The sequence below is a fragment of the Rhinopithecus roxellana genome, chromosome 3, assembly GCF_007565055.1.
Source record: "Rhinopithecus roxellana isolate Shanxi Qingling chromosome 3, ASM756505v1, whole genome shotgun sequence".
Lineage (NCBI taxonomy): Eukaryota > Metazoa > Chordata > Mammalia > Primates > Cercopithecidae > Rhinopithecus > Rhinopithecus roxellana.
The window spans coordinates 157727218-157784800 of NC_044551.1; the positions used below are offsets into that span (position 1 = coordinate 157727218).

The window sequence follows — 57583 nt, forward strand, 5'->3', positions numbered from 1 at the left end:
GGTTATAATCCAACTCTATCATTTATTTTGTTGTTCAGTAAACCCTTTCATCTGAGATAAAGGAAGATTTTTAAGATCTGCCCAATAACACAGAACAAAAAGATAAAGATTATGAAAGAGTATTTAAAAGATGTTATCTACTGTGATAAACCACACTGAAACTTAAAGGCATAGAACAGACATATTATGCTCATGGACTCCATGGGTCAGGAATTCAGACAAGACCCAATGGGAATGAATTGCCTCTGCTCTATGATGCCTGAGGCCTCAGGTAGAAAAGCTCAAAGGCTGGGAGTGACACAGTGGCAGCGAGCTAGTATTATTTGGAGGTGACCTCTCTTCCATGATTGATGCTGACAGAGAACCATAATAATTGCATATATCCTATGTGGCCTTTAAAACATGGTGGCTGGGTTACAAGAGCAAGTGTCACTTTCCCCATGCTTTCCATTGGTCAAACAGTCACAAAGACCAAATTCAAGATGAGGGGACATACGTCCTACCTCTTGAATAAAGGAGTGGTAAAGAATTTGGAAAAAGGTTTTAAAGCTGCCATAGGAGACATGGAAGATAGATGGAAAAACTGTAATACAGGTCCCAGAGATATTCCAGAAGAAGAATGGAGGAAATGACAGAGAACAGAAATATACTGATTCTGGTTCATGTCAAGATGGCAGATTAGCATGGGTTACAGATACCACAAGAGCAGTCATGGAGGAATCATACATTGAAACATTATAGAACTTAGGTGGTTGGGCACAGTGGCTTATGCCTGTAATTCTAGCACTCTGGGAGGCCAAGGCAGGTGGATCACATGAGGCCAGGAGTTCGAGACCAGCCTGGCCAACACGGCAAAACCTCATCTCTACTAAAAATACAAAAATTAGCCAGGTGTGGTGGTACATACCTGTAATCCCAGCTACTCAGGAGGCTGAGGCATGAGAATCACTTGAACCCAGCAGGTGGAGGTTGCAGTGAGCTGAGCTGAGATCATGCCACTGCATTCCAGCATACATGACAGAGCAAGACTCTTGCTTCAAACAGAGAGAGAGAGAGAGAGAGAGAGAGAGAGAGAGAGAGAGAGAGAGAGAGAGAGAGAGCGAGAGCATTTTATACTGGTGTGTTAAGGCTTAGTGGTGGCTGCAGCCTGGGGAGGAAGGTAAGCCATCATGTTTATGGTAGGATATATTTAAAATAAATCTCCTATTCCCACCTTTGGACAGTGATTTCCTGCTTTCTCACTGGAAGTAAGTGGCAACAGTTCAGATTGCTGGTATAGTTGTCATCAGGGGTAAAAGTCAAGGCAATTAAAAAAATCTGCTTGGGTCAAAATTTGTATTAATCAAGTGTATACTGACTAGCCTTGGACATTCACCCTCCCCTTCCCCTCACCTCAAATCCCATTGTTGGTAGATTATAATTTACAGTAACTCCTTCAGGTAATGCTTTTTCCTGGAAAAAGGTGAATGGAAGGTGAAATCCAAGCCTGAAGAATTGTTTGATTAGGGGGCTATGAGACAGTAGTAATGAACTGGAATTCCCCGGCAATTTCCTAAATGCCGCTCTTCTCTATCTCATCTTGGTTGACAAGGACTAGATCTGGTCCATGTCTCTTCTTCATACACATTATCAGAAAGAATAGCTGATAATATTGGCTCAAAATAAGTAGGTATATTTGAAAGTAAACCTACTTAGGTATAGTAGGTATATTTGAAAACATACGTACTTAAAAAGCAAAATAAACTTATACTGTTAATATCAGAACTGAGATATTATTACTGTAGAACCAAGAATATAAAAGTAAGCATAATAAACTTATGGAAATGAGCTATATAAAACAAGAACTATAGTTTAAAGAATAAGGTGAAAATAGTAAGCATGAAACTATAATTATTGAAGCAAAGTAGATAATAGATGAGATAATTAACAGAAAGGATAAAGCTGAAGAACTACTTAGTGAGTTAGAAGATCACATTGAAAAATTGTCTCAGAAGGAAGTAGGGAAAGAAAAATAATTAGAAAATATATAATTAAAGTTGGCCGGGCGCGGTGGCTCAAGCCTGTAATCCCAGCACTTTGGGAGGCCGAGACGGGCGGATCACGAGGTCAGGAGATCGAGACCATCCTGGCTAATACGGTGAAACCCTGTCTCTACTTAAAAATACAAAAAACTAGCCGGGCGACGAGGCGGGCGCCTGTAGTCCCAGCTACTCAGGAGGCTGAGGCAGGAGAATGGCTTAAACCCGGGAGGCGGAGCTTGCAGTGAGCTGAGATCCGGCCACTGCACTCCAGCCTGGGTGGCAGAGCAAGACTCCGTCTCAAACAAACAAACAAACAAACAAACAACAACAACAACAACAAAAATATATATATATATAATTAAAGTTAAGAGATATAGAGGCTAAAAGAAGTAGCAATGCACAAAAATTGGTGTCCCAGAAGAACAGAAATATAAAAATGGAGAGAATGGTTTTTGAAGAAATTATAGAAAGAAATGTCTAAGAATTAAAGAATAACGAAAGAAGGCCTCTGATTGGAAGGCTTGCAGAGTAGTAAACAAGACAAAGCCATGCCTAGACAAATTGTGATGAAATTTATGAATAATAATGACAAAGAGAAAGAACATATTACACAAAACGAAACAAGATCAAACTTACAACAGACTTCTCATTAGCAAAACTGGATGGAAGCAATACATGGTATTGGTTCTTGGAAAAGACTAACAAAATAGAAAAAAATAGCTGGTGGCTGTGTGCCATTAACATCCAAGAGAACTACAAGGAAATTGCAGGGCTCCTGTGGCAAATAGTCAGCCAATTTATAGTGTGAATATTTTCAGAAATATATTATTTTTCTTTCACTTCTCCACGTGAAGGATGCTGGAGGAAAATTTCCTAGAACTGGTCATGTTGTCACTAGTTGCTTTATGCTGGAGCACTTCCTGAAACACATTTCACCTCTTTAAGGATCATAATCCCAGCATTCTGGGATCAAAGGAAAATGCCTTGCAAATATTACACAAATAAATTTAAGACATAGGTAAGAAAAGAATGTGAGCATGGGTCTTAATAAATTAGAAAAATATAAATAAAATGCACGACTTTCCAGTTAGGAGAATAAAATCTTATCTAGCCAATAGGAGTCAGGAAAGGGGTTAAAAACAGTAAAGAAATATTGAAATGTGACGGCAGAGATATGTGCTAAAATAACAGCAACTAAAATAAACATACGTAAGCTCACCCATCAGGAGTTAGAGAATTTCAGTTTGAATTAAAAATCAAGCCCTAGAAATGTGGAGCCTATAAGAAACAGATTCACGACAGTTGTTATAAGGAAAGGTTAAATGTAAATGGATGAGAAAAGAATTACATCCAAATATTAACTCAATAAAATATAGAATTTTAATAATGTAAAAGACAAGTACAAAAATAAATACAAATCAATAAGATATAATGATCATGAAAATATATATACTGAATAATGTATCCTTAAGATACATTATTCAAGGAACAACCAAAAAATACTGAAAGAAATAGATAATCAGCAACTAAGATGGAGTTTTTAATACACTACGTTGAGAAACATCACTCAAAGATAAGTAAAAATAAAGAATATTTGAAAATCACAATTGATGTGCAGCAATATATTCGGAAATAATTCATCACAAGAACAAAAAATACATTCTTTTTGAACACACAATAGAATGATCTTAAAAAATGGCTGAACACTAGTCTAGAAAGCAAGCGTCATGAAATCTAGGTAAATCAAAGCAGATATATCTATCAAAATGCAATTTTTTTTTTTGAGACGAAGTCTCGCTCTGTCGCCCAGGCTGGAGTGCAGTGGTGCGATCTCGGCTCACTGCAAGCTCCGCCTCCAGGGTTCACGCCATTCTCCTGCCTCAGCCTCCCAAGTAGCTGGGACTATAGGCGCCCGCCGCCACACCCGGCTAATTTTTTGCATTTTTAGTAGAGACGGGGTTTCACCGTGTTAAACAGGATGGTCTCGATCTCCTGACCTCGTGATCCACCTGCCTCGGCCTCCCAAAGTGCTGGGATTACAGGCCTGAGCCACCGCGCCCGACCTAATTTTTTGTATTTTTTAGTAGAGACGGGGTTTCACCATGTTAGCCAGGATGGTCTCGATCTCCTGACTTCGTGATCCCCCCGTCTCGGCCTCCCAAAGTGCCGGAATTACAGGCTTGAGCCACCGCGCCCGGCGCAAAAATATTTTTAAATAATTACCAAAAATTTTCTTTAAACAAATCCTACTTTACTGAAACCTAAATAGCAAACTATTAAGTAATATTTGAGTTAAAGAGGAAATATTAAAGAAAAGTAAAATGTTCTTGGAACTTAACAACAGTGAAAACAAAATGAGCCCACATTTGTGGGGCAGAGAAAAAGTAGAATTTAGATGAAAGTTTTTATTTTAAATGCATATGTCAGAAAAAAAAGAAATATTTAAAGCAAATGAGTTCAAACATTTTAAAAAAGCAATAAGCGAACTCAAAGAGGAAAGAGGATGTAATAAAGATAAGGGCAGAAACCAATTAAAGTATAAATAAAGAAAAGGAATTAGCCAAAGGAAATGAAGTTATTTTGAAATATATATTTCAAATGTAATATTTATTCTATTATATATGTATATATAATAGATTATATGTATATATAATAGATTATATAAGTATATAAAAATATAATTATATATGTATACATAGAACAGAAAAATTAGAGGAAGGTTGTCCAAAAAAGGAAAAAGTACAATAACTTAAAATACAGAATTAAAAAGAAGTAACTATAAAGACTATAGTAAATAAATAAGATGAGTGAAAAACTAAGTGCTTAGATAAATTTATAGGAAAATAGAAATGACAAATTGGTACAAATGTCATAAAATTTTTGAATAGATAATAATTATTAAAATAATCAAAATGGTAATCACAGACCTGACCCCCCCAAAAAAAGAACTAGTCTGGTTTTATAGTTTATCAAACTTCCAATAAACTGTTAATAGTAATAGAAAAAAATAAAGTTGAACACTTACATATAATAGATACATATGGAAACACTTATCTTTAAAAAGACTATATATGAAAAGTCTACTGTAAACATTATACTTAACGAGGAAACCTTAGAAATAGTCTCAATAAGATTAGGATGAAGAAAGGAATACCTACCAGAACCACTACTTCTTAACAGAGTAAACAGATCCTGGCCACTACTACAAAACTTGAAAAAGGCTTAAGCAGTATGAGGTGTGGAAGAGACTAGATAAAAGTATTGGTATTTGCAGATGAAATAATCATCTATGAAGAAAAATACTAGAATGTAGCACTTTTGCTAAAGTCATCTTTCTAAAGACTTTATCAAAGGTCCTAAATACAATATCAACCAAGGGGGGAAAAAAGTGTTCCCTCATATCAGTAATAACCAACTAGAAAATACTGTATAAAGTAAAATATGTACTGCAATAACAACAAAATCTATAAAGAATCAGAATAAATTCAATAAAATATTCACAGGACCATTATGGAGAAAAATTTTAATGCTATTAAAGGATATAAAACTACTCGAGGCTGGGCGTCGTGGCTCATGCCTGTAATCCCAGCACTTTGGGAGACCAAGGCAGGCAGATCACGAGGTCAGGAGATTGAGACCATCCTGGCTAACATGGTGAAACCCTGTCTCTACTAAAAATACGAAAAATTAGCTGGGCGTGGTGGCGGGTGCCTGTAATCCCAGCTACTCAGGAGGCTGAGGCAGGAGAATCGTGTGAACCCAGGAGGCAGAGGTTGCAGTGAGCCAAGATTGTGCCACTGCATTCAAGCCTGGGTGACAAAGCGAGACTTCATCTCAAAAAAAAACTACTCTAAAAATGGAGAAATATAACACATTTATGTATGGAATGACTTAACAGAAGTAGCCTACTCTCTCTATTGAGTTCTACAAATTCATAAAATCTCATTACAATTCCAAGTAGATTTCTGAGGAACTTAACTCATTCTAATATCAGTATAAAACAATATATTTTCACAAATAGCTAATTTATCTTTTACAATAAAAGGCATGAGATGAGCTTGTTCTGCCAAATATAAAGATATGCTACAAAGTTAAAGTAATAAGAAAACTAACACAAGATCACATAAATGAACAAACAGAATAACACAAGGAGCTTAAAAATACATATATTCATATAGGAACTTGAGAAATGATAAAGTTTGCACCAAAACAATAAGTAAAGGACAGACTATTTAGTAGATTATGTTGGGAAAATTTGCCTCATAAATGGACAACAATAACCTGGATACATGCTTACACTATATAAAGTTGGACTTCACATTGATTGAAGATCTAGATATAAATGGTAAACAATAAAACTAATAGAAAAATTGGCCTGGTGCAGAGGCTCATGCCTGTAATCCCAGCACTTGGGAGGCCAAGAAGGGCAGATCACTTGAGGCCAGCAGTTCGAGACCAGCCTGGCCAACATGGTAAAACCCCATCTCTACTAAAAATACAAAACATTAGGTGGGCATGGTAGCAGGCGCCTGTAATCCCAGCTACTTGGGAGGCTGAGGCACAAGAATCACTTGAACCTGGGAGGTGGAGGTTGCAGTGAACCAAGATCGTGCCACTGCACTCCAGCCTGGGCAACAGAGTGAGACTGTCTCAACAAAATAAATAAACAACAAAAAACGGTAACCTCTCGGCCAGGCATGGTGGCTTACACCTGTAATCCCAACACTTTGGGAGGCCAAGGCAGGTGGGTCACTTGAGGTCAGGAGTTCGAGACCAGCTTGGCCAACATAGTCAAACTCCATCTCTACTAAAAATACAAAAATTAGCTGGGTGTGGTGGTGCTCGCCTGTAGTCCCCGTTACTTGGGAGGCTGAGGCAGGAGAATCGCTTGAACCCGGGAGGCGGAGGTTGCAGTGGGCTGAGATCGTGCCACTGCACTCCAGCCTGGATGACAAAGGGAGACTCTATCTCAAAAGAAAAAAAGAAAAAAAATTTAGGGTAATATTTTTGTGCTTTAAGGGTAGAAAATGATTAAACAACAGCCAAAAAGTACATATTATAAAGCAAAAAGATTTATATATTTACTTCAATATTTATGATTTCTGCTCAAAGATGGGCATAATAAAAAAAGTAAGAGGCAGATGGCATAATGCAGAAAATATTTCCAATGTCTAAAACCAACAAAATATTGACATTTAGAACTCACAAAAAACCCATGCAAATAAATATTTAAAAGATAGTCAGGCCGGGCGCGGTGGCTCAAGCCTGTAATCCCAGCACTTTGGGAGGCCGAGACGGGCGGATCACAAGGTCAGGAGATCGAGACCATCCTGGCTAACACGGTGAAACCCCGTCTCTACTAAAAGATACAAAAAACTAGCCGGGCGAGGTGGTGGGCGCCTGTAGTCCTAGCTACTCTGGAGGCTGAGGCAGGAGAATGGCGTAAACCCGGGAGGCGGAACTTGCAGTGAGCTGAGATCCGGCCACTGCACTCCAGCCTGGGCGACAGAGCGAGACTCCGTCTCAAAAAAAAATAAAAATAAAAATAAAAGATAGTCAATGCTATAGAAAATAGAAAAGAGCATAGGAAGAAATGCCCAAACTCATGAGTAATCACATACATACAAATAAAAAATAAAATCACTTTTATATTCAGCAAAATGAAAAAGAGATACAAAGCTAGAAAATGCCAAGTGCTAGCAAGGATGTGAGGTAATGACATCTTACACACATCTGAAGGAAATAGCTACTAGTACAGTAACTTTGGAAAGCATTCTAGAAGTATTTAATGAAAATAAATGTATGTATTTATCCAGATTCTGTATAAATGTATCAAAGAACTTCTTACATTGACTTGTAAGGAAATATATACAATGAGTCCATCATGGCCTTGTTTGTAATAGTTGGGTACTGAGTTAAATGTAGTTGTCCAACAACAGGAAAAAGAAAGAGTAAAATGGTAATGGTAATGTACACTATTGAATGTCACACAGAGGTCATATGCAACAAACTTGATGTTCAAAAACAATGTAACTAGATCTCAAAAACATGATTCGAGTTTTTTAAAAAACTAGAAATGGAATAAGAAACTTAAAATGCCCCCCAGGTATTGAACATATTTTACAGGGACAAAAACAACAAAACAATATTTTGTAAGCATAAACATACATTTAAAGACACATATTAAACATATAGGCTAAGTATGTAAATAGAGAAACAGGAGTGCTGAAAGTTAGGGGAAAATGAAGTATAAAATAAGGGGATTCCTGCACAGACCAAAGTTGATAATGTGCTCTAAACTGAGAAATACAATTAAACATCTGCACCTGGGATTAAAAAGAAAAAGAATGTGTTACTTCCAAACAAGCGGAATAAAAAAGAAAGAAAACTTAATCAGGTAAAAAGCAGGAAAGTAGAGAAAAAGCCCCAGAAGACTGAAAGTACAAAACAATATTAGAAAAATAAATTCAAATTTATCAGTAATCACAGTAAGGACAAACAGTTCATTTTATGTATGTATGTATGCATATATGTACATATAGAGAAATGGTCTTTCTATGTTCCCCAAGCTGGTCTTGAACTCCTGGCCTCAAGCAATACTCAGTCTCCCAAGTTCATTTATGAAAAGACAAAAATATCACACTGAACTAAAAGTAATACAGGCAAATGCTTTTTACAAATTACATAGCTAAAACTTTAAAACACTGTTTATCCATTTTCTGCTTGCTGTTTTAACAAACTACTACAAATGTAGTAGCTTAAAACACCACATATGTATTATCTTACAGTTATGTAGGTCAGAAGTCTGACACAAGTCTCACAGGGCTAAAAACAACATGTCTGCAATAATACATTCCTTTCTGGAGGTTTTATAAGAGTCTCTTTTCTTGACATTTCCAGCCTCTGGAGACCTCCTTCCTTCATCTTCAAAGCCACCAATGTTGCATCTCTCTATACCTTTCTTTCATATTCACATATCCACCTCACTCTGTCACTCTCCTCTCTAGCCTCTCTTCCAATCTTAATGACCCTTGGGATTACACTCCACCTAGCAGGACAATTTAGGAAAATCTCCCTATTTTAAGGTCAGTTGATTAGTAACCTTAATTCCATGTACAACCTTAATTCCCTTTGCCATGTAACGTAACATTCACAAGATCCAAGGATTAGGATGTAGACATCTTTGAGGGCTATTATTCTGCCCATCACCCAGTAAAATGAAAGTAAAGACATGGAAAACATACATATACAATACTAAATATGAATATCAGTTATCAGAATATCAATATCTGAAAACCTGTATGAATATCAGAAAAAAGTCCTAATAGCAAAAAGCATTATAGGACAATTCTGCAACTAAATGTATCTAATATAACCTCAACATTTATAAAGCAAACAGAAGGTTTTTTTTTTTTTTTTTTGAGATGCTGTCTTGCTCTATTGCCCAGGCTAGAGTACAGTGAGGCCATCTTGGCTCACTGCAACCTCCGCCTCCCAGGTTCAAGTGATTCTCCTGCCTCAGCCTCCTGAGTAGCTGGCCACTACGCCTGGCTAATTTTTGTATTTTTAGTAGAGATGGGGTTTTGCCATGTTAGTCAGGCTAGTCTCGAACTCCTGACCGCAGGTGATCCATCCATCTCAGCCTCCCAAAGTGCTGGGATTATAGGTGTGAACCACCGTGCCTGGCAAACAGATTTAAAATAAAAATTGGTGAGTCTGATATACCTAATGTAAATGATGAGTTAATGGGTGCAGCACACCAACATGGCACATGTATATATATGGAACAAACCTGCACATTGTGCACATGTACCCTAGAACTTAGAGTACGATAAAAAAAAATTGGTGAGTCCATAATCATATGTGGGGTTTTAAACATACCTACCTGTTCCTGTATTTGATAGATCAACCAAATAGAAAATAGCTAGGAAATCCAAATTTGGATTTGAATAATTCAAGGAATGGGCTTGGTCTAAAAGATACATATAGGGAGAGAACCCTATGCTCTACAGTTTAAATATCCCCATTATTTTAAAATACACATAAAATTTTTAAATAAGATGACAACATATTAGATAACAAATCTAACAGACACCAATAATTTATAAGGACAATATCCTTTCCCTCCTTCCTTCCTTTCTTCCTTTCTTTCCTTTCTCTCTTTCTTTTCTTTCTCTCATTCTCTCTCTCTCTCTCTTTTTCTTTCTTTCTTTGAGACAGAGTCTCACTCCTTCGCCCAGGCTGGAGTTCAGTGGTGTGATCTTGGCTCACTTGGCTCACTGTAACCTCCACTTCCTCAGTTCAAGCGATTCTCCTGCCTCAGCCTCTCGAGTAGCTGGGATTACAGGCATGCACCAGGACACCCGGTTATTTTTAGTAGAGACGGGGTTTCACCATGTTGGCCAGGCTGGTCTTGAACCCCTGACCTCAAGTGATCCGCCTGCCTCGGCCTCCCAAAGTGTTGGGATTACAGATGTGAGCCACCACACCCGGCCAAGGTATCATCTTTTGACCTCAATTTAATTAAATTAGAAATCAATAATTAAAAATCATAAACCTCCCATGTAAAGTTTTAAAGCTTAAACCTGAAGAAAATAGTTTATAATGAAAATCTGAAAATATCTCCTGAGTGATAATGAAAATGCTACATACCAAAACTTGGAAGATGCAACTAAAGTGCTACTTAGAAATATGTACCGTTAAATGATTCTATTATAAAGGAATCTTTATATATGTAATTATGGCTGAAGCAGGGCTTATGACTGTAATTCTAACACTTTGGGAGGCTGAGGAGGGCAGATGGCTTGAACCCAGGAGTTTGAGACTAGCCTGAACAACATGGCAAAACTCTGGCTCTACAAAAAGTATGAAAATTATCCAGGCATGGTGGTGTGTGTCTACAGTATCAGCTATTCTGGAGGCTACGGTGGGAGGGTGGAGGGAGTCCAGGAAGTTAAGGCTGCAGCAAGCTGTGATCATGCCATTGCACTCCAGACTAGGCGACAGAGGGAGACCCTGTCTCAAAAAAAATAATAATAATAATTATTATTATGTGATTGAGAAAAGAAAAAAAGGCATAAGTAAATAATATTTGGAATAGACAAAACTAAAGATATAGCAGAGATTGGGCCAGGCACGGTGGCTCATGCCTGTAATCCCAGCACTTTGGGAGGCTGAGGTGGGCGGATCATGAGGTCAGGAGTTCAAGAATAGCCTGGCCAACATGGTGAAACCCCATCTCTACTAAAAGTACAAAAATTAGCTGGGCATGGTGGTGCATGCCTGCAATCCCAGCTACTCAGGAGGCTGAGGCAGGAAAATCACTTGAAACCAGAAGGCAGAGGTTGCAGTGAGCTGAGATTGCGCCACTGCACTCCAGCCTGGTCAACAAGAGTGAAACTCTGTCTCTCAAAAAAAAAAAAAAAAAAAAAAAAAAAAAAAAAAAAAAAAGATATAGCAGAGATTAACAATTCAAAAGAAAACCTACGAACAACTCTATGAAAATGAATATCCTGGAAAAACTGGTTGAAGAAAAATAGTAAAATTGTATAGACTTAATCCAATTAAAATAACTGAATCAGTAGTTAAGTATATACCACACACATTTCCAGGGAGGAGAGTGGGCTCAAAAGGTTTCTCTCTCTTTTTTTAATTTTTTTATTTTATTGTTTTTTTTTTTAAGACAGAGTCTCACTCTGTTGTCCAGGCTGGAGGCAGTGGTGCCATCTTGGCTCACTGCAACCTCCGCCTTCCGGGTTCAAACAATTCTCCTGCCTCAGTCTCCCAAGTAGCTGGGATTATAGGCACATGCCACCATGCCTGGCCTTTTTTTTTTTTTTTTTTTTTTTTTTTTTGTATTTTTAGTAGAGACAGGGTTTCGCCATGTTGGCCAGGCTGGTCTTGAACTCAAGTGATCCACCTGCCTCAGCCTCCCAAAGTGCTGGAATTACAGACATGAGCCACCACGCCTGGCCTCAAAAGATTTATCCAGCAAGGTGTGGTAGCTCACCCTGTAATCCTAGCACTTTGGGAGGCCAAGGTGGGAGGACTGCTTGAGGTCAGGAGTTCAAGACTTGCCTGGGCTGCACAGTGAGACTCTCTATCTCTAAAAAAAAAAAAAAATTTTTTTTAATTAGCCAGGTATGGTGGTGCACACCTATAGTCCTAGCTACTTGGGAGGCTGAGGCCAGAGGACTGCTTGAGCCCTAAAGTTTGAAGTTGCAGTGAGCCATGATTATTCCACTGCACTCCAGCCTATGTGATAGAGTGTGACATGTGACCCTGTCTCTCTCTCTCTCTCAAAAAAAGTTTTTATTTATATTAAAGGAACAAATTTTTTTATCTTAGATCATCTGTCCCAGGTACTAGAAAAAGTAACATTCCTGTTATGCAGAAAATGACTAGCATGGGTAGAGCAGTGTCAGAAAAAATCTAGCTAAAGTAGAAGGTTTAAATAAGATCCCGAGTCTCAAAACATAATATGAAAAAGTCCAGATTTCAATTTAAAAAATCACTTGTCATCCCAAGAACTAGGAAGATCTCAAAGTGAATGAAAAAAAGACAATTGAGAGATGCCAACACGAAGGTGCAAGAAATATTAGAATTGTCTGACAAGGATGTTAAAGAGGCCACCATAAAAATGCTTTAGTAAACAATTGCAAACATGTTTGAAACAAATGCAGAACTAGAAAGCCTCAATAAAGAATAGAAAGTCTCTCTTGGTCAGTAATGTCTAGGCAAAAAAAAAAAAAAAAAAATTAAATAAATAAGTCTCAGCAAAGAAATAAAAGAACTGAAATACACTATAATCAAAAACGAAAAGCTTAATAGATATGTTCAACAGTAGAATAAAGGGGACAGAAGAAAGAATTAGTTAATCAGAGATAGAACAAAAGAAATGATTCAATCTGAACAAAAAAATAAGACTGAAAAATAACGAACAGAGCATCAGGGATTTGTAGTAGAATAATTAAAGATCTAATATTTGTGTCACCAGAATTAGAGAAGGAAAGGATAATGAAGATGGGGCTGAAAAGTACTTAAAGAAACAATGAGTGAAAATCCCCCTAACTTTAGCAAAAGACAAACCTGGATGTTCAAGAAGCTGAGCAAATCTCAAATAGGATAACCCTAATAAATCCACACCAAGACACATTGTAGTCAAACTTCTGAAAATTAAGACAAAGCAAACTCTTGAAAGCAGCCACAGAAAAGTAACGTGTTACTTCTAGGGGGAAAACAATTTGAATGGCAGAAGACTTCTCGTCAGACACCATGGAGGCCAAAGGATGTAACTCAATTTTTCAGGGGCTGAAAAAATAGGACTGTCAATGAAGAATCTCATACCCACTGAAAATATTATTCAAGAAAAAATGAAATCAAGACATTATCAGATGAGGGAAAACTAAGAGAATTTGTTATCAGTTGACCTTTTCTGAAAGAATGGCTAAAAAGGAAGTTATCTAAACAGAAAGGATGTCATTTAAAAAGGAATACAGGAACATTATGAAAGAAGAACACAGTAAGCAAAAAAAAATAGGTGAATACAATAGGCTTTATTCTCCTCTTGACTTTTCTAAATTATGCTGAAGCAAAAATTGTAAGACTGCCTAATATGGTTGTAAATGTATGTAGAGGGAATAAGACAACTATACATGGGGAAGTTAAGGGAAAAAAAGAGGGGATATTGCTATACTACACTCAACTGGGTGAAATCATGACATAAACAGAATATGATAAATTATCTGTATATAATGTGATACCTAGAATAGCCACTAAAAAAGCCATATAAGATGATATGCTCAAAAACATTATAGACACATCAAAATCATATCACCTCATAAATCATGTCCTTTGTAGCAACATGGATGCAGCAAGAGGCCATTATCCTAAGGGAACTAACTCAGGAACAGAAGACCAAATACTGCACATTCTCACTTATACTCATTAAACGATGAGTACACATGGGTACAAAGAAGTGAACAATAGATACTAGGGCCTACTTGAGGGTGGAGAGTGTGAGGAGGAGGAGGTAGTCAACTGGACTTTCATTGACCTCTCAACATTGCTAAATTGGGCTTCCATTCACCACCCCCCCCCATTTTTTCCTAGCAAAATTATAAAAAATACCACTATTGTGAATTTCAAGATAGTATTTTTACAAACACAAGAAAGCCTCATAATACTTTAAGGTCAATGGGGTGACTCAGCCTGTAATCCCAGCAGTTTGGGAGGCCTAGGTGAGTGGATCCCTTGAGAGCAGGAGTTGGAGAACAGAGCAAGACCGTGTCTCAAATTAATAAAAAAAAATTTTTTTGGAACAACTAAACGGTAATAGAAAACCCCAGAATACTCAAAAGGCACACAGCCACAAATCTGTTTATTTAGATTATGCTTCATAAGCCCTGCAAAATCTTAAAACCTCTATTTTGCTTCCAAATAAAACTATTCATCTCACATAACAAATGAGAGATGAAGAAAAAAATTCAACTGATCTTCAATTGAATACTTGTCAACCTTAAATTGTGGCTGACAAGGTAGCTTGAATTTTTTCTCTATATATTTGCACACTTGGTATGCGCAGCTTTACACAAGGGAAAACAGCAATAGAATTTGAATAAATAACGGAATAAAGGAACAGAAAAAGAAATGATACTGAATAGAATGTCAACATGCTTAATTAAAAGTGCTGTTTTTGTCCAAATATACCTGGATTCTCTTCCGTGAATTTACATTTAAGTAATCAATACACACCAAGTATTATGCTAGTATCTGGAGAACCTGAAACATATTTTACTTGACCAAATCTGAACCCTGATTATGTTTAATTAGGAGAGAGAAGTGGCACTGTCAGACAATACCTCATGTTAGAAAAAAAAATCAGCTCTAGAAAAAAGATGATTCTGAATTTATTTTAAGTAGGTATTTATTTTTAAATTGCTATTTTATGCGAATCTAGGCTTTTCTTGTTTTGGATGTCTTTTTAATATGGTCCTTAACATAACCTACCTAGTGAATTGCACCTATTCAGAAATATTTAATCTATTTTTATCTTCAGTGTTAAAATAATAATTCTTACTCTACTATTTTGCACTTAGTATTCACTAAATAAACTTGAATTAATTCCCACTTGTGTTGATTTATACAGTTCAATTGTAGCTATTTGTACTTGCTTCTTTATGGAAGACCATCTATATAAACAAATATATACACAAAAATATTTTTGTAAATAAAACCGCCTTACTTCCTAAAACACCTTCTGATCGTGATATTATAGGTGTATAGTTTAGGGGAAAATTATCTTGTTTTCATCTTAATAATCCAGTTTCCCTTTGTACATGGTTACATTCACTGGTGAGTTGCCAACTGAGCACTTTTTCTGTTATCAGTCACCTGACCTTACTCTACGCTGAAAATGGAAAAAGAATCAATGCAAAGTAGAAAACTGGGAGAAGCCGAGAAAATCCAAAACAGAATGAAAAGCTGGAAAGAGTAGTTTGCTCCACCTACGCAAACTACTTTCGACAATTATTATTCAGAAAAATAATTTTCTGTACCAGCAGTTCAGCAAGTACACCTTCTTGAAAGTTTTCTATTAAAAACCTTCAATTAACCTGAACCAGCCTCAGGATAATTCTTCCTAGACGCTCCAGCCTGTCTGTTCAACTTATCCAGATTTACTCTCTTTTTTCTCCAATCTTTGCCTGTGCAGACAAACGCACCAGTTCTCAACATCTAGTTTTTTACCTTGCTGCTCCATATCACACGAAACACTCACACGTAATATTTCCACTTCAGAAGCCAGAATATACTTTCAGATGTAACTAGCACAATCAGCCCACGTATACAGTTACTAACCTACCCTTGCAAAGTAACCTACAGAAATACATTAACTGGGTTGTGTAATTTCCTAACTCGGAGTATTTTAATTCAGAAAACGGCCTCAAATTACACTTTACATACTTCCATATGTAAAGTATGTACTTCCTTCCAGAGGGCTCTTCAAATGTATGCATTTTAAAACGATCTTGATGCTACTTGTAGTTTTACCCCTATTCATGCCCCGCCCCCCCTTTTTTTGTCTTAACATGATCAAAACGCTGTGATCCCAGCAAACGAAAGGGCATTCAGATCAGCTGATGAGAGCACTGCAGAACAGTAGCAGCTATCCCATCCCCGGAATGTGCCAGAAATAGCAAAGAAATATTCCAGCCGGGCGCGGTGCTCACGCCTGTAATCTCAGGCCAAGGCGGGCGGATCACAAGGTCAAGAGATCGAGATCATCCTGGCCAACATGGTGAAACCCTGTCTCTACTAAAAATACAAAAATTAGCTGGGCGTGGTGGCGCCCGCTTGTAGGTAGTCCCAGCTACTCGGGAGGCTGAGACAGGAGAATCACTTGAACCCAGGAGGTGGGGGATGCAGTGAGCCGAGATCGTGCCACTGCACTCCAGCCTGGCGACAGAGCGAGACTGCATCTCAAAAAAAAAAAAAAAAAAAAAAAAAAAAAAAAAAAAATAATAATAATAATAATAATAATAATAATTAGAAGAACTGTTCCAGCCTAAAGAGGGAAAAAATCCAAATAAAATCTTCACAAATCCCTTTCCTTCCTTTTCCTCCTCTTTCAGTTCCGCTTCGCTTACACAAGAAACAGCTGCCTCCCCTTGCGGAAGTCGGAAGCCAAGCGCATTTCAAAACAGCTTCTGTAGCCGCAATTTTTCTCAGGCTCTTACAGAACAGATTTCAAAACATCGGCTAAACTTAGGTATCAATTGGTCGCTCAGTTAGTGCAGTAGGCAGGAACTATAAAGTTCGTTGACTCCGCTAAGACCGAGACGACCGGAAGTCGCTGTGACCAGCACTTCCGGTACCGGCCCTAAAAGCGGTCCTACCAGAAGGAAGAGGAAGTGAGGCCAGTAGACTGCTCAGGATTCCTGGAGTCACTCCTTATAGAACCGGCTTTCTCTCCTGGATGTATAATTTAGGAGATGGGAATTTTTTTTTTTTTTTTTTTTTTTTTTTTTGAGACGTAGTCTCGCTCTGTCGCCCAGGCAGGGGTGCAGTGGCCCGATCTCAGCTCACTGCAAGCTCCGCCTCCCGAGTTTACGCCATTCTCCTGCCTCAGCCTCCGGAGTAGCTGGGACTACAGGCGCCCGCCACCTCTCCCGGCTAGTTTTTTGTCTTTTTTAGTAGAGACGGGGTTTCACCGTGTTAGCCAGGATGGTCTCGATCTCCTGACCTCGTGATCCGCCCGTCTCGGCCTCCCAAAGTGCTGGGATTACAGGCTTGAGCCACCGCGCCCGGCCGAGATGGGAATTTTTACAGCCTCCGAAATTACGCGTCGGCTCCAACAGATGTCTAACTGTGCGGACGAGGGTGACAGCCAGTGATTTTTTGTTTGTTTGGGACAGGATCTCGCTCTGTCGCCCAGGCTGGAGTGCAGTGGCGTGATCTGGGCTCCCTGCAGCCTCCACCTCCTGGGTTCAAGCGATTCTCCTGCCTAAGCCTCCCGAATAGCTGGGATTAAAGGCGCCCGCCACCACAGCCCGGCTAATTTTTGTATTTTTAGTAGAGACGGGGTTTCATCATGTTGGTCAGGCTGGTCTTGAACTCCCGACCGCAGGTGATCCACCCGCCTCAGCCTCCCAAAGTGCTGGGATTACAGGTGTGAGCCACCGCGCCCGACCTCCAGGCTTCTTGGTTGCCATTAGTTGCAGCAACTCTGAAATGAGAATAAAAACTTTTATGAACAAATTTGGTCCTCACTGAAAATCTGGATGGGGGGAATGTATATATTAAGACTTCAGTGTCGGCCGGGCGCAGTGGCTCACGCCTATAATCCCAGCACTTTGGGAGGCGGAGGCGGGTGGATCACGACGTCAGGAGTTCAAGACGAGCCTGGCCAAGATGGTGAAACCCTGTCTCTACTAAAAATACAAAAATTAGATTGGCGTGATGGCAGGCGCCTGCAATCCCAACTACTTGGGAAACTAAGGCAGGAGAATCGCTTGAATTCGGGGGGCGGAGGTTGCAGTGAGGCGAGATCAGGCCACTGCACTCCAGCTTGGGTGGCAAAGTGAGACTCTGTCTCAAAAAAAAAAAAAAAAAAAAACTTCAGTGTTCAGAGAAATCCACTATATTGTGCATGCTGTTCTCTCTGCATGAATTGCTGTTTCACTCCTTCTTTGCCTATCTATCCTTGCCATATTCAGGGAAGTCTTTTTTGACTGCTCTGACTGGATAAAAATCTATTATTATAGGCTTTTATAGGCTCCCATAGAGCCACCAGATCACTTATTTGTAGTATGTAGCCAAATTTCAGTCTTTCATCCATTTGTGGGATTATTTGATTAAAGTATTTCTTCCCCATCAGATCATGCTCCCTGAGGGTAGGGATAGTGTTTGGTTTTACTTACAGTTTGTATTCCTCAGAGATGATCTCCGTTTCTTGGAGTAGACCCTCAATACAATTTTGTTAAGTAAATGGATGTTAGTAAATACTGAAATTTCTGCAGGGAGACCACAGACTATGAGTATAGATTACTGCAACACCTAAATAGGGTTGAAAATGAGTTTGTAAATAAAAATTCAGAAGTAGGAAAATGATACTCTTTATCAGATGTCTGTGGACCATATTTCTATAAATAAAATATAGTGTTTTATCAGTTAATATCTAAGTCTGAGACTAAACTATGGTGATATTTAAATGAAAGAGAAGATAAAAATAAATAAGAGTCCCTGTCATCCAATTACTAAAAGTCTGGTGGGAGGATATTAGTCGGCTTCGTTCAACACAATCTGCCTTTCATTCCAAAATTCATATTCCTTTGGAAAAAAGCAGAGTATTGTTCAGAACATGCTTGTCACATTATACTCCAGTAATCTTTATTATTTTGGGAAGGAAATAAATATGAATGTCACATCAGATTTAGTCAATTAACAAATAAAGGAACCATTATGTTCCATGGAATACCATGCTGTCATGGCACTTATAGTATCCTGGGAAAGACTATGTATCTAACGTATATACATATGTGTGTAGAGATATATACCCTACTACTGGAGTCAGAGAAGGCCTCATTGAGAGAGTTGACACTTAAACTAGAATGCAAAGGAAAGCAAGGGCTAAGCAACATGGGGATACAGAGAGAACATCACATGAAAAAAAAAAAAAAAAGGAAGACTAGAAGGAATTTGGAAATCCTGGAGAATAGAGAGGTTAGTGAGGCTGGAAGTCACTTATTAAGGAGAGGAGTGACTTTTAAAAATGAAGCCAGAAAAGTAGGCAGGGGCTGGGTCATTGCCAGATCTTTTAGTCTATACTGAGGATTTTAAACTTTATTATTAAAGCAATGAAAACTCACTGCAGATATTTCAGCCTTAGAGTGACCGAATTTTACTTTGATTTTTTTTTTTTTTTTTTTTTTTTTTTTTTTTTGAGACGGAGTCCCGCTCTGTCGCCCAGGCTGGAGTGCAGTGGCCGGATCTCAGCTCACTGCAAGCTCCGCCTCCCGGGTTTACGCCATTCTCCTGCCTCAGCCTCCCGAGTAGCTGGGACTACAGGTGCCCGCCACCCTCGCCCGGCTATACTTTGATTTTTACAAGGTCATTCTGACTGGTCTGTGGAGAACTGGCTGAGTGGGTTTGAAAAAGACAAGAGACATATTTATAAGAGTCCAGTGAGCAAATGAAGATATTCTGGGTGAGGGTGTTGTAAGTGGATGCAAATAGAAATGGAATAATTTGTCATAATAATTTGAAGAGAAAATACACCAAACTTGATGGGTTAGACAGGGTGGTGAGAGAGATGGAGATGTTAAAGATACTTCTGATTACCATCTTCAGAAGCCTAAACATCTTCCTTTTTAGGCTTTAGAAATTAAATCCTTCTTTCTCCTCTCAAAAGTGGCAAAACATATGACATTCATTATGGTAGTACAGTATGGAAGATGCATCCTGAATCTTGAAAGAATCTACTATATATGGGCTCCTTAAGAAACTTAGGTCATAGCAGTTCTTTGAGAAACGTTCCACTGTCAACAGTGGAAAAGTGAAAAAGTTTTGAGACTCGCTAGCGTGCCTACAACATGAATATGACATTCAAGATAGACTTCTTAGTTTAAAAGAATTAGATAGATTCATGGCAGGGCTACCAAACCATGTAGACTGGAGACCAGTATGAAAAAAATATATATTTTAGGCCATGCACAGTTGCTTACGCCATAATCCCAGCACTGTGGGAGGCTGAGGCAGGAGGATCACTTGAGGTCAGGAGTTTGAGACCAGCCTGGCCAACATGGCGAAATGCTGTCTCTACTAAAAATACAAAAATTATCATGGTGTGATGGCACACACCTGTAATCCAAGCTAGTTGGGAGGCTGAGACATGAGAATCCCTTGAACCCAGGAGATGGAGGTTGCAGTGAGCTGAGATTGTGCCACTGTACTTGAGCCTGGGTGATAGAGTGAGACCCAAAAAAGAAAAATATATATTTTAATATGTATCTCTACATCTTTGATCTCATTGTCTCTTAAGAATTTATTGCCCATTTCACAGATGAAGAAATTGAGTCTTGTAGAAATTAGGTATTGTATAAGTATAAAGAACACATACATTTTATAAATGAAGAATCTTAGTAAGGTCAGGGAGGTTAAAGGGTCTTCCCACTATGGCACACTTAGTATGTAGAAATTGCTATATTAAAATTCCATGAAAGAGAAGATAGAACAAGAAAAGAAAGTGTATAGGGTATACAAAATTAAGAAGCTTTAATATGTAAAGGATAAATAAGGAGTCCCCAAAGGGATTAAAAGGGAATGGGTAGAGAGAAAAAATTTCAAGAGTGTGCTGTCACAGGAGTCAGAAGAGAGTGTTTCAAGAAGGACGGAATAGTGGACTATGTTTAATGTTACTGAAAGTTCAAATGAGAGGAGAATGAAAGTACTGGATTTGGCATTATGGAAGTGAATTAATGAACACTTTTAGTGTTGAATTGTAAAAGTTTAAGGAGAGACTGAGGAATTGAGGAAGTATTGTCAGTACATGTATAAAATCTTTTCAAGAAGCTTGAATATTTAAGAAATTCATAGAAATGAGATGGTAGCTGAAAGGAAGTGTGGGACCCTGGTAAGTTTGTTTTCGCCTTTTGTTTTGTTTTGTTTTTTTTGAGACAGTTTCACTCTGTCACCTAGGCTGGAGTGCAGTGGCGTGATCTCAGCCAACTGCAACCTCTGCCTCCTGGGTTCAATCAATTCTTGTGCCTCAGCCTTCCGAGTAGCGGGGATTATAGGCGCATGCCACCATGCCCAGCTGATTTTTTGCATTTTTAGTAGAGACAGGGTTTCACCTTGTTGCCCAGGCAAGTCTTGAACTCTTGAGCTCAAGCAGTTCGCCCACCTAGGCCTTCCAAAGTGCTAGGATTATAGGTGTGAGCCACCATGCCCAGCTTCTGGCAAGAATTTTAAGTTGGATGATAAGATCAAATAATTCATTGAAAAGAGAGAGTTTGAATATGCAGGAATTAAAATAATTCATATTCAACAAAGGTGAAACTGTGAGTGAAATTCTCATAACTTGCGATGTGCTTAAAGGTTCTAAATTTTTGCATAAAGAAGAATGTGCTGCATGTTCCATTGAGGTAAGGGAGAAAGATAATAGAGTGTAGTGTAGGAGTCATTTAGACTTATATTTGTTTGTGGGAGTAAACCAGACAATGTAGAGAAGTTCTTGCTTTCATAGTATTACACTAATAATGGTAAACATTTATGAGGTACCATGATGTTCCATGCTCTGAGCTGAGCATGTCATAAGTGCTGTTTCTTTTTCTTTTCTTTCTTTTTTTTTTTTTTTTTTTGAGATGGAGTCTCGCTCTGCCGCCAGGCTGGAGTGCAGTGGCACGATCTCGGTTCACTGCAATCTCGGCCTCCTGGGTTCAAATGATTCCCACCTGCCTCAGCCTCCTAAGTAGCTGGGACCACAGGTGCGCACCACCACACCTGGCTAATTTTTTGTATTTTAGAAGAGATAGGGTTTCATCATGTTGGCCAGGATGGTCTGAATCTCCTGATCTCATGATCTGCCCACCTCAGCCTCCTAGAGTGCTGGGATTACAGGTGTGAACCACCATGCCCGGTCTGCACTGTTTCATTTAATTGTCACAACTTCATGAAGGAGAGAACACCATTATATCCATAATTTTTTTCAGATGAGAAAGCAGAAGTTTGGAGAGATTAAATAATTTTCCTAATTTAATATATGTGAAGAAGCAGAGCCAGGACTTGAATATGAATCTTAATACTTAACATCATAAAGTTTTTTTTTTTTTTTTTTTTTTGAGACAGAGTCTTGCTCTGTTCCCCAGGCTGAAGTGCAGTGGTGCAATCTTGGCTTGGCTTACTGAAGCCTTCTGCCTCCTGGGTTCCAGCGATTCTCCTGCCTCAGACTCCTGGGTAGCTGGGATTACAGGTGCATGCCACCATGCCTGGCTAATTTTTGTATTTTTAGTAGAGACGGGGTTTCATCATGTTGGCCAGGCTGGTCTCGAACTCCTGACCTCAGGTGATCCGCCCACCTTGGCTTCCCAAAGTGCTGGGATTACAGGCCTGAGACACCGTGCCCAGCCAACATCATAAAGTCTTAATCATCACTTTAAATATTTCCTTAAGATATTACTAACTCAAGCTGCAGGATTTTCCTTTAAACTGGGAATGTGAGCCAAGTTCAAACAGAAAAAAGAGGCCTATTCATACCTTTTTTTTTTTTTTTTTTTTGAGACGGAGTCTTGATGTGTCAGCCAGGCTGGAGTGCAGTGGCGTGATCTCAGCTCACTGCAACCTCCACCTCCTGGATTCAAGCGATTCTCCTGCCTCAGCCTCCCAAGTAGCTGGGACTACAAGCGTGCGCCACCATACGCGGTTGTTTTGTATTTTTAGTAGAGAAGGGGTTTCACCATGTGGGCCAGGCTGGTTTCCAACTCCTGACCTCAAGTGATCCATCCACCTCGGCCTCCCAAAGTGCTGGGATTACAGGCGTGAACCACCACTCCCGGCCCTATCCCTAGTCTTTTAATTGTCATCCCTTGACACTTCATACAGGGCTCTGTGATGTTGACTGACTGACTGAAAGACTGCAACCCCCCCATGGGCCGTCATGTTCATTCACATCATTTGAAAAAAAATCTTGTTTCCTGCAAAATCAGAAATACTTTATCTGCAGTAGAAGATCATTTCAATAGGTTTGTGTTTAAGTTGGCACCATAAAATTAAACTTAGCTCAAACCTCACCTCCTCTGAGAATCTTCCTGATACCTCACTTCTATTCTTACTTAAATATCCCTTTTTAGTACCTGATAGTGCCTATGCAAATCACCCTGAGTCACCTTTTTAATATTCTAACCTCCTGAGGTGTAGGCACCAGGCTTTACTCAACTTTATACCCCCAGTGTTTTTTACAGTGCTTGAATATAATCTGTGTGTAAAAAATACCTGCGAAGAATTAATCAGTTCAATGAATTCATGGCCAAATGACTGGCTTGATTGAAATGGAAGAAATCCAATTCGGTTCCTCTCAAAGGAAATCTCACAGCTGATATTAGGATAATAAACAATTAACCATTGTTTTTGTTCACATTAAGTAAACTAAATATTGGAGAAGTAATTAAAACTCAAGAGGTGAGAATTCCGCCACTAGATGTGAATATGAACAGACTTTGACAGTTTCTGCAGGAAAGAGCTCTAGTCTATAGAGACCAGATTTTCAGTTCGGACGCCTGGTGGCACTACAGGCTAAAAGGTAGTAGGAGGAGGAGCCCTGCATTTGCCTGCAGACTCCATCTTAGAAAAGACAAAATCTGAAAGGTGCTCGAACAGATACGAGATGGAAAACGTCCGCAGCGAGCTCAGATTTTAGAGCTTTCTTCAAATGAATGGGGACTACACAAATGTTTGGAAGTCTTACAGGACTTCCGAAGACTTCATTTACTAAGGGCAATGCACTCAGAGGATATACAGGAAATTGTGCGAGAAAAAATCGCAGAAAACGCAAGTGGTGGGTTTTCATTTTCTTCCCGGGAGTAGCGCAGGCGGCCCAGGAAAAGGAAAACTGCTTTTTTATGGTCAGGGTTTCTGGAGATCGGCGCTGGCGGCGGAAAAGGGAGCGGCGGGAGAAAAGACGGGAGCAAAATAGTTTCCAAAGAGACCAAATAACATTTTAGATTGACCCACAGAAGAGCCCTTACTCTCAAGTAGAAAACTTGACCTATAGGAGCCCTGCATTTCCAAGTATTACCTGTATAAATTTTTTTTTTTTTTTTTTTTGTCTTTTGTCTTTTGAGAAAAATCTGTGTCTGAAGTGTAACCGTTTCCTCCTTTGAAAAATTCTTCTGAATGTTCCGGAATGTGCACCAGGAACATGCATGAGGTTTGGGTGAATTTTCCATCATTGGAAACTACACACTCATTTTCAATTTCCATTTTCACAATAATGTGCTGTGCAAGGCCGGGCGCGGTGGCTCAAGCCTGTAATCCCAGCACTTTGGGAGGCCGAGACGGGCGGATCACGAGGTCAGGAGATCAAGACCATCCTGGCTAACATGGTGAAACCCCGTCTCTACTAAAAATACAAAAAACTAGCCGGGCGACCTGGCGAGCGCCTGTAGTCCCAGCTACTCGGGAGGCTGAGGCAGGAGAATGGCGTGAACCCGGGAGGCGGAGCTTGCAGTGAGCTGAGATCCGGCCACTGCACTCCAGCCTGGGCGACAGAGCGAGACTCTGCCTCAAAAAAAAAAAAAAAAAAAAAAAAAAAAAAAAAAAAAAAAAAAAAAAAAATGTGCTGTGCAATATTGGGCTAAGTAATTTGTCCATACGTGTGAAAAAATCGCTGGATGAACCACAACCCAAGGTAAGTTTAACTCTCCCAGAGAAGAATTGTAGATATTTGAGACCTCCTAGGTCCAAGTCATGACAATCTTTGAGATGCAGGTCTCACAGCAACCTGGTTGTAATAGTCTCGGCGGAAGATTTAGTCTGAGTAAATAATTATGAATTGGCTCTCAGAATTCTCCAGGCTCACTGAATTCTGCAACCTCCGGAGAGCATTTTAAATGCTAGCAGAACATTTTAAATACCACTGATACTCCATGCATCATAAGCATCCACTGCAAGAGAATTACCAGGCAATTTCAGTGCCACGTGGCAAATATTCAGGCAATTAACAGCAGAAATAGTTTCAGAAATAGTTTCTTCATGTGAAGGACGGTGGAAGACAATGCCATTGGATGACAGTTACATAGAATTGGTCATATTGACACTTATCTGCCTCATCCTGGAGCACTTCTGGAAAGACTTCATCTGTTTTAAGAACCATAATCTCAGCACCCTGAGATAAAAACAAAACAAAACAAAAGCCTTGATCCTTCCTACCAGAGTTTCCTTTTCATTGGATATTTAAAATATTCCATAGTCCGACAACCTAATAAGGCAGGCCAGAAAAGACAGCTACACACAACATCACTTTATTTCCAATGAAATTAGATTCCAGGAAGCTCAAAGCAAGACAGTAGGTAGAGACAGCTATCATCTTTGGCATTCTTCCTTTTGGATTCTGGATAAAAGGTAGAGAAAAACGGCACCATTCTGAATGTTTTGGTTCTTTTATGGCTCAATTTCCATCGTGTTTTTTTCCTGAAGCATAGCTAATTGTTTATTAATAGTTAACAGATATTGACGGCTTAGCTATTTTTATCTTTTTATCTATCTCACAAAGGTCTATTTAGAAGCTAGTAGTGTATTTCCTCTTTATTGTTAAGCACAGAAAAGGAATGCATTTTTTTCTGCTCATGCCTACTTTCCTTTGATCTTTCCCAAAGGTAAATTACCCGTAAAACTTTGAGTAGACTGTCCTAGCAGATACTCTGAAGCTTGACAAGGAAACTCATCCCACTTCAATCCATAAAATGATAGTCTTCGTAACTTCTCAAAGAAGGTCAAGCTATTTATTTTAAAGTCATCTTTTGCTTTTCTTGATACTTCGTAAATGGTGGCTGACAAGTTGTGATAGTCTACTTTTCAGCAGGACTGGTCTCCATTTACTTAGTTTAAGTAACTATTTACTTGATTACTATTATTAATATATGGTTTTAACTTTTTATTTGAAATAGTCATTTGATGATTTTGGTGATATTGATGACCACGAAATCAAATGCAGATGTACAACTACAAGAGAAAAAAACTGTAGAAATAAATGTCTTCTTCATTATTTAAGGCATAAATCAACTTAGTTGCTGTGTAGCTTATTTATGTCAATGTTAAATTTGTGTTCGTTAATTTTTACTGTTTTCTTATTAAACATCAAAAATGATTAATTCTTTGGCAATTAATATCACAGCATATCCAGTACATTAAATGTCATGTAAAATAGACTGACAAAACAATCTTATCTTTTTTTCTTCATGTCAGTGTTTAATACTCTCCCATATGGTTTACGAAAATTAAAGAATATGCAGCAGAATATGCCTCAAATAAGACCTATTTGTTGATATTTAATATATTTATGATAGTTGCTCCAAAAGTGAAAACAGACATTATTCAATACACTGGATAATAATGACATAAATACAAAGTGTTTGGTATTTTCATTGGCCTTTCTCAAATACTTTTTTTCTTTCTAGAGAGTTTAATACACTAAGCAGTGGCGGGGGAGGGGGGCGCGGTCCTATAATGGTACTGCAGGCTCAAATGGTGGTAAAAGCGGATTGCAAATACAGTGCTGTATGTTTCATATTATATTACCTTGTCTGTGAAAGTTGTATTGGATGCCTAAGATTCTGGTGGCATAAGTAATAGAAACATTAGGGTGATCAGAGTTTCTGCAGGACCATATTTGCTGGAAGGTGTTAGAAGAAGGAATAATGTAATACTTAAAGCCCAGTCTAAAACAAAGTATGATTCTGTTTTACTAGGCCTGTACCATTCAGGATACTGAACTGCAGAATTCTGTTCCAGAGCTGCTGGAGAGTGGTGCCTTCATTGCTAATTTTGCAGAGATTTGGGCCTTAGGATGGGGAACTTGAGAGGTGCGGGGAGTGAGAGGGTAACTCATGTTTCTATAGATTTAAAAAAACCCCAGCATTTTCAAATCAAAAGACTGAGGAGTGGGTACTAAATAGAAATTGGATCCATCTGTGAGTCTCAGCGCACCTTCGAAAAATGTAACTCATTTGAGTTACTCACTTGCCTTGAGAAAGGTAACTTGGAAAAATGAGTTACATTTTTACAAGGTACCTTGGTCTCACAGATATAGCCATTCACTAGTGTGTATTACTGGATCTAGGAATGCTGCAAAAAATCAAGGAGAGCATCTTGTGAAGACCATATAGATGGCAGAACATGTAGACAGAGCAGTATTCATAAGTATATTTTGAATCCTAATTCCCATGTTTTCTCTTCTGTTTGTTTAGAGAATGGTGGCAGGAAATATCCTGAATGAGGATGGGCAATTTTCTCAGTGGAAAGAAATGGGTTGAGGTTAATTTAACTATCATGATATTGGATGGTGGGTCACCACATAGATCCAAATCTGCATTGGTCTTCACCAAAGTTGTGGGTTGTCAGTGATGTTACTCAGCTGTAATATGCAGTAGTTCAGTACAGTAATCCCAGAAAAAAAGTTTTTCCTTCCTGGTTATCACTTTTCTGTCAGGAATTTGGATATAAGATATAATAGAAAACTATCTTTAAGATTTTACCAGGCTACTGAAGACTTAATGAAAACTTTAATAAAACATTTACATTGGTATAAAAGTACCAAAAGCAAACCCATCATGCAAACCCATAAATTCCAAGGCTATACTAATCTACAGTGTGGATTCTGAGATCATCAGTAATTAAAGACTCTGGAAAATGTAACTTCTTGATGTAAAAGACAGTCCACTCCTAATCATCATGTCATCATTTATGAGCTGGGTCCCAAGGAGCCATATCTGCCTTTAGACCATATCTGCTGTTTCCTGTGTTTCAGATCCAGACCACAGAAAAAAATAGATATTTTGGCTTCATAATATCACCCTCCCTTCACCCTAAAGCCTTCAATAGAAGTAGAATAAAGACAAGTACAATTCTATGATCACTGCCAGAGATCTGGAGTTACCATAAGCTGAAAGGAAACAATATAACCAGGTCTTCATTTTCACCAAACTGCCTCTACACTTATCATGTGTGAAAACACAGCCCTAAAGTGTGCATTTTAGTAGCACACTGCCATAGACAGAGACTTAGAAAAACACCCGGCCGGGCGCGGTGGCTCAAGCCTGTAATCCCAGCACTTTGGGAGGCCGAGACGGGCGGATCACGAGGTCAGGAGATCGAGACCATCCTAGCTAACATGGTGAAACCCCGTCTCTACTAAAAAAAATACAAAAACTAGCCGGGCGAGGTGGCGGGCGCCTGTAGTCCCAGCTCCTCGGGAGGCTAAGGCAGGAGAATGGTGTAAACCCGGGAGGCGGAGCTTGCAGTGAGCTGAGATCCGGCCACTGCACTCCAGTCCGGGCGACAGAGCGAAACTCCGCCTCAAAAAAAAAAAAAAAAGAAAGAAAAGAAAAACATCCAAGTAACTTATTTGCTTCTGGTTTCCCAGGATGTGCAGTACTCCATGACAGTGGACACAAATCATCTGTTTGTAAGGCCCTTAAGAGTCAAGTTCTGTATGAGAGAAACAGACACTAGTACAATGAGCTAGCAGCATGGTGTTGGTGTGGTTGGTAATATTTGATGGCAATGGCAGTTCCCGTTTGTGTTATATTTAATGCAGAACGGATTATGTGATGTTCAAGATGGTGGCAGTAGAAGGAGACTAGGTCTGGAAGATCTTCATGTCCTATCAGTTACTCAAAGACTTGAGTCTCCATCTGCATAGCATGTTAGCCCAAGACTGGGAAGTGTGCACACCAGGCTTGTGAGTGATGGTAATCTAGCCAATCATAGACTTCAGGTTATTGTCAAGGACACTGAGATGCCACCTGTGTACTCTGGAGTAAGACAACAACTGCTGCTGGTACAACTGCTGCTGGTCAGCTGTTTCTGTCAGCTCTACTGGCTACATCTTGACAGACCTCAGGAATATGGGGTCTGTCACTTAGATTCCTCACTTAGCATTTATTTGGTCATAACTATGGTTTTAGTATCCCTTTGTTCTCTTGTCGGCCTGCTCCTTTTCACAGTAGATGTTCAAATAATTACTCTGATATGAAAATATATATTATAATTTTCAAGTATTTCCTTATATTTCTTTAGCATATCTAAATTGATTATGCTTTGTATTTTGTAGTCAGAGTTTCAGGTTTCTTCCCCTCACCCCTTATTCTTTGCCCTCTCTACACCTTTGGACTTCTTCATTATTTACTAATTTTCGATATTGTATTTAGTCATATTTTCTTTTTTCTTTCTCTTTCTTTCTTTCTTTTTTTTTTTTTTTTTGAGACAGAGTCTCGCTCTGTTGCCCAGGCTGGAGTGCAGTGGCGCGATCTCGGCTCACAGCAAGCTCCGCCTCCCGAGTTCACGCCATTCTCCTGCCTCAGCCTCCCAAGTAGCTGGGATTACAGCGCCCGCCACCACGCCCAGCTAATTTTTTGTATTTTTAGTAGAGACGGGGTTTCACCTTGTTAGCTAGGATGGTCTCGATCTCCTGACCTCGTGATCCACCCACCTCGGCCTCCCAAAGTGCTGGGATTACAGGCGTGAGACCTCGCACCCAGTCCATATTTTCTTTTAAAGTAAAATTTCAATAGTGATCTTAGTGAAAATTCAATCATCTACCAGATTACCTAAACCCGATTTAAGTTTTAGCCTATTTTAATCATAAAAAAAGGTCTGAGATTTTTGGAAGAGGTCATACCTCTACTCTCTCATCTCTATTTCCATCTATATCTGTCTATCTAACTTTATCTGCAGTCCTGCTCAAGATTTTTATTTTCAAGGGGACAGATTGTCCTAATAGACTCTGATGGTTCTCCTTAAACAAAATTGGGCAAGATTCTTGTGCAGGTATCACTTTTAAAACCTTTTCTTGCTTATTTGTCCTATGGAAAGAGAATAAACAACACCATTTCCCCCTTTTGAGTGGCATTTATTTCATGTTTCATTTGCTTGTTTGTTGTTGTTTTTGTTGTTTGAGACAGGGTGTCACTCTGTCACCCAGGCTTGATGGAGTTCAGTGGTGTGATCTCGGCTTACTGCAACCTCTGCCTCCAGGGCTCAAGTGATATTACCACCCTAGACCCCCAAGTAGCTGGGACTATGGGCGTGAGCCACCACACCTGGCTGATTTTTTTTTTTTTTTTTGGTAGACATGGAGTTTTGCTACATTGCCCAGGCTGGTCTCCAACTCCTGGACTCAAACAATCCACCCATCTTGGACTCCCAAAGTGCTGGGATTACAGGTGTGAGCCACCACGTCTAGCCGACCTTTATTTTGAAATCCTGTTTGATTGAGCTTCATGAAATGTATGTCTTGATAGATTATGGGAAAACTTATTTGTATCCTCAATAAGGCAAAAGTAAATTAGTCAAATATGCCCCCAATTTTCCCCCTAGATTAGTGTAATAAACTATGCCAGAACACTCCCTTCTCATCCTAGAATATTTCTCTCATATTTTCTGCAGAGTCTTAGTGTTAGATCACTGAAAACACCTCCTTCTTCTGCCATCTTATGGCTAAGTAAAGCCAGTTTATGGGCAGAAGGCATTGAAAAGCTGAAGATCCCTCTCTATTTAAAGAGGGATACTAGTGGGGATATCTCCCTATCATTTGGTATTATCTTTGATAGGAAAATGGTCATGTAAATCCCTTTGACTACCCTTTCTCTTAATTCTTGTAATTTTCATCTTATGGCAGTCAAAAGATCAAATCACCCTTTCGTCCCAAAAAGAGAGGCTTAATTATGACAGATACTCGAACAATGTGTTCTTATTTATTTTTTGAATGGCTGTACTTTTGTGATAAGACTGTAATGACTTGCTTTCATTTTTTAGTGTTTTTGAAAATATTTTTCTATTCCTATATATAAAATTATTTGTGTAATATTTTAATATGTTAGATTTTATTGAAACAAAACTTCAAAATTGTGAAAGTGACACCTAGGATAATGGCTCTGCTTGTGCAGCATATGAAAAGTAAAGCCAAACCTAAGAAATTAAACTTATTGTAATAACATAATTTTAAAATTATGTAATAGATTCCCTCATTACAATAAATTTACTATATGTAAACATGTAAACATCTTTGGATATAAGATATAAGATATAATAGAAAACTATCTTTAAGATTTTACCAGGCTACTGAAGACTTAATGAAAACTGGCTGCTCTTGGAGAGTTTCATGAGGCTCAGACACATCAAAGTTCAGGGAAATGTGAAGCGGGAGCAGTGCAAAGAAAGAAGTATGAGTAAGGAGACTATTTCAGTGCCCATTAAAATACTCTTATTTAGATTCTGTGCTTTTCCTGGGTCTCTATGGTTTTCTGTTGGGTTTGAGTGTGATGATGGTAACCTAACCACTACTGAGTTGCACACATGCCCAAACTCTGAATAAAAATAGAACTTTCTTAGTCTAAGCCTTTTTTCTGAAGCATGCTAGGACTGAGAACACTCCCTTCCAGGTTCTGAAATTTATTTTTTCCAGTTTGAAAAAAAAAAAAAAAAAAAACGCTTGGATCTGTGAGGGAACTGAAGTGAAGATTTATTTATTCTTGCCATGTCTCTATGGGTGCAATGAAGAGCCTTTCGAAACGCCAATAAGATTTCGGTATATTGAGAGACACTACTTGAAAATACTCAATTTCTATTGCCATCAGCCTGAAAGAAAGCACTGGGATTTTCTTAAAATTTCAAGTAACCTTCCAGTTATAACCTGCCTGTATGATATAACTGATCTTCATGACATCTATTTTGGACCCTAATTAGGTTTTGCAGCTTATATAAAAAGCTGTTTTTAAAAACTTGGGACTTGGATATTATTCACCTCAATGAATTTGTTTAATGTTCAATGTCAATGAATTAAAATATTTTGAATTATTATAACATCCATATAAAAGTAATAGTCATGAAAAGCAAAAACTAATATCAACAGGTAGAGATAGGCATGTTTTCTAAATGTTAAGAAAGGGAAACTGTGATTATCCTTTTTTTGGCAGTTACAGAGGATAAATGAGAGCTTTTTAAAATATTATGCTATTGTTACATTTAATAAATAATCCAGTCCAGTTTTCTGAAAATACAGGGGATAGAAGAACAGGTTAAATGATACCATGAAGAAACAATCAGATTCAGAATGTAGGACATCCTACAAAACAACTAGTCTGGACACTTCAGAAATTTAATGTCATTAAGGATGGGAGACAATTCTAGAGTAAATAGATCTAACACCCAAATACCATTATCAAAGTTGGTTGAAAAAGTTTCTAAGATATTCCTTATAACAAATAGTTTAAAAAGTAAGTGCATTTGTCAAAGGAACTTGAATGAATGTGAATTCTTATCAAAATTAAGGAAAAGATAATGGAAAGACAGTGAAATTTGATTGGGACTGGATTTTAGATAACATTGTAGAATTTTTTCAAATTTTCTTAAGTATGATAGTAGCATTATGATTATATGAGATAATATTGTAATTATGTGATACCTGCTGAAATATTTAGAGGTGAAATATGATATCTGCAAGTTACTTTCATATGAGTCAGCAGAAAAGCAGGTGTGTGTGCAGAATAAGATAGAATAAATATGGTAAAACAAACAATTGTTAATTTGGATGGAGGTTAGAATTGTAGTTTGTGTATAGTTGTTTTAACTTTTCTATATATTTAATTTTTTTCTTCATCCCCCAATTTTTTAACCCAATGGATCTTTTAGAGACACATCCTAATATTTATTATTATCATTATTATTATTATTATTTTGAAACGGAGTCTCACTTTGTCACCAGGCGTGGAGTGCAAAGGCATGATCTTGGCTCACTGCAACATCTGCCTCCCGGGTTCAAGTGCTTCTCCTGCCTCAGCCTCCCAAGTAGCTGGGATTACAGGCACCCATCACCACGCCTGGCTAATTGTTTTTTGTATTTTTAGTAGAGATGGGGTTTCACCAGGTTGGCCAGGATGGTTTTGATCTCTTGACCTCGTGATCTGCCCACCTCGGCTTCCCAAAGTAAAATTATTTTTTAAAGCAGCCTTAGGTTTTACAGAAAATTGAGCAAACAGTACAAATAGTTCCCCTCACATACCGATTTTCTCCCACTCAAAGTTTCCCTGTTATCAAAATCTTGCTTTACTGTGATACATTTGTTACAATTGATGAGCCAATACTGGTAAATTATTAACTAAATTTCACAGTTTAGTGTTCACTCTTTGTGTTGTATAGTTCTGTGGATTTTGACAACTGCATAATGTCATGTATCTACCATTATAGTATCGTAAAGTCCCCGGTGTTAACCTCTTCATTCCCCCTCCTTCTTCTTCCTAGATACCCACTGATCTTTTAAGTGTCTCTATAATTTAGCCTTTTTCAGAGTATCATGTAATTGGAATTATACAGTATCATTTCCTTTTCAGACTGGATTCTTTCACTGAGAAATATGCATTTAAGTTTCCTTCGTGTCATTCTGTGGCTTGATAACTTATTTCTTTATATTAACATTTAAAAAAACCCAAAGAGACAGAAAATTTAAAAAATCTAACAACAAACAATGACATATATACCTTGTTTGGAAGCAGATAGAAGAAACCATCACTGGAAATACATTTTTAAAGATGACTGGGGAAACTGGAATATTTACTGGCTATTTAATATTATGAAATTGCTCTTGACTTTACTAGATGTGGTAATTGAATCGAGGTTATGTTGAAAGTTCTCCTAGGCATTAGAAAGGAAAATAATATTGATACATTTACAAGAAGAAGATATCTGGCTGCTCTTGGAGAGTTTCATGAGGCTCAGACACATCGAAGTTCAGGGAAATGTGAAGCGGGAGCAGTGCAAAGAAAGAAGTATGAGTAAGGAGACTATTTCAGTGCCCATTAAAATACTCTTATTTGGATTCTGTGCTTTTCCTGGGTCTCTGTGTTTTTCGGTTGGGTTTGAGTGTGATGATGGTAACCTAACCACCACTGAGTTGCACACATGCCCAAACTCTGAATAAAAATAGAACTTTCTTAGTCTAAGCCTTTTTTCTGAAGCGTGCTAGGACTGAGATCACTCCCTTCCAGGTTCTGAAATTTATTTTTTCCAGTTTGAAAAACAAAAAAACAAAAAACGCTTGGATCTGTGAGGGAATTGAAGTGAAGATTTATTTATTCTTGCCATGTCTCTATGGGTGCAATGAAGAGCCTTTCGAAACGCCAATAAGACTTCGGTATATTGAGAGACACTACTTGAAAATACTCAATTTCTATTGCCATCAGCCTGAAAGAAAGCACTGGGATTTTCTTAGTTTAGGAGAAAATAAATACTCGGAAGAGACGCGGGGTGGCGCTGCAGCCTTAGAAGTAGCAGAAACAAAGCACCCAGCCGACGCTCCTTCACCCAGATACTCAACTAAAGAAGCAGCAAGCAGGAAGAGGAGGCTTTCTAAGGAGGTCGCTCGGGGAAATCCGGGCCCTAGGATTGTCCGCTCATCCCAGTATCAGCGAGATACGGGGAGATAGAGTCAGCGACAACGTGAGCCCGAGCTGGAGCAGGTTTGGTGTGAGACCAGAAGGCAATGGAGGCCGGAGAGGGGAAGGAGCGCGTTCTGAAACAAAGGCAAGTCCTGATATTCTTTGTTTTGCTGGGCATAGCTCAGGCTAGTTCCCAGCCTAGGCACTACTCAGTGGCCGAGGAAACGGAGAGTGGCTCCTTTGTGGCCAATTTGTTAAAAGACCTGGGGCTGGAGATAGGAGAACTTGCTGTGAGGGGGGCCAGGGTCGTTTCCAAAGGAAAAAAAATGCATTTGCAGGTCGATAAGCAGACCGGGGATTTGTTGTTAAATGAGAAATTGGACCGGGAGGAGCTGTGCGGCCCCACAGAGCCCTGTGTCTTACCTTTCCAGGTGTTACTAGAAAATCCCTTGCAGTTTTTTCAGGCGGAGCTACGGATTAGGGACATAAATGATCATTCCCCAGTTTTCCTAGACAAAGAAATACTTTTGAAAATTCCAGAAAGTATCACTCCTGGAACTACTTTCTTAATAGAACGTGCCCAGGACTTGGATGTAGGAACCAACAGTCTCCAAAATTACACAATCAGTCCCAATTTCCACTTCCATCTTAATTTACAAGACAGTCTCGATGGCATAATATTACCACAGCTGGTGCTGAACAGAGCCCTGGATCGCGAGGAGCAGCCTGAGATCAGGTTAACCCTCACAGCGCTAGATGGCGGGACTCCACCCAGGTCCAGCACGGCCCTGGTACGGATTGAAGTTATGGACATCAATGACAACGTCCCAGAGTTTACAAAGCTGCTCTATGAGGTGCAGATCCCGGAGGACAGCCCTATTGGATCCCAGGTTGCCATCGTCTCTGCCAGGGATTTAGACATTGGAACTAATGGAGAAATATCTTATGCATTTTCCCAAGCCTCTGAAGACATTCGCAAAACGTTCCAATTAAGTGCAAAATCGGGAGAACTCCTTTTAAGACAGAAACTGGATTTCGAATCCATCCAGACGTACACAGTAAATATTCAGGCGACAGATGGTGGGGGCCTATCTGGAACTTGTGTGGTATTTGTCCAAGTGATGGATTTGAATGACAATCCTCCGGAACTGACTATGTCGACACTTATCAATCAGATCCCAGAAAACTTGCAGGACACCCTCATTGCTGTATTCAGCGTTTCAGATCCTGACTCCGGAGACAACGGAAGGACAGTGTGCTCCATCCAAGATGATCTTCCTTTTTTATTGAAACCTTCTGTTGAGAACTTTTACACTCTGGTGATAAGCACAGCCCTGGACCGGGAGACCAGATCCGAATACAACATCACCATCACTGTCACCGACTTGGGGACACCCAGGCTGAAAATCGAGCACAACATAACCGTGCTGGTCTCCGACGTCAATGACAACGCCCCCGCCTTCACCCAAACCTCCTACACCCTGTTCGTCCGCGAAAACAACAGCCCCGCCCTGCACATCGGCAGCGTCAGCGCCACAGACAGAGACTCAGGCACCAACGCCCAGGTCACCTACTCGCTGCTGCCACCCCAGGACCCGCACCTGCCTCTCGCCTCCCTGGTCTCCATCAACGCAGATAACGGCCACCTGTTCGCCCTCCGGTCGCTGGACTACGAGGCCCTGCAGGAGTTCGAGTTCCGCGTGGGCGCTGCAGACCACGGCTCCCCGGCGCTGAGCAGCGAGGCGCTGGTGCGCGTGCTGGTGCTGGACGCCAACGACAACTCGCCCTTCGTGTTGCACCCGCTGCAGAACGGCTCCGCGCCCTGCACCGAGCTGGTGCCCCGGGCGGCCGAGCCGGGCTACCTGGTGACCAAGGTGGTGGCGGTGGACGGCGACTCGGGCCAGAACGCCTGGCTGTCGTACCAGCTGCTCAAGGCCACGGAGCCCGGGCTGTTCGGCGTGTGGGCGCACAATGGCGAGGTGCGCACCTCCAGGTTGCTGAGCGAGCGCGATGCAGCCAAGCACAGGCTAGTGGTGCTGGTCAAGGACAATGGCGAGCCTCCGCGCTCGGCCACCGCCACGGTGCACGTGCTCCTGGTGGACGGATTCTCCCAGCCCTACCTGCCGCTCCCGGAGGCGGCCCCGGCCCAGGCCCAGGCCGACTCGCTCACCGTCTACCTGGTGGTGGCGTTGGCCTCAGTGTCCTCGCTGTTCCTCTTGTCGGTGCTCCTGTTCGTGGCGGTGCGGCTGTGCAGGAGGAGCAGGGAGGCCTCGGTGGGTCGCTGCTCGGTGCCCGAGGGTCCCTTTCCAGGGCATCTGGTGGACGTGAGCGGCACCGGGACCCTGTCCCAGAGCTACCAGTACGAAGTGTGTCTGACTGGAGGCTCCGGGACAAATGAGTTCAAGTTCCTGAAGCCAATTATCCCCAACTTCGTTGCTCAGGGTGCAGAGAGGGTTAGTGAGGCAAATCCCAGTTTCCGGAAGAGCTTTGAATTCAGTTAAGTGTTAATAAGGATCTACTGAGGCTAGTCTCATTTAATTTGTGGAAAGTCCTTTTTCACTGCTTTGCCCATTGGAGGTGTCTCCTTTTATTAGAACGTAACTATCTTATTCCAATTCTATGCATATTACTGGTATTTATAAAGTATGAGTTTTTGCGGTATAATGAATGTAAATTTTCTTTGTATTCTAATTGTTCGTTAGTTTCATTGCAATTTAATTGCATTTAAAGTGTAAATTTTGTATTTTCAGAAATCTTTAAGTTAGAGCATCTTTTCCAGACCTCACAGTCCATGGTCCTAGATAATTTTGAAGTCCTACATTTGAAAATATTTGTTATCATTACATGAGTTATATTTTCCAGCCCAGAATATATGTGTTTGTTATATCCTCTTAGGCTAGTGTAAATTCTATCCTATGAATTCACATTGGCTAACCCTTTAAATAGGTATATTTATGAATAATATAGCAAGCACCGTCCTTACATTTTTCAATATATGTACTTTTTTTTTTTTTTTGAGATGGAGTTTTGCTCTTGTTGCCCAGGCTGGAGTGGAGTGCAGTGGCGCAATCTCGGCTTGCTGCAACCTCTGCCTCCCAGGTTCAAGCGATTCTCCTGCCTCAGCCTCCCAAGTAGCTGGGATTACAGACATGAGTCATTATGCCCGGCTAATTTTATATTTGTAGTAGAGACAGGGTTTCTCCATGTTGGTCAGGCTGGTCTTGAACTCCTGACCTCAGGTGATCTGCCCACTTCAGCCTCCCAAAGTGCTGGATTAAGGGCATGAGCCACCGCCCCCAGGCCCAATATATATACTTCTTAAAATATTGACATATAAAAAGTATTAATCTTTAGAGATTGTAAGAATTCTAACTGTTGGATTCTACAAGGCATTAACATCGTAAGTGCTCTAATAAATTTTTGTCAAAAATTAATCATTAATATTCTAAAATGTAGATAAATAATACACGTCTAGCAGTTTTCAAAGTCATGCTAATGCATCATGCTTTCTCTTTCAAATAGCTTTTTAAGAGCCCTCTGCTTATTCCAGTTCCCCCCCTTTAAAATCTTTTAAAATTATTAATAACCTATTAACATTGAGCACTTCATTAAAATCCAAAAAATATGAGGGAGTACATGTCTTTGTCCTTGACCTTTAGAAACCTCAAATATAGCTTGGTATTGCTGTTTTTAACATTTTCTGGAGCATTTAGGATTCACTTAGAAATAAACCTTTTGGGAGAAAAATGTATCTAGCACCACTCACTTTTTTTCCACTAGCTACTTCTATTTTTCCCCCTTTCATTTCCCTAGACTTCTCAATGCTTTTTTATAAAGGTGCTTGAGTTCTGTTTCTCAACAGCTCCCTCATTTATTGCATGATTCACACAGTCACTGGAACATTCTAGGTTCTTAATAAAATTTTTGCATGATTGAAAGAGAGAAAAGTATTTTACCTGTGATATATTGATATTTAAATAAACTAAAACACTTAAAGGAAAACATTTTGCTGGAACCAAATACTCTTCGGTGTACAATGAATTACAATTTTTTTTATTAATTGAATTGGTCACCGTTGTTCAAACATGCAGTTATCATTCTGTTGTTGCTTTCCTTCAACATATTTTTCCTTTTTCTCTTAATGCTTAAATTGAGCCTCTTCTCCTGTCCACTGGCTTAAGAAATACAGATGAAATTGTGGTTTTTAATTTTGTTACTTAAATTTCCTTCCATAGTTCCCTAAATGACTCACTCAACTGTTTTCATTTCTTGCCGTTTACTTTCTGATCCATACATTAAAACAAATCTTAATTCTTAATGTTACTCAGTCTATCTTTACATTTTTATATGATTTTTACATACATTTGAATGAGCTTTCCTATTAAAATTGTAATATTAACTTTGAAGGTCTTGTTTTGAGATTAGCAGTGGGGTAGAGCGCTGTGTTGGTATCAAAAGTCTCTGATCAACCAACTCATTACCTGTAGGATTTTGGATAAGTCACAAAGTTTCTCTTCTTCTACCCCAAATGATAACAGGTATTTGAATAGCTTGCAGTTATACTCAATATAAAGACATAAAAGTGAAATTGCTATTATTTTTAGTATCACTAGTATTAAGAGCAAACATTCTTGATAATTGTGTAGAAGTACAAAAGAGGCTACATTGAACACATATTTGCATTGTTTTATTTCTCTACCAACAACCTTGCAATGGCTTCCTTTTGTTCTCAGAATAAAATCCAAGCACCCATTATTTGGCCTTGGTTTACCTTTTCAGCCTTCCTTTCCACTTACTCTTGAGACATTAAGTTTTGTATTCACTGTCCTTCATTCATTATCTCTTAATAGCTATGCTTCGCTCTCTCAGGGCCTTCACACATTCTACAGTCTTAGCTTGGCACACTTCTCCTATTTCATGTTTCAGATTAAATGGTGCACCTTGGGGAAACTTTCTTAATCACTCTCCATTAACGTAGGTCCCCATATTGCATACTTTCAGTGCACTCAGTACCTTTTCTATGTATCACTTTTCACACTGTTTAAACATCTGTTTAAAGACTGTACACCCACTGGGTGGAAAATTGTTATAAGATATACAGACATTGTCTTGTTACCACCACTTGCCTAACTTCTACAGACTCAACAATTATCTGTGGAAACAAGCTAATACAGATGAAATGAATAATTGTAAATTTGCTCTGAAATAAGAAGAGAAAGCATTTTAAGTGTTCCTTGAGCGCGATAATGTGGAAGAAATTAGGCATTTGTAGCCCTCCGGATCCACCTCTGACATGACGTATTTTCCTTTTTACCACCTTGCAGGAGGTGTCTTTTCCTTTTACTTTTCTGGTATAGGCAATTCGGACTCATTTCACAAAGTTTAGAAAAAAAAGAAAAACATAAATAGAATAGTGAAGCATGCTATCATCTAGAGGAAAAATCTTTTGAAGTTTGTGTGTAATTATTACAGAAGGGGAGGGGTAAGCTAGTGTCTGTACACTTCCGCTAAATCATGTAAATGAGGACTCTACCAGGAAGAATCGCTGCTCTTAGATAAGAGCGCATTTTATTTCCCTAGATTGCACGTATTTAATTCATATAACATGAGAAACTCCTCCAGTAGCGTCAACCAGGGTTGATAAGAATAAACGATAAAGCAAAAACAAAAACACCTTCTCCAAGATTTTGAAACTGCAAGCGAACGCATGGTGGCGCTGTTGACTAAGAAGGCGAATTAAACCACGGGCATTGTGCTTGCTTGGTGACGCACGGATCCAGTGTGGTAAACCAGGGGTTGTGAGCCCAGGCAGATTTTTGAGTCAGCAAGTCTGAGTCTCTGGAAAGGCTTATTGACTAGGCCGTCTGCAAAGGTTGTGGGGCAAAAGACTGTTTCCCAGCGCTATCTGAGGTTCAGCTTGGAGACATTCCCAAGAAAAGCGTGACGGAAAGTGCAATGGAGGCGGGAGGAGAGCGATTTCTTAGACAAAGGCAAGTCCTGCTTCTCTTTGTTTTTCTGGGAGGGTCTCTGGCTGGGTCCGAGTCAAGACGCTATTCTGTGGCTGAGGAAAAAGAGAAGGGCTTTTTAATAGCCAACCTAGCAAAGGATCTGGGGCTAAGGGTAGAGGAACTGGCCGCGAGGGGAGCCCAAGTTGTGTCCAAAGGGAACAAACAGCATTTTCAGCTCAGTCATCAGACAGGTGATTTGCTTCTGAATGAGAAATTGGACCGGGAGGAGCTATGCGGCCCCACAGAACCATGCATACTGCATTTTCAGATATTACTGCAAAACCCTTTGCAGTTTGTTACAAACGAGCTCCATATCATAGATGTAAATGACCATTCTCCGGTGTTCTTTGAAAATGAAATGGATCTGAAAATCCTAGAAAGCACTCTACCAGGAGCAGTAATTCCTTTGGGAAATGCTGAGGACTTGGATGTGGGAAGAAACAGCCTCCAAAACTACACTATCACTCCGAATTCCCACTTCCACGTACTCACTCTCAGTCGTAGGGACGGAAGGAAGTACCCGGAACTAGTACTGGATAAAGCGCTGGATCGGGAGGAGCAGCCCGAGCTCAGCTTAACGCTCACTGCGCTGGACGGCGGCGCTCCCCCTCGGTCTGGGACAGCCCAGATAAACATCCAGGTCTTAGATATAAACGACAATGCACCAGAATTTGCACAGCCGCTCTATGAGGTTGCAGTTCTAGAGAATACCCCCGTTAACTCTGTCATTGTCACAGTCTTGGCTTCTGATTTAGATACAGGAAGTTTTGGGACAATATCATACGCATTTTTTCATGCTTCTGAAGAAATTCGCAAAACTTTTCAGCTAAATCCAATTACTGGTGATATACAACTAGTCAAATATTTGAATTTTGAAGCGATTAATAGTTATGAAGTCGACATCGAGGCCAAGGATGGCGGAGGCCTATCCGGAAAGTCTACAGTCATAATCCAGGTGGTTGATGTCAACGACAACCCACCGGAACTGACCTTGTCTTCAGTAAACAGCCCTATCCCCGAGAACTCGGCAGAGACTGTACTGGCTGTTTTCAGTGTTTCTGATCTAGACTCTGGAGACAACGGAAGAGTGGTGTGTTCCATTGAGAACAATCTCCCCTTTGTCCTGAAACCATCCGTAGAGAATTTTTACACCCTCATATCAGAAGGCGCACTGGATAGAGAGACCAGATCCGAGTACAACATCACCATCACTGTCACTGATTTGGGGACACCCAGGCTGAAAACCAAGTACAACATAACCGTGCTGGTCTCCGACGTCAATGACAACGCCCCCGCCTTCACCCAAACCTCCTACACCCTGTTCGTCCGCGAAAACAACAGCCCCGCCCTGCACATCGGCAGCGTCAGCGCCACAGACAGAGACTCAGGCACCAACGCCCAGGTCACCTACTCGCTGCTGCCACCCCAGGACCCGCACCTGCCCCTCTCCTCCCTGGTCTCCATCAACGCGGACAACGGCCACCTGTTTGCCCTCCGATCGCTGGACTACGAGGCCCTGCAGGAGTTCAAGTTCCGCGTGGGCGCCACAGACCGCGGCTCCCCGGCGCTGAGCAGCGAGGCGCTGGTGCGCGTGCTGGTGCTGGACGCCAACGACAACTCGCCCTTCGTGCTGTACCCGCTGCAGAACGGCTCCGCGCCCTGCACCGAGCTGGTGCCCCGGGCGGCCGAGCCGGGCTACCTGGTGACCAAGGTGGTGGCGGTGGACGGCGACTCGGGCCAGAACGCCTGGCTGTCGTACCAGCTGCTCAAGGCCACGGAGCCCGGGCTGTTCGGTGTGTGGGCGCACAATGGCGAGGTGCGCACCGCCAGGCTGCTGAGCGAGCGCGACGCGGCCAAGCACAGGCTAGTGGTGCTGGTGAAGGACAATGGCGAGCCTCCGCGCTCGGCCACCGCCACGCTACACTTGCTCCTGGTGGACGGCTTCTCCCAGCCCTTCCTGCTGCTCCCAGAGGCGGCCCCGGCCCAGGCCCAGGCCGACTCTCTCACCGTCTACCTGGTGGTGGCGTTGGCCTCAGTGTCGTCGCTCTTCCTCTTGTCGGTGCTCCTGTTCGTGGCGGTGCGGCTGTGCAGGAGGAGCAGGGAGGCCTCAGTGGGTCGCTGCTCGGTGCCCGAGGGCCTCTTTCCAGGGCATCTAGTGGACGTGAGCGGCACCGAGACCCTGTCCCAGAGCTACCAGTACGAGGTGTGTCTGACTGGAGGCTCCGGGACAAAAGAGTTCAAGTTCCTGAAGCCAATTATCCCCAATTTCGTTGCTCAGGGTGCAGAGAGGGTTAGTGAGGCAAATCCCAGTTTCAGGAAGAGCTTTGAATTCAGTTAAGTGTTAATAAGGATCTACTGAGCTTCGTCTCAGTTAATCTGTGGAAAGTCCTTTTTTACTGCTTTACCTATTGGAGAATTCTCTTTTGGTATGGTTCAAGGCAAGTAGCAAGAGTAGAGCAAAATTTCAAATCCAGGGATGGCTTAGGTTTCATTAACAGAACTGGAAAATAGTTGTTTGGCTCTGAACGTTTTGTATTTCAATCAAGAATCCTTAGTCGATAGAACATTTTGTTTATATATTGATTCTACTTTTTCTGTAGTTAATCCATGCATACTCTCCTTTCATCCTAGCTTGCCAACGCAGTCTTAATTCGCCTTCTTTTTTCTAATGGGGAGTAAAAAGGAATTCATTATCTTTTAATAGTGATTTCAAATAGCTTATTAAAATAACTCCTTTCAATTTTTATATTATAAAGCAATGTAGAGAGAGTTCCAAACCACCAATTTTATAATTTCCCTTGTTGAATATATTCACATAATGTGTTGTATAATATGCCCAAAGCAGCTTTGTCTATGGTTAACGAAGTTTTGAGAATAGACAAGAATGTGTTTTAATTTATAGTAATATATCATCTTTTTAGGGGTGTAGTACTCAAATGAAAGTAATTTAGTTCATTTTCTGTGTTGACATTTGCAATTAATATTTCAATATTTTATGTGCTTATATTGGCCAAAATATGGACACAAATATAGACTAATATGGATAATTACCCTTTGAAGTTTGTCTAAAGTGTGTTCATGATGACTGAGGAAAAAAATTAAACCTATGCCATTTTAAAAACTGACTGTTCTTTTCCATTTGACACAAAAACATTGTTTAGTAAGACATCTGGTGGAATGACAATTATTTATTTCATAAATTCTGAGATGTAAGGGTTATCAATCTGACAGCCAATTTTTCATTTCAAGAAAATACATGGGTATATGATATCTAAATGCTTCATGGTAAAAGTGATATCCTATCCAGTCCTACTTTATTATTATTATTATTATTATTTTTTTTTTTTTTTTTGAGACGGAGTCTCGCTCTGTCGCCCAGGCTGGAGTGCAGTGGCCAGATCTCAGCTCACGGCAAGCTCCGCCTCCTGGGTTTACGCCATTCTCCTGCCTCAGCCTCCCGAGTAGCTGGGACTACAGGCGCCAGCCACCTCGCCCGGCTAGCTTTTTTTGTATTTTTTAGTAGAGACGGGGTTTCACCGTGTTAGCCAGGATGGTCTCGAACTCCTGACCTCGTGATCCGCCCGTCTCGGCCTCCCAAAGTGCTGGGATTATAGGCTTGAGCCACCGCGCCCGGCCCTACTTTATAATTAATACCTACTTGCCACTTGTATGGTGATATAGGAGAAAGATACTTTCTTTTTTTCCTGTCTTGGTTCCCTCCTTCAGATTTTAACCTGATATGATTTAGGATTATGTATGATCTTTCTGGGAGAGGAACTGTCCATCCATATCAGCATCCTGCCTCCTACAATGTAATTAAAACAAGATGTACAAGAATAGAAAGTTCTAAAAAGGAGAAGGCAATATCGTTGTGAAACTCTAGCTACAACAAAGAATAAAATCTGGAAGCAACCAAAACATTGAATCTTATGGTTATCTTGAGTAAAATCAAAAAACTTATTTTAAGCAACAAAATATTTAGCTCCTAATTAGGAAATTGTATTAGGAAAAAATTAATTTTCTTCTTATAAGCATTTCCTCATCCACAGAACGTCTATATATCTTCCTAGGAATTAAATACTCATGAGTAGAGAAAAGAGAATTTCTCAAAGATTTTACAAATTCCCCAAAAAGCAAGAGTTTAAGATTGACATGCTTTCAAACGTGTTAAAATGTAGTTATTATCACATTTAAGTGGTATCATTTTATGTAACTGAGCATCAAATGCATAGACCCTTTTTTAAAAAATCTTTTGAGACAGGGTCTTGCTCTGTTGCCCAGGCTGGAATGCAGTGGTACAATCATGGCTCACTGCAGTCTCAGTCTCCTGGGCTCAAGGGATCTGACCACTTCAGCCTCCAGAGTAGCTGGGATGACAGGTGTGTGCCACCACACTCAGCTATTTAACAACAAAAAAAAATTTATTTGTAGAAATGGGGTTTCTTCATGTTGCCCAGGTTGGTCTGGAACTCCTGTGCTCAAGGTATCCTCCTGCCTCCACTTCCCAAAGTGCTAGGATTACAGGTATGAACCACCATGCGCAGCCAAATGTGTGAACCTTTAATAGTCAGAGGAAAATTAATATAATATTTCCTTTCACTTTAAGTAGAATCTGGCTGTTTTGGTCAGATATTTTTCTTCTTTGCATATGTAGCTGATTTTCCATGAATATCAGGAAGAGGCATAGAATTCTTATCAAGATTTATCTCTCTTTGATTACCTTAGTCCCAGGTGGTATCAGACCCAGGGAAGTATTCAACTGTGGAAAATATAGAGGGCAGTTCGTTTGGGGACTAATATGGTAAATGATTGGAGACTAAAGTTCAAAAGGCAATATGCTGAGTCATTTAGACACTGAAGATAGAAGAACAGATACCATTAGTAATTTAGTTTTTAGATGTACTGGACTTATACATTGTTGAGAAAATGAATAGAATTTAGCAAAGCCAGAAAAGATAATCTAGACTAAATTTGAAGATGGGAAGCAATCACATCTTACTCTTGGTTCAAACCTGCTTCTCTTTCAGGGCAATTAGAAACGTTTTACCCTTTTATTTGAAGACAACTTCCAAAAATGTATTCATCTGGATATTTCATTAAATATAGAGAGAGTACCACATGTACAGTTCTAACTAATGTTGCCACGTTTTGGAATTCCAGAAACTAAAAGCCTGGCACAAGGCAAAAGGGATGACTTTATATATTATTAATAATTTTCTAGTAATTTTTCTTCTAGGCAGGCTAATTCATTATTGTAAAATATTTACAAATTGATCTCACTAGTATTCCAATTGTCAAAAAGTAAGAGAAAGAAAAATTTTACTCCCTTCCCTCATTCTAGAATATGTAAAATGACCTTAGTAGACTCTAAGCAACTTGAAGGTAGCGTCTGTTTCTGGTTTATTAATAGTGGTATTTCCAGCAAACAGCACAATGCCTCATTCATAGTAGATGCTCAGTTTATATTTGTTAAATAAATACATTTTAAATTATTTGGTAAATAAAATAATGTTCTAAGGAATTACAGACTTGTTCATTTGGACCTGATCTACACATTGAATTTTAAAAGAACTATCTATATTCAGAAAGGGATGGAGTATAAAGAGTAAGTCCCTATAGAGCCAATTTTTTATTTAATGTCTCCCTTTGCATCTTGAGACTTGTGGAAGCTTGGAGAACTGTAAAATTACGTATTAATCTCCAAGTTGGTTCTAAATTGAGCTTATTCGTATCTTTGATTTCAGGGAAAAAGAAGAAATTAAATGTAAGACTTTTTTGTACATCAAATTAACTTTCTGAAATTGGTATTTAAATTCTCTGGCCTCTAATTTGTACTTCTATTGAACTTGGATTAGTCTTAATGATATCAAGATTAAATAAAATTTTCAAGATCCCAAAGGCTTAAATTTTTTTAAGTAGTCAATCATTCATTTATTTTCAAAACATAATTCTCGATCATGTGCATACTCCCTTCTCTCTACAGATACATTGGTTCAGAAATAACTTAAATATTTCCTTGACATTCACAATCTAGTTTTTAACACTGAAAATCAAAGGGATACAAATGAATTTTAAATTTTTATGTGGGGTTGTTATAAGACTAAGCTATATTCAAATATCAATCATTAAAACTAGTGAGGCCACTCGCTATACCACCATACTTTTCATAAATCTTCTTTGATGAATAAATTCTACTTCCTTACAAAAGAAAACTCTGTTTAAAAAAAAATAACAGCTTTTCTCTATATCCCCCTACTTTATTCTGGAAACATCTTTTGCTTCTTAAAGTAATTGTTAGATTTTTTAAAGCCAGAAATCTGTTAGTCTTAATTATGAATTATTTTAATGTCAAATATGCATATGGTTAATCAATAGTTTGCTTGATCATAGATTCAAAATTTTAAGCTTATTTTCCTTCTATTCTTTAGGTATTCAACACATTGATGAAAAGTACAATGTCAGTCTACTTCTCATTCTTTTATCCGTAAACTTCTTTACTATCTTTTAGATTTTTTCATTTATTCTTGCTGTTCTGATATATATGGTAGGCCCCAACCTGAGATTCACATAACGTACTGCATTTTTTCTTTTAGAAATTACAATTTTCTTTTAAAAACTTTCATTTGGCAAGTTTTCACAACTATTTGCTCTTGTTTCACAATTGCTATTTCCTTCTTTGTTGTTTGAGTCTTTTAAGTTCTTTCCATATTGTTTCAAATTTCTTTTTCTTACAGTAGATAAAACAACTCTTTTATTTGTTGAGTCTGTTTTTTTGTGGTGTTAATCTTCATTTGCTTGGTGATATTTTATCGAGAACTTATCTCTTATTGGAAGCTTCTTTCACAGTAGCGCTTGTTTTGACAATCTTGGGGAAGGGAGGAAGAAGAGGGGTCTCAAGGTGGTTTCACCCTGGCCTCTGCAAACCCAAGCCTTCATTTAAAAGCTTAGCTCAACTTTGCCACACCCAGGCAAAAGTTCTGGACCAAGCACTAAAAATATATTTGAGATGGGACCCACGCTCTTTTGGGTGGTATTGTTCTGCATTTACTCAATGAGGCAAAAATCTCAGGGAATGTCATTGCTTCTTGGTTGTCATGGATTCTGCTAAGGCTATAGACATGGGAGCTAATGGAGAAATTTAAAATGTTTCAATCTTCAGAGTAAACAAGTTGATTTTTAGGAAAACTGAACTGTAACTGAAGCAATTGACACATGGGGACTATATGGAAAACATCATGGTCTTGATTCAAGTTACAGCATTCATGGTAATGCTCAGAAAAATAATAACATAATCCAAGATTCCACTGAAATAGTGGTTGCTATTTTTTTCTTTTTTTAAGAAAATAGCTTGGGACTCTGGTGATAATGCAAAATGGGCTTGCTCCTTCCAAGACAATCTCCTCATGAAACCATTTGTCAAAAATTAGTGTTCTGGGTCTGGGAACAGTGGCTCATGCCTTTAATCCCAGCACTTAGGGAGGCCTAGACAGGAGGATTGCTTGAACTCAGGAGTTCAACAACAGCCTCAGAGACATAGTGAAACTCTGTCTCTACAAAAAATTTTAAAAATTGGCTGGGTGTGGTGGCATGCACTTGAGTTCCTAGGTACTGAAGAGGCTGAGGTGGGAAGATCCTTGAGCCCAGGAAGTTGAGGCTGCAGCAAGCCACAATCATGCTCTAGCCTGGGTGATACAGCCAGACTCTATCTCAAAAAATAAAATTATTTTTGTAACAGAGAAGTCAGGGCTCTGTACCGTCTCTTACTAGGGTGGAATCTAACATGCAGAAATACAGCACAACATAATCATACTGTTCTTCAACACTGTCAACAATTCCCTGACCCAAACCTCATACACATTATTAGTTTAAAAAAAAAAAAAAGTCCTACTCAGAATGCTGATAGTATCACTGCCAAAAACAGAGACTATCTAGGGACTAATACCTAAGTCACTTTCCCACAGCTGCCCAAGGACATATTCCTCAGCCCTCTCGGTATCCATCAGCATGGACAATGGAACCTGTGTGCTTTGATGTCCCTGGTTTTTGAGATTCTTGAAGAGTTTGAGTTCTAAATGTGTCTGGGGCTTTCTGGAGTTGAGCATCAAGATGTGGAGATCCTGGATGACACACAACTGTAATAGCTAGATAACAAAGAAAATTTATTACAAAACAATTCTATATTATGTACTGAGCTGTCCAGGTAGAAAAAAGTGGTAACCCAGATGATGACTTGGGCTAGAACTCATGACTATTTTATTGGCGATTCAAGGCCTCAGAGCCCTGGATGTTAGCATGTAGGCCCACAACCTGGAAGTACAGAGTATATGAAGCACATGTAGGCTCCTAAAAGACAACCACAACCAGGCACAAGCTGGTGCTGTTATTAAGGACAACTGGAAGCCACCTTTATTTGCCATGATCGTCCTACACCTGGTCTAGGACTTACCCTAGTCTTCTCTTCCATTCCTTTAACCACCCATAAAAGGATTTCCATTTTCTTGATCACTGATTTGACTCAGGCTTCTTTCTCTTTCGATTCTCTCTGTTTCTGTGCTACTCAGATGTGGAGGGTCAACTGGGAAACTTCAGTGTACTGCTGCTCAAAAGAAGGCCTCTTCCTGAGCATTTTGGGAGTATCAACACCACTGGGATTTAGTCCTAGAGCTTTCAATGTGAGAAGTTTCTGGAATATCAGAAACAAATATCAAATTTCAGAAGCCAATTTTCTCTAATTAGTGTGAGCTATCTATGAGGAAAGACTTTTAAAAGAAATTTAACTTCTAGAACAATGTGGGATATTTTTTAAAAAGAAATTGTATTCTCTAAATTGTATCTTTCTGAGGTTTTTTGTTTAAATTTCTTTATTTCTGAGGAAATGAATTTCTTCATCCCAAATGTTTCAATTCTATTTAATTTAAAGTAGGTAACTGGCAGTGTTGAAGTTTCTTTTTTTTTTTTTTGAAGTTTCATTGTCTATGTTTGTTATTATGAAAAAGGGTATTGCACATTTTACTGCAATTTTAAAAAAGAATATATTCTGAACATCAGTGAAAATGGTAGAGAATGAACCTCCGAAAAATCTCTTCTTCAGGAAAGCAGTGAGGAAACTGAGAGAAATTGTCAAAATCAACTGTTTCAGAACTCTGAAATTTAAACAAAGGTGTGCAGCAACTTAGGGAGAATTTATTGAGGAAAAAACAGTCTGACTCTTGGTTAAAAACGGTGGTTTTTGTGGCGTTTTAACTGGCCTATTTCCATCTCCATCTCTCTAGCCTCTTAGAAGCCTTTAAAATTAACAATTTACAATCACAGTGAAAATCAGCAGCTTGGCAGCCACCAGAGGAAACAGAATAGCACCACAAAGAATTGCTATTATTTGATCTGTTTGTTGGCTCCCTGGAGGACTCCACTTGCAAGGCTGTCTTTAACTGCCTTGAATCAGAGCTTGTCTAGTGCAAAAAGTCTGGGTGACAGAGCAAGACCCTGTCTCAAAAAAAAAAAAAAAAAAAAAAAAAAAAAAAAAACAGGAAGAAAAGGAAGGAAGGAAGGAAAGGAGAGAGACAGAGAGAGAGAAGAAAGAAAGAAAGACAGAAAGAAAAGGAAAGGAAAGAAAGAAAGAGAGAAAGAAAAGGAAGGAAGGAAGGAAGGAAGGAAGGAAGGAAGGAAGGAAGGAAGGAAGGAAGGAAGGAAGGAAGGAAGAAAGAAAATAGATCAATGAAAATTACCCAGTCTTAGGAACAAAAAGATTTTTAAAAATGAAAATGAACAGAGACCTATGGGACACCATGAAGCCTTCTAAATACACATACTTGAAGTCCCAGAAGGAGAGGAAAGAGACAAAATAACAGAAAGAATAACTGAAGTAATGGCTGAAAATTTCTCAAATTTGATGAAAAACATTAATCTTCACACTCAAGGGGCCCAGCAAATTCCGACCAGGATAAAGTCAAAGGGATTCATGCCTTGATACATCATGATCAAACTGTCAAAAGCTAAAGACAAAAAGAGAACCTCAAAAACAGCAAGAGAGAAGCAACTCATCACATACCTTATCCTCAAAAATCTTATCCTCAATATGACTAACACTGATTTCTTACAGAAATAATGGAGGCCAAAGGGGAGTGGGATGACACATTCAAAGTGCTAAAAGGGACTATCAACCAATAATTCTATATCCACCAAAAGTATCTTTCAAAAATGAAAGAGAAATTAAGACATTACCAAAAAACAGTAAATGACTGATTACATTGTTAGCAAACCTACTCTACAAAGAAATATTAAAGGTAGTCATTTGGGCTGAAATGAAAGGACACCAATGAGTAACTTTAATCCACATGAAAAAATAAAAGCGTCATAAAGAGAAAGTAACATGTAGGTATATATATATCTAGGGAACTGCAAATGTGTTTTTATTTGTAACTTGTTATTGGAAAGAACACTGCATAAAGCAGTAATTATAAATCTATGTTCATAGGTATATAAATTGTAAAGATGTAATTGTACGACAATGTGACACAAAGGAGGGGAGAGATAACACAGTTATATAGAAACACAGTTCTATATACTGTTGAAATTAAATTGGTATTAATCTGAACTTGATTGGTAAAAGATATTCACTTTAATAATCAGGGAAACCACCAAGAAAATAACTAAAAAAGGTTAAAAAAAATGACAAGTCAATTAAAATGGAACCCAAGAAAATATGTGTTTAACACAAAAGAGAACAATGAGGAAATAAAATAATAAGATGTAGAAACCAAAGCAAATTGCCAATATAAATCTACCTTATCAGCAACTATGTTAAATGTGAATGAATTGCACACTACAATTAAAAAGCAGAAATTGGCAGAATGGATTTTTAAAAATGATCCAACTATAGGTTGTCTACCAAGGGACACTTTAGATTCAAAGACACACATACATTGAAAGTAAAAAGATGGAAAAAGATATATTATGTAGGCTGTAACCAAAAGAGCTAGAATGCCTACATTAATATCAAGCAAAATATACTCTAAAACAAACAAAAAAGTTACTAAAAATAAAAAGTTAAGGAGGGGTATTTTACAATAGTAAAAGGGTTAATCCATCAGGGAAACATAATAATCATAAACATATATGCATCTAATAATAGAAATCCAAAATAAGTGGAGCAAAAAGAGACACAAATGAAGAGTTAGACAATTTGACAATAATAGCTGAAGAGTTTAATTCCCCAATTTTCAATAAATGATAAAACAATGAAACAGAGTATCAATATGAGAAAAGAATACTTGAATAACATTATAAACCAACAGTACTTGACAGAATGCTCCATCTAGCAACAGCAGAATACACGTTATTTTCAAGTGCACATGAAACATTCTCCAGGATAGACTGTATATTAGGCCATAAAACAAGTCTTAATAAATTTGAAAGAGTTAAAATCATATAAAGTATGTTTTCCAGCTACAATGAAATGAAATTAGAAAGCAGTGCCAGAAGAAAATTTGGGAAATTCACAAATATGTGGAAATTAAACATAAAAAAATGAATCAAAGAAGAAATCACAAGGGACATTATATAATACTCTGAAATGAATAAAAATGACAATGCAACATAACAAAATTTATTGGATACAATAAAAGTTGTGCCTAGAGGGAAAATTATAGCTGAAATACCTATATATTTTAAAAAGATCTCAAATCAGTAACCCAGACTTCCACTTTAAGAAGCTAGGAAAAGGAGAGCATACTAAAACCAATACAAGGTGAAGAAAGAAAATTATTAGATTAGAGTGGAAATAAATAAAACAAAATAGAAAAACAATGGAGAAAATGAACTAAAAGTTGGTGCTTTGAAAAGATCAATAAAATTGGCAAAGCTTTAGCAAGTCTGATGATGAAAAAAGGGGACTCAAATTACTAAAATTAAGAAAAAGGAGGGAAAAGTATGACCTATTTCACAGATCTTAAAGGAAATTATAAGGGAATACTATAAACAATTTTAAGCCAACAAATGAGAAAACCTAGATGAAATGGGAAAAAAAAAAACAAAACCCTAGATTAAATGGAAAACACAAACTACCAAAACTGACTAAGGAGAAATAGAAAATGTGAATAGACCTGTAATTGCCAAAACTGACTAAGGAGAAATACTAGGTTGGTGCAAGAGTAGTTGTGGTTTTGCCATTACTTTCAATGGCAAAAAATGCAATGACTTTTATACCAACCTAACAAAAAACCCGAATAGACCTGTAATAAGAGATTGAACCAGTAATCAAAAATTTTCCACAAAGAAAAGCCCAGGACCAGATGGCTTCACTGGTCAATTCTACGAAATGTTTAAAGAAGAATTAACACCAGTACTTGATATACTCATTCAAAAAATAGAGGAGCAGGGACCACTTCTCAACTCCATTCTACAGAGGCCAGTATTAACATGATGACAAAACCAGACAGTGATAACACAAGGAAAAAAATACATACCAATTTCCCTTATGAATATAGATGCAAACATTCTCAACAAAATGTTAGCAAGCTGACTCTAGTATCACATAAAAATGATTACACACCATGGCCAAGTGAGATTTATTTCAGGAATGCAAGGTTGGTTCAGCATGTTAAAATCAAGCAATGAGCCAGTTGCAGTTGTTCATATCTGTAATCCCAGCATTTTGGAAGGTCAAAGTGGAAGGAATGCTTGAGGCTAGGAGTTCAAGATCAGGATGATCAACATAACAAGACCCCATCTCTACAATTTAAAAAAAAAAAAAATTAGCTGAATGTGGTGGCTTGCACCTGTAGTCCCAGCTACTCAGCAGTCCAAGGCATGAAGATTGCTTGAGCCCAGGTACTCCAGGCTGCAGTGAGCTATGATTGTGTCACTGCACTCCAGCCTGTGTGACCTTGTCTCAAAAAAGAAAAAAAGATTTAAAAAGAGATTTAAATATACATAGTCCTAAAGTTAAAAATGTTAAATTTGTACTATTTTGAATAGTCTATTTTCAAAATGAAAGAGTATTTTTAAAACTTCACCATGACTTGAGGATGGTTTTTTCTTACTTTGAAAGGGAAGAATAAAGGAAAATTAAACATTAATTTTTGAGAGAGATAAAGGGTGAAATAATTATTAGATTTTGACTATTATTTCCTTAAATCATATTTCCAATAGCACTATTTCAAAATGTTAAGCTATCAATAATAAATGATTCATATCAATGGTTTGTGGAATTTATTGGAAATTCTTATAAAAGGAATGATCCCCAGGAATGTTCTATTAAATATGTACATCAGATACATCAGCTGACCGTTTGAATGAAATAGCTGTAAAGCAAACAATAGTGCTCAGTGGTGAAAGCAAAGTAACTTTTACATGAGCTAACCTTCCAAACTTAAACCTGTAAGATATTTTTAAAGTCACACTCACTGAAATGTAAATGTAGGATGGAGATACTTGAATAATTAGAGTTTGACTTGAGAAATTTGTGATGGAATCTAAGATAATTTCTAATAATTTTTTCTAGAATAAAAATAGTATTTGTGTTAATATATCAAAATACTCAAATATGTGATATATAACTTAGAATATATCTTTAAAATCAGAAAGTGTGGGCCGGGCGCGGTGGCTCATGCCTGTGATCCCAGCACTTTGGAAGGCCGAGGTCGGCCGATCATGAGGTCAGGAAATCGAGACCATCCTGGCTAACATGGTGAAACCCTGTCCCTACTAAAAATACAAAAAAAAAAAAAAAAAAAAAAAAAAAAATTTGCCGGGCGTGGTGGCGAGCACCTGTAGTCCCAGCTACTCAGGAGGCTGAGGCAGGAGAATGGCGTGAACCCGGGAGGCAGAGCTTACAGTGAGCCGAGATGGCGCCACTGCACTCCAGCCTGGGCGACAGAGCGAGACTCCATCTCAAAAAAAATAAAAAGATACATATATATATAAGACAGTGTGGGCTTTTCAACTTTGTTCCTTTTTTCCCAAGATTGTATTCTGGGTCCCTTGCATTTTCATGTGAATGTTAGGGTCAGTTTACCAATTTCTGCAAAAAAGCCAACTGAAATTTTGATAGGGATTGCAATAAATCTGTAGAGCAATTTGGAAGGTACCAATATTTTAACAATCTTAAGTCTTCCAATCTATGAACACTTTTCATTTACTTAGATCTTCTTTAATTTGTTTCAATGATGTTTTGCAGTGTTCAGTGTTCAGTTCTCCTACTTCTTTTGTTAAGTTTATTCCTAAGCATTTTATTCCTTTTGATGATATCTATTATAAATTGAATTGTTTTCTTGATCTCATTTTTGGTTTGTTCAATGCTACTGTATAGAAATACAATTGATTTCCGCATAGTGATCTTGTATCCTGCAACCTTGCTGAACTCATTTATTTATTTTAGTAGTTTTGGTAGTAGTTTATTTTAGTAGTTTAGTAGTTTTAGTAGTATAAATTTTAGTAAATTTATTTATTTAGTAGTATTTTATTTTTTTGAGACAGAGTCTCACTCTGTCACCCAGGATGGAGTGCAGTGGCACAATCATGGCTCACTGAAGCCTCAATTTCCCAGGTTCAAGCAATCCTCCTACCTCAGCCTCCCAAGCAGCTGGGACTACCAGTGCATGCCACCACCTCTGGATAATTATTATTTTTATTTTATTTTATTTATTTATTTATTTTTGAGAGACAAGATCTTGCTGTGTTGCTCAGGCTGGTCTCAAACTCCTGAGCTCAAGTGATCCTCCTGCTTGGCCTCCCAAAGTGCTGGCATTTACAGGCATGAGCTGCCATGCCCAGCCTAAAATTTCTTTAAAATGATTTTTATCTTTTTTCAGTGATAAGGTTCTTGCCTATATTTTACCAGAAAGCAACCAGTTTCCTGCATATCCCTCTATTTTATCTTTCTTTGTATATTTAAAATGAAAAAAATTAAATATCGTGCTTCAGATCTGGCAACCAATTATGTAAAGTCATATGAATCCTTCAGAATGGATAATACAGCTTTTCTGACTGGGACAAAATAGTTTTCAGGTGCTCATTCTTTATATCATTAGCTTATCTTATATAATTAGCTTATCCTCCATTCAGGTATAATAGATCTTTCTTTTCTCATAAATATGGCAGTTTAGGGAAATAAACTATGGCATAATATGCTAGGCCATTCTTCTAGGCCACCCTTCTTGATTGTAACTTTAAACTCTTTATCAGAACCTAAACAACTTTTCAGAAGATCTATACATGTTTTTTTCCAATATTTAAGGCTATAAGTAATTCATTATGTCACTCTTAATTTTTTCACCTGATTAATGATTGCAACAAAAATGTTGAGTATTAGTTTTCCTTCCAATGTGTAAGTTGTATAAACATCTCTCTCTACTGGTAACTAACTGTCTCTAAAGGGAGACAAATAATTTTTAAGTTTCTAATAATAATTGAAAACTTGAATATAAATATATTTCACTTATGATAACCATGTACCCAAGGCAAGGCTGAAGTTGGGATCTAAATTATCTAAAAAGTTGTTCACCTCTCCAGCTCTACTTAGGCATATAAAAGAATGGTTTCTGGAGTCACATGGTAACAGTTTAAATCCTGGCTCTGCCATTTCACATGCTGTATGACTTTGGACAGGTTATTTAAACTCTGTGTGCCATAATTCTTAATCTTTAAAAATGTGGCTCATAAGACTGCCCACCTCATAGGGTTGTTGGGGTGATAAGATGAGTCAATATGTGTAAAATGCTTAGAATAATATCTGGTATATAGTGGACATATATGTTAACATTACTGAGATTTCATTTACTTTTGGATTGCAAAAGGAACTGAAAAGACCCAGTTCTTACTCTATGTCAACAGGTAGGAATAAGTAAACAAAGTATGGTTTGAATTTTGTCCTGAATGCATTAAATTGAATCTGACTAAAACCTGGTTACTATATTAGAAACAATTTTCTCTTTGGTTTGCCCAGGAGATTTGTTTTCCAGTTATGTCTAAAATAATATTCTTTCTTTTTATTCTTTTCAGTGTGTATTTTTATTGTTTTTCATTTAATAGTGATGCATAGTGTATCTTTTCTGATTTACTTTAAATGTGAAGAAAATTCTAAGATGTTAATATTATTACTGCCATTGATATATTCCTTATAGTAATTAATAAAAATATAATCAAAGTAAATTGAGTTATATAATGCTTAGCATGTATTATATTCTCAAAATTCTGTTTTCAATTTCAGACACGTTCATGGCTGAATATATGATCTGACAATAATCTACTTATATAGATAAAAACATCATTTGAGTGGATTAATTTATTAATTCAACTGGTATTTACTAAATAAAATCCATATATCCTTCAAAAATAATTTTTTTTGAATTTGTATCTCTTTAAAAAAAATTTTTTTTTTATTATACTTTAAGTTCTAGGGTACATGTGCATAACGTGCAGGTTTGTTACATATGTATACTTGTGCCATGTTCGTGTGCTGCACCCATCAACTTGTCAGCACCCATCAATTCATCATTTATATCAGGTATAACTCCCAATGCAATCCCTCCCCCACCCCATGATAAGCCCCGGTGTGTGATGTTCCCCTTCCCGAGTCCAAGTGATCTCATTGTTCAGTTCCCACCTATGAGTGAGAACATGCGGTGTTTGGTTTTCTGTTCTTGTGATAGTTTGCTAAGAATGATGGTTTCCAGCTGCATCCATGTCCCTACAAAGGACGCAAACTCATCCTTTTTTATGGCTGCATAGTATTCCATGGTGTATATGTGCCACATTTTCTTAATCCAGTCTGTCACAGATGGACCTTTGGGTTGATTCCAAGTCTTTGCTATTGTGAATAGTGCCGCAATAAACATATGTGTGCATGTGTCTTTATAGCAGCATGATTTATAATCCTTTGGGTATATACCCAGTAGTGGGATGGCTGGGTCAT

At 38.8% G+C, this 57583-nt stretch overlaps 2 protein-coding genes across 5 annotated transcripts; both read left to right on the forward strand.

Moving 5' to 3' along the window:
* Positions 1-30218: 30218 nt before the first annotated feature.
* Positions 30219-38665, forward strand: PCDHB2 (protocadherin beta 2). 4 transcript variants are annotated; one of them, XM_030927301.1, is made up of 2 exons: positions 30219-30233; positions 34789-37290. In XM_030927301.1, exons 1-2 carry the CDS (start codon positions 30219-30221, stop codon positions 37162-37164), a joined length of 2391 nt encoding a protein of 796 aa, XP_030783161.1. In that variant the 3' UTR covers positions 37165-37290. The 4 variants fall into 4 exon arrangements, with proteins under 4 accessions (XP_030783161.1, XP_030783160.1, XP_010386500.2 ...); XM_030927300.1 differs by lacking the exon at positions 30219-30233 and adding an exon at positions 32821-32835; XM_030927302.1 differs by lacking the exon at positions 30219-30233 and having other exon boundaries at positions 34721-34808; positions 35237-37290.
* Positions 38666-40215: 1550 nt separating this feature from the next.
* Positions 40216-43786, forward strand: PCDHB3 (protocadherin beta 3). The gene has a single exon (XM_010388200.2). It carries the CDS (start codon positions 40619-40621, stop codon positions 43007-43009), a length of 2391 nt encoding a protein of 796 aa, XP_010386502.2. The 5' UTR covers positions 40216-40618; the 3' UTR covers positions 43010-43786.
* Positions 43787-57583: the final 13797 nt, after the last annotated feature.

Bases quoted from the DNA above. Each gene is read 5' to 3' on its own strand.
- PCDHB2 (XM_010388198.2), top strand. From the start codon at position 34,768: ATGGAGGCCGGAGAGGGGAAGGAGCGCGTTCTGAAACAAAGGCAAGTC.
- PCDHB3 (XM_010388200.2), top strand. From the start codon at position 40,619: ATGGAGGCGGGAGGAGAGCGATTTCTTAGACAAAGGCAAGTCCTGCTT.